Genomic DNA, 58,269 nt, shown 5'->3' with positions numbered 1-58,269 from the left:
CAGACTGTTTAGCTGCATTCGCCGGATGTAGATGAGACAGTCTGTTTTAAGAGACTACTCAGTGTCAAACAGCTCACCTCATTTTTTCACACCTCATTTTTTAAACGCTGATTTAAGTAAATCATAACCATAATCATAATAGTAATAATAATAATAATAATTTTCATATTGCCATACTTGGTAACCGTTTTATAAAAGCAGTAGATCACTTCAGACTTTGATATATGCTCATTATACCACACCTAAGGGTGAAGCACGACCCTTAGGTGTGGTATAATGAGTCGTGATCTACTGCTTATATGTATCCCTTCTCTCTTACCTCTTGCCCTTTTCCCTGGATTTCAGCCTGGCGTTACTTAAACAGAAAAGAAAATGTGGTTCTTGGTTGTAACCGATCAGATTATTTTTTGTTTTTGTTTTTGCCCTCAGAGCGCACCTCTGCAAAAGCTTTTCACAGCAGCCATTTTGACATGAAAAGCAGGGGAAAACACGGGTGTAACTAATAACATTCATGAGAGCACTGGGACTGGAACACCTAATGGAATGGAACCATCGATAATCGTATTGGTTACACACCTGTGTTTACAGGGGCGTCATGCAAGCCAAAAATCTGAGGGGGCGAACTCTGGAATTTTTGGCGAAAAAAATTGGGGGGTTGGAAGCCAGATTTAGAGGAATATCTCATTTTAAATTAACAGAGTGAGCAGGTGTAACCATAAGGCTATTTTCCAAACTGCTCTCAGCCTCCTGGAAAGATCCATAATCACCAGACTAAGTACATTGCCACTGCCCAGGCTCAATGGACTTGACAAAAAAGGGAGACCACACGTTTCAAAGCAATGTAACACAATGTTTATTTTGGCTGGTATTGCCTTTTCAGAAGGTAGACATCTTTTCTCTTCCATTAGTCTCATCTAGTGTCCTCTAGAGCAGGGCTTCCCAACCATTTTTGTGCCAAGGACCGGTAGATACATGGGAAAAAAAGTCGTGGACCGGTTGTCAATTTTAATGGTTTTAGTTATATATATATTTACTCACCAGGTGGTGACAAAGGGTAAATAACAGCCTTTTGTGTTGTACTGTATGTAGCCTGTACAGTATTTATGTTTTTGTTTTAACTACAAACATAAATAAATGTCAACTTGAAACTATGTTTCAACTACCACACACAGCCTATAATATTATAGCCTATGTTTATTTAAAAAAAAAAAAAAAAAAAAAAAAAATTACCTCTCAAAAATCTGAGGGGGCAATTGCCCCCTCAGTTACAATGGGCATGACGCCACTGTGTGTTTACCCTGCTTTGCACGTCAAAATGGCTGCTGTGAAAAGGGTTATCTGTTTACAATGGGTGAAGCAGTTGATTGAGCTTAATCAGCAACCTTAGAGGCAAATACCAATAATGTGTTCAAGGGTCAAAGCCATTGGTTAATTGATTCTCCAATCAATTAACCCCCCCCCCCCCTTCCTTCCTCCTTTCTCTGTGTTCCCAGTCCACTTGCAGTGAGACCTGAGGAGCCACAACCCGCTATGGGCAAAGGTGCCTTCTGGAACAGCTTCGCAACCAACTGGGCCGCCAAGAAGCAGGCGGAGGCTGCGGCGGCCGCGGGGCAGTGCGAGGAGGGGATGGTGAACCAGGCCGGGGAGGAGGGGGAGAGGCAGGACGGGGAGAATCCAGAGGGAGCGGAGAGCGACGGAGGAGCAAGCAGCAACAACAGCTTCTCCAAATACATGACGCTGGGAGGAGGCAGTGAGGAGGCCTCCTTCAAGTGGAACTTTGTCACCAGCAAGATAGCAGACCTGAAGACTAAGACCATGCAGAAGACCAACTAGCTGACTCAATATGGGGAAATAGTATGTAGCTGGTGGGGGTCGGAGGGGGGTTAGATGAAGCAGTGTAGCGGAAGTTTAGGAGGAAGGTACTGCTCCCAGGAAGAGGGTTTTATTTCTGTAACCGTAACGTCCAATATAGCAGGGATACTCAACTTGCTTTGCCCAGGGGCCACTTTCGTGAAATGATAGAAGGCCAGGGGCCTAAACAAACAATATACATTTTTCTGTAGCGGATTGTAGGTTTTTGGGGTGTCAGCCGGAGTTTAGTCTGACAATGTTGTGCACACCGGATAGTTAGTTAGGTGAAGTTAGTTAGGTTAAGTACAAGTGCCTGGGTAGCGAGCAGACGGCGGTATTTGACAATTTAGCAGCAAAATCATAGATTATTGAAAGATATTCCATATTCCAGACTGAAATGCTATAACAGAAGTGGAGTATTGGCCAGAATGACATGAACATTTGGACACTTATTCAGCGGGTATCTTGCATGTTGCGTTCAGGTGCACTGTAAACAAAACAAAAAAAAATATATATAGCAATTCCATCGCGGGCCGCAAGTTGAGTATCACTGCAATATAGCCTACAAATGAAGAAATTGGAGATGTCCCTTTTTACTGTATGCTTTGCTGAACAACTGTTGCACGTTCATCCCCCATAAGAATTGCTTAATTTACTTTATTTTCAGCTCCACTACAAAGGATATTAACTCATTGTTGTTTCAGCTCCACTACAAGGCATATTAACTCATTGTTGTTCTACACTTTGAAGAAAGATGTGTCTGCAGTTGCAATGCAGGAGAAATGCAGGAAGGGGACTTCTAAAAGTCCTTCTACTGTAACTGGGAATTTGGCTGATTGATGAGTATACTTATACCTAGGAAAACCGCTGGGTGTTGGGGTTGCATTGTTCCAGGATGCCCACAGAGTTCATGGCTGTATATTTCCCATCTAAAGAGGCAGTATACATTATATACAAGTGGCCTAGGTATCAGTCTGGGAGAGCATTGGTTCTCAAAGTGGGATACAGGGAACTAACCTTGCTTGCAAGATGGATAACCTCGCGAGATCAAAAGAGATTCTCTCAATGTAATAGTGAAACGTAATGTGGAGCTAAACCGTCCATCTGGCAGCGTCAGGTTAACAGGGACCCCCAGGGGTCCAGGAAGGGGTTCCAGGGAGTCCAAAGCAAAATGGGGAATAATTTATTTTCAATGTAATTCCTTCCATAAATCACACAATGACAGAATGTAGGACTATTTTGGTCATGGGTTTCATACACTTTCTGTAATAAAACTTCTAAAAGCAAAAAATCGTATTACGGTAGATGGGGGACCCAAAATCTTTTCAAATGGGGGTCCGTGGTCTAATTTGTGTCCGTTTAGGGCGGGATCCTCGATGTGAAAAAGTTTGAGAATCACTTGGTAGAGTGTCCATATGTGTAGATAGACAACAGAACAGTTCATTTAACTCGAGTCAAACCAGACTGGCATATAGGCCACATAGCAGAAGAGTCTTAATTCAACCCTGTACTTTGGGGTTGTGCAGCGTTTTCACCAGCCCCAGCGTGCTTCTTAAACCCTGTCAAAGGGCCTCCACACCTGTCAGCAAACTGGATCTAATCTGGAGTCCAACAAAAACTAGATTAAGGGATTAAAGACAGTGATCGCTGGATTAGTTGAGGATTATCTCACTTAACCTGCACTGCTCAGAGAGTGAGGGATTTCAGGGAAGAGATTTGGCAATGCTACATAACTATTACACAATATAAACATTTACAAAATACTTTTGTTTGCTCACAAATCCGAAATAATAAAGAATATACGCATATGACATGTGTAAAATGTGAATGTGTGTGGTTGGTGGCACAGTATCAGGAATGTGATGACTTAACTGACCTGAATTTTCTGACTGTGTCTGAGACTGAAATGTGCAAACTGTGAGTTTTCAACATTCCCAATTTTGTGACTTTGGGGGAAAAAAAGACTTTCCTTTGTTATAATTTTTTCGGTTGTTTTTTTCTTATTGCTGAATGTTTCTTTCTCTTGTGTTGCCTTCTGCTATGCTGTAATAAAGACTGTTGCACTACAATCTCAGACACGGAATAGTAGCTCATTCAAACACAGACATATCAATGGAGTTTTGTTCATACAGTGAGATTGAGACTGATATGAAAATATGAATGTTTTCATCCAAGACAGAATAATGCAAAACAGCTTGATATATATATATATATATATATATATATATATATATATATATACACACACATACATACATACATACATACGCACGCACGCACGCACGCACACACATACATCTGTCTGCTTGTGCTTTTTTTTAATAGTGAAATAGGGCATAAGTAGGTCGTCTATGAATTCCAGTATATTACGTTGGCTCAGTGAAGCTTTTGTATCATAAACCACAATTGACAGAGGAAGACCACCTACATCTACATAACTTTAATAGTAATGAATTAAACAAAATTATATATAGTTTTACTTTCATGCCAACAATCATTTTTGTAAACAGAACTTTATTTTGGAATAACATTTGTCAAGAAAGTATGGGTCACATTAGTATAGTACAAAAAATTAAATCAAAATCAAAATCAAATAAATAACTAATAAAATCTAAATTTATCAATCAAAGAACTAATTGAATGATACCCATGCAACAACATGTATGACGTTTCTGAATCCTCAGGCCTGCAGGGGGCGCCGTCGACCTAGATGTCAGCACTCTTGATTGTAAAACTATATCCTTTATCTCCCTACCCTGTTTGAGCGCTCTCTCCACACTTATCACACACACTGTGTGTGTGATAAAAGGACACACACACACACACACACACACACACACACACACACACACACACACACACACACACACACACACACACACACACACACAGAAGCTGGTCATATTTCCTATAAAGTTCCTGCCAGATGTGATGTCATTTATAGCGCCTCACCCTTCCTCTCTGATCTACCTTTTCCTCTTCTCTTTTATTTCCTGTCTCTCTGTTCTTTGGCCATTCATCTCTTTTTAACCCTGATGATCTCTACACCCAATTTCCTCCCAGCCTGCTCATGTTTCCTCCCATACAAATACAATGCTGTTTCCTCTTCACTTTGGGGCCTTTGTTGTAATTAGAATCCACCGTATCACCTGATGTCAAATTAATTGAGTCGATGCCCTGATCCAGTCTGTCAGTCCTGGTTGTTCTGGCATCACTGATCCAGTCTGTCAGTCTTGGTCAGGGGCGGACTGGGATTATAATTCAGGCCGGGCATTAGATACCAAGCAGGCCAGGCCGATACGGGCCAACGCGCGTGCCAGCGTCTGAAGGGCGCTGTGAAAAATTTGGGCCGTTTGAAGCCCAATTTTGGCCGTTTGAAGCCAGATTTGGGCAGTTTGAAGCCCAATTTGGACCGAGTCCAATTTTACAATGAGATGCACCCACTTTAACCCTGAATAAAGTAATAAAACCACTAGTAAACCAGTAGGCGGCGCCTGGCCTGCTGTTCAGTGAGTGGCCTGACTGGGGGCAAAAAAGAAAAGAAAAAAAGAAAAAATTGCAGGCCAGGCCAGGCCAGGCCACCAGGCATTTGCCCGACGTGCCCGATTATGCAGTCCGCGCCTGGTCTTGGTTGTTCTGGCACCACTGATCCAGTCTGTCAGTCCTGGTTGTTCTGGCATCACTGATCCAGTCTGTCAGTCGTGGTTGTTCTGGCCGACAGACTCTTGCCACAGTTGTCAAAACAGACCATGACTCCCTCTCACTCACTCCCCCCCCCCCCCCCCCCCTCTCTCTCTCTCTCTCTCTCTCTCTCTCTCTCTCTCTCTCTCTCTCCCCCTCTCTCTCTCTCTCTCTCTCTCCCCCTCTCTCTCTCTCTACACAGAGACATGCTCAGCTTTTTGGACAAAGTATTTACACTGTATTTAACTCTACTAATTTTGGGGGCATAATGATGAAAAATGGGGGTTTGTACTGTAAAACATATAATAATATAATCCCAAAGTGATGTGAGGCAGTTTGTGCAGGAGGAGGCTGTAGTGAAAGTGCATTGAGACACAAGTCTGTCACGTCTGTGAGACAGTTTACTTTGGTCTGCCAGTGACTCCAAGGTGAACATCTCTCATTACCGCCAGTGAGCCAGTAGCTCTGTCACACAAGTGGACTGGACACAACACAGAGGAGTCAAAACTACAAAAATCACTACGTGAATATCTACAGTGCCATCATGGAGATGGATCAAAATAGAAAAGAGAAAGAAATACTAATTAAAGACATAATAACTCTAACAACAACATGAACGAAAGAAGGGAAGGAAGGAAGGAAGAAAGAAGCATAATTGGAAATGTATCAGCTGTTCTCTAGACAGTAGCAAGCCAAAACCTCCTAGACAGATCAGGGTTTAGGTTGAGTAAAGGACACTGAAGCTATCTGCTAAACGAAACAAGAACAGCCTTGGTGCACAGACTGTTGACGTGTGTAAACGTAAGTCTGCTTCATCTGTTTTATCAGTCTGAGCTGACATTCAGACACAATACTTTCTTTTTCTACCGACGAACAGTGATGAGTAAACTCCTTTTTGCACTTTGGCCCACAATGAATGTTCTTCTCTCTCCTGGATCATCTGTGAAGGGAGAGAAGATAACAACGTCAATTCTGTTTCTAACCAGGATAGGTCTTTTGCGGTTAGATTACGTCTGTCATTATAATGATGTATGGCAACGTTTACGCAGCGATTACAGCAACCGCTTAATGATAAGAAGATGGCTCTGATTTGTGCATTCATATCATCGTCTAACTAAGCTCTCAGACTAACTTTAGACAGACTCAAATCAAAAGGGAGCAGAAATAGCTGTAATACTATAGATAGACACTTTCACAATCCCCCGAGGGAAATCTGGCTCTCCACAACTCATTCCTATGTCAATGGTCTGTGTGCTGAAAAAGAACCAGTGTGTGAGGTCAGTAGGATAGTTTGTCTATAGGACCCTTTTAGACACGTTGTGCAGTATGGTTACTTTGGGTCAAACTGCTGTGTGATTATGTAGTAAGTTAAGGCAACAGGCATCCTGCCCCCTCTTGGCCTGCACAAGTCATACATTAACACAGCCCAAAGTTAGCTGACTCTGGTGGATTTGAGCAAGTTAGCCCTCGTTCACGCAGGACGCCGAACCAGGGATGTATTAGTGAACGGGCCTACCGGGCCCAGGCCCAGGGGCCCAAGAGCTCAGGGGGCCCATAACCCAGAGCCTCTTCACAGGGCCACCGTGTCTCTTGCCCAGGCCTGGGATGAACTGATCCTTTACACCACTGATATGGTTTTCCAAATAGTTGTCCAAGTCTAGATGAGGATAAAAACCCACCTATCTTGTCTCCATACTTTGTATCTCTCTTCCACTCTTTTCCTCGTTATCTCTCTCATGATTAAAGTCCTACATTCCCACATCGCCCTGCTGTAAATGACCCATGTTTAATACATTTTGAAAGCTGTGGTACAAAAGAAAAGGTGAGAGGAGGAAGGGAGGAGAGGATGGTAGCAAACGCAAGTATGAACGGACGGGGGAGAGTTTCAAGCAGAAGTCTTGAAATTAAAAAGAGGAAGGGTGGATGAGAAGAAGTAGCAAAGAAAGGAGATCGTTTGGTAAATGAGTTGTGACACTTTGGGGCCTCTTCCCCTTCCTCTATCTACTTCTCATCACCCCCAGGATATTATGACACACACTGCCTGCCTGTGTGCACAGATAGCACATGGACACACACACACGCTCAGTCTCAAGAGTCTCCATATCGTAGTTTCAGTTGGCTAGGTCTCACCCTGGCACACAACCAGGTAGTAAGACAAATCAACCCAGAAAATGTTTGACTGTGCCTTAATGGTCACCTTGTATACAGTAGTGACAAGGTATTACACAGGAAGTTGAATGGTTAAATAAGATGCTTTATGTAGGAGAGCAGGGCATGTGGTCACACTGTTCACTCATCAGTGTATTTCTCTAGTGCCTTACTACTGAGAAACAATATTTTTCAGGAACACTTTATAATAACTGTACACTACGAAACTACAGTAAATAGGCTACTTTGTTATTCAATATACTGATGCGGACATTCCTTTCTTTACTTTGAGTCTCTTTTAGTCCAGCACCAGTTTTTTCAACTGGTGGCGGGATGTGTGGGGATGTTACAGTAGGACTAACTGAAGTTATCTAGAGAAAAGGTCTACAGGTGAACACATGATGACATCAGAAGTTATCTAGAGAAAAGGCCTACAGGTGAACACGTGATGACATCAGAAGTTATCTAGAGAAAAGGCCTACAGGTGAACACATGATGACATCAGAAGTTATCTAGAGAAAAGGCCTACAGGTGAACACGTGATGACATCAGAAGTTATCTAGAGAAAAGGCCTACAGGTGAACACGTGATGACATCAGAAGTTATCTAGAGAAAAGGCCTACAGGTGAACACATGATGACATCAGAAGTTATCTAGAGAAAAGGTCTACAGGTGAACACATGATGACATCAGAAGTTATCTAGAGAAAAGGTCTACAGGTGAACACATGATGACATCAGAAGTTATCTAGAGAAAAGGCCTACAGGTGAACACGTGATGACATCAGAAGTTATCTAGAGAAAAGGCCTACAGGTGAACACGTGATGATTATATGATGAAGGGGCCATAAAAGAAAAGCAAAGGTGATGTTTGACTTCAAACCACACACACACACACACACACACACACACACACACACACACACACACACACACACACACACACACACACACACACACACACACACACACACACACACTCTTTCATGAAAGCCCCTTGCAGACAGACATGTCTGGTAGCACTCAGGTATGACAGAGCTGAGGTGGGCGTCTCAACAGGCGGTGACTCACACACTCCAGCAGCGGTCCCATCTGGAAACAGACCTGCGAGAGCAAAGCCCTACACAAAACACACACACACACACACACACACACACACACACACACACAGACACACACACACACACACACACACACACAGTTGTCACTCTTCTGTACTACTCGCCTACCGCCGCCACACGTGCCTGAGGATGTGGAAACTAGTCTGAAGAAAGCACACACACACACACACACACACACACACACACACACACACACCACACACACACACGCACGCACGTGCACATTCAGATTCAGATTCATTTATTTAGAAGATGGGACATTGCACATTAATGGACAGTACAGCCGTACAGTAAATATGCCAGGTTTTAGCCCAAGGGCTAGTTTCCACCTGTAGTCCCATGGCAGGTTGATGTAATCTTGAAAAGAAAAAAAAATTAATAGTACAAAAAATGAATAGTATAAAAGGTTAGTAAAACATAAGGTGAGTAAAACACACAGAGCATGCAGTAAAACATGACAGACAATATGTTAAAAATGATCACATTGTTGGTTTGATCTGAGCCACAATTTCAATTGGCCTTTAAAGGTGGCGAGACTAGGGCATTCTCTAATAAAGAGAGGTAGATTATTCCAGAGGGTGCTTCCCATGTAGGATAAGGTCCTCTGGCTAAAGCAAGTTTTTCTAAAGGGGACCTCACAGACCTTGTTCGTGATGGCCCGAGTGACACGGGTCGAGTTGGCGGTCGAACGATATTTGATGAAGTCAGCTACATACACACACACACACACACACACACACACACACACACACACACACAGTTGTCACTCTTCTGTACTACTCGCCTACCGCTGCCACACGTGCCTGACTGAGGATGTGGAAACTAGTCTGAAGAAAGCACACCACACACACACACACACACACACACCACACACACACACACACACACACACACACACACACACACACACACAACACGACACAACACACACACACACACACACACACACACACACAACACACACACACACACACACACACACAACACGACACAACACACACACACACACACACACACACACACACAACACACACACACACACACACACACACACAACACGACACAACACACACACACACACAGACACGTGCATGCAACCCAACCCAACCCAGTCGCCAGAATAAAACATTGGCATTTGCCATGCGTGAAAAGCAGGATGTAGAATATCAACGCAACTTTTAACCCATTGATACCTGATGCAGCATTTGTGTGTGTATCCCTTTAAGACCGCAAACCGCGTTAACGCGGTTCGCGGTCTTAAAGGGATACACACACAAATGAGGGATATACACGCAAATGCTGCATCAGGAATCAATGGGTTAAACAAAGCGTCGGCAAAATACGTTTCTAAAATGTGGCATTGTTGTACGTCTACATATTTCAATATAAATTTGAAACAAAACAGTTCATTTGAAAACAATTGCTGCCTTTCCAACGTTAAATGCAAATAACTTTGGTTAGGTTTAAGCAACAAAGCGACTTGGTTAGATTTCGGCAACAAAGCGACTTGGTTTGATTTAGGCAACTAAAGTAACATGCAGGTTAGGGTTATGGTTTGGGTTTAGGATTAGAACCGAAAGTAACAAGTGCGATCCTTTAAGCCCACGGTGCGGTCGTGTGGCCATTCAGCGTTATGGCACCACGCCCCCACCACCACCCACATGCCCCTAGCCACTCCCCATGGCCACTCCCTCTACCCACCCCTCAAATCCCCACTCTCTACCACCTTCCTATCCCGAGCTACGGCCTCATTAAACATCCATGAGCGAGTGATTCACTGAGTGTCCTGACTCTGACCCCGGTGGAGTCGGCTGGCCCAGCGCCGTGGGAAAAACACAACATGCCTCACTCGGTAGTCAAACTGGCGCTCTCTTGCTTGTAAGACGGGGGACGCTACAGCTCCACCAAACCCCCCTTCATCCTTAGATGACCTCCTTCAACATGAGACAGTCTTTAGATTCTTATGACGTGTCAAATTATATTCACGTATAGAAACGTGATACGCAACATATTTTGGTTCAAAAATGTTCATAATCATCTAATACACACACACACACAAGCGCGCACGCACACACACACACACACACACACACACACACACACACACACACACACACACACACACACACACACACACACACGCACGCACACGCACGCACACACACGCACACACACACACACACACACACACACACACACACACACACACACACACACACACGTGCACACACCAGTCTTGTGACAGCAGTAAGGAGAACAGATGTGAGTCTCAGATGTTATTGACCTCTTCACAGGGGTTTCCCCTCTGCGTCCCGCCAGAGAGACAAGCCTCCTTCTGTCCCGGGGGAGTTTCCGAATTTGCCCTGTCTCGCTTATCGCCGTAATGCATTATGGGTACTCATCTACTTTGGCTAATGTAGCGGCTAACGCTACTTACTTTACATTGCAGTAAAACGGCACTGAATGATCAAATTGATTTAACTTTTAACCATTTCGAGTAACACTGTTTCCATACGGACCCCCAGCGTTGGTTAGTTGTTTATAACGTGACCCTATTTAAAACGTTATAACGTACTCCGGTTTCTGTGCTGAATCCAATGGTCTGAATACAGAGAAGGCTTAAGGCTTTATTTAACGGTATAGATAACGTTAAATGGTCCGCCATGTTATGGACATTAGATGTATGGTATCCATATAGTTACGTGTGTCTACTAACATTATTAAAATATCATAAAGTAATGCTATTTTCTGATAATTTACTAACTATTATATATATACACAGACAAACCTACAAAAAGCAAGACATTTCTAATTCTTCATTTAGCCCATTGGGTTGTAGGGTTTTTAAATAGTAAATGTATTTGCATTCACATTGATATTGTATATTGTAATGGTGTGATGTGTGACATAGTGCTGATACAATGTGAATGCAAATATATTTACTAGTTAAAAACCCTACAACCCAATGGGCTAAATGAAGAATTGCTTTTTGTAGGTTTGTCTGTGTGCACTAGTCTGACCCTAATAGTACCCAAGCTATAGTACAGATGTTTAGAACACGGCTCTCTCGAATACTCGATTCTGATTGGTCAATCAACAATATTCACCGGTCATTATTTCTTGACAACCGACCGCTGCTCTGCCACACCTGGATTAATCAGTTGGTAAGAGCATTTTGTCCGCAGACGCTACTAATTAGGCCAACCAGTTGCAGCTGTGGTGTCTTGTGTGCCAATTACGAATGAAACCGCTTTGTGTTGAAAACGCTATTAAAAAATCTATTTGAATAATTATTTTTGTCAGATTATTGAATGATTTAGTTGTAGGCCGTGTTCTAAGCGGGATAATGTATACTGAGCCGGTGATTACTGGGAAATAATGACCTTCAGGTGAATATTAAGCCCTCCGCTGCACGTCGGGCTAAATCATTCACCTGTCGGTCATTATTTCCACAGTAATCACCGGCTCAGTATACATTATCCCTTACATATCTGTTGATGTACTTACTTACCTTTGGGCTCTTTGTCCAAGGCTGTTTGTATTATGTATATTGTAATGGTGTGATGTGTGACATAGTGCTGCTACCCCTAATTGATTACCTGCCCTGTGTGAGAGGTTCCAGGTTTGCCCAATCAAGCTTGATTGAGAAGACTACATTATAAGAACCACACCACCAGGACCTCTCATTATATGCACTGACGACAGTCCCTTGAGGACTGAAACGTTTGCTGCTTGTTTGTGAATATCCATAAGTAAAATGTGTTTTCTGTGTGCGAGTCCTTTTCCGCTTTTCAACATTAATGTAGTCATAAGTTACTGCATGTCAAAATGCTACATGTACGTTTCAGAGGTATAGGCATTTCTTGCACTGATATGATGTCATGTTTAGACAATGGAAAGAAAGAAGAATTGCAGAAAACTTTGCACCAGACAACACTATGATCGTCTTATCAGTGGAAAGCAGGACATCCCCAAAATAAATATGAATCCCAAACAATCTCCACTGTTTACAGTTTGTCTGCAGAGATAACAGGGAGGCCACTTCATCTTCCAAGTACGTCTGACTCTGCTGGGTTGCAACGTCCTGTTATACATGTATTTTGAGGATGTCTGTGCCACATATATATATATATATATATATATATATATATATATATATATATATATATATATATATATCCTTGTTCATCTTCATGTGTTTCTCCAAGTTGAAATATTTCATTCCAAAAAGGGTGGTTGTGGGTGGTGGTGGTGGAAGAGTTATTGAGAGTTGATTTTAGTTAAGTTGTGGACCAATGATGTCATGCACGCACTAATGACATCACCGGTCCACAACGTAAGGCGCTACGCCTCCTCCTGACAGTTTTAAACATTAAAACACCTGCGGCTTAGTCCAGTGCGGCTTATATATGTAACAATCATTCAATTTAGCTGCTGCAGCTTATATTCAGGTGCGCCTTATAGTACGGAAAGTACGGCTGACGAAAGCAAAGCGTGTGCTTTGCAACACAATGATATAAACGTTAGAGCACAATATGAAAGTTAAACGATGGACATTGAAGACATGAAAATGGGCTGCCTCATGTTTCTCACGTGCAGCATGATCGGCTATGCGATCGGCGACAATAAAGGAATATCTGCAGCAGCAGATCACATATTTGAGGTCCAAATCGGCCGATACAGATTGCGTGCCGATCGATCACGATCATCGATCATCTATTAGTGTACAAATGTATGACTGTTTATACAATGCAATCTGCATAAAAGTTTCAGCAATCTCTTAAAAAACAAAAAAATAACTTCATGATGTTCGGCCATCATGCAGACTGCTCTTCTCAGAGACCCCACAAGCCCCCAACTGTAATCTCACACAGCATTTTCCTTCATCCTGTATATATACTGTAATCTCACACAGCATTTTCCTTCATCCTGTATATATACTGTAATCTCACACAGCATTTTCCTTCATCCTGTATATATACTGTAATCTCACACAGCATTTTCCTTCATCCTGTATATATACTGTAATCTCACACAGCATTTTCCTTCATCCTGTATATATACTGTAATCTCACACAGCATTTTCCTTCATCCTGTATATATACTGTAATCTCACATAGCATTCCTATATATATATATATATATATATATATATATATATATATATATATATATATATATCTATATATATACATATATATATCTATATATATACATATACATATATATATTCATTTGTTTTCATGCACACAATCACAAGCCCACAACCTGGGCCGTGACCCACCAGAGTAAATGAGGAGCATCTGTTGTCTACTTCATTCTTCATTTTATTTGGCTTCCAGGCATCTTAACATCAGAGAGAAGAGGAACAGACAGCAAAGTTCAACCAGAATAAACAACAAAAGCACAACAGCTCAACAAAACCAAATTTCAACCCGTGACTCAGTGACAGCAGTTATACCTGAACATAGGGCTGGGTGATATGGTTGAAATCAATATCATGATAAGGATGATTTTTCTCTATCAATATCTATCATATCAATATAGTTCATTTATCCAAAATCACGTTAGATAATAAAATTATCTCATTGAACTGAATGGTAATGTTAGGTGTGATCTGAGGTCAAACAAAACTATAAATATTCAAATAATATTCCTACCATGCAGTACTTCATTGTATCAGTTTTAGGTAAAATGTGCTTGTCATCAATTTAGACAGCAGAAATGTGTCACAATGTTGACATATCTTCATATCATGATGATTCCACTGAAAGAGGATCAACGATAATATTGAAGAGTGCTGCAGGATTGAGTCCTAAAACCCAGAAATGTGACTTAGCATGGTGTCTCGATGTCAATAGCCTTTTTTAATGGGTTTTGGTTAGATGCCTGAAATAAGCTCTGTGATTAACAAAAGGTTATGGTATTAGACGGTTGTTAAGCAAATTAATCTTGACAAATGAAGTGTTTGCTGGCGATCTCATCAACGCAAAGAAAATCTAAGTATCATAAACTTTTGTTAAGCACTTATTTCAGACATCTAACCAGAATCCCCATACAAAAATCCCATTGACCTCCAGAAGAGGGAGCCAGATGATGCTAACTTCCCAGTTGGCCTACAGAAATAAGTCATCCCTGCAGCATTGTATTATCACCCAGCCCTACCTGCACAGTGGTAAAGATACACAACCAAAAAGCAAATATTTCCAAAACACTGTGGAAAGAAAGAAACCTGTAAACAAGAGCTGTTCCTTCAGCCGGGTTCTGTCTTCAGAGGAATCTGGTTCTGAACTAAAGTCTCTGTTCCTCTGTCCTCCATCTTTCTTCTGGTCTGGAACCAGCTATTATTTAAAAGCAGTTTAAAGCTTTGGATGCTTTTATATGACACGTTAAAAGAAAATGGTTTTAGAGAAAATAATATGCGGCCCGTTAAAGCATCACTTTTCTCATTGGTTCTAGCCTTGTTCTCTACGTTCTCTATGTCTTATTTGTTTCTACTCAGCGTCAGTAGCAAGAGGCAGGCTGTGAAACGGCAGCAAACTAACAAAGTAAAATGTATACACATGAGAAAGTTATCCATATAATATAGAATATGTTTGAAAGTGAGTGCTGTGCTAACACATACAGTATGTGCAGAATATGGCTTATGACACATCTATGGCTTATTAAATATGGCAAGTGTCCATCTTGAAAAATGGAACAATATGGCTGACGCTGCCAGGCAGCACGATAGAGAGAGAATGTAAAGAAAATAAAGTTTGGAGTGGATGACGGACAGCTCACTGCTCTACCTTTTGCCCAAAATACCAACATTTCTCAAATTCTACAAACATTTTCACATCATTCAACTACAAAACAAAAATCATAAAAACTACCAATATGGAAGTGAGGGGAGGGGATACAATTGTAATAATTATAATATTAATAGCAATAATAATAACATTTAGAATGGTCTTCTTCGTTTTGGCTGACTTTCCCTTTCGCTGCCGGAGCAGTGACGGAAAGTAAGGAAATGAAAGAAGAAAGTTCTAGAAAAAGAACCCAAATCATCACTAACGACATATTTAGTTTCCACTCCATGTTGGAACATGAACAGAACCTTCTGAAGCGGTCTGAGCCCGACCGGCACAGAGGAAGGCAGCGCTGACCTTTGACCTCAGGGACATTGAGGTGGACTGGACTGTGGGATCAGAAGCTCACCAGTCTGACTCCCTGGACTGCCTCACAAACCACTGAGGAGCCAACAGGTTAAAGGACAAGTTCACCCAAAAATTAAAATTCAGTCATTATCTACTCCCCCCATGCCAATGGAAGGACCGGTGAAGTTTTGTACTAGTCCACAAAACATTTGTGGATTTCACAGTAAAACACCATTGCATAATTCTCCTAAACAATTGAAGTGAATGGTGACCAACTTTCAAACAAAAGAAATCCATACTGCTCGCCTGGCGTAATCCAAGTCTCCACAAGCCCTGAGATGCCAAGTTTACACCCTGTTTTTAGGTGAAATTGGCAGTGCAGCAGGCTACAGTAACTGCACCTCACCTTCTTTGAGCACATGGCTACAGCAGATTTCAGCAAAAAAAACAGCGTGTGAATGATATATTTCAATATTGATATAAGTCAACGTGGCATCTCAGAGCTTGTGGAGAGTTGGATTGCGCCAGGTGAGCAGTATGCAGCCATTTTATGTTTTTCTGTGGTTGTTTCTTTACGTTTGAAGGTTGGTCAGCATCCATTCAATTGTTTAGGAGAATTCTGTAACGGTGTTTTGTTGTGAAAATTTCACCCATCCTTCCATTGGCATGGGGGTGAGTCGATAATGACTGGATTTCCATTTTGGGTTGAACTGTTCCTTTAAGACACCAATAGACTGGGTTCTTACTGGTGAGCTCGAAGTAGAAACCAGCATAAGACTGGATTACTGCAGTAGCCACAGTGCTGCTGTATTAAACGTCCCTGAGGTCGGGCAGCTGGCGGGAACATACCGCTCTAAAGACATTCAACCATAAACGGAACACACACATATCTATGTGCTTCCAGCTATGAAGAAAATTACGGAAATATCATTTGAGTCTCTGTTAGAATCTATGAGGCATTTGGTCAAAGTGTTTCTATAATTCAAAAGATTTGGCTATTTAAACTCGTTCTTACACAGAGAGGTATTCTTGTAATAATATATGAAAATATATATTCAGTTCTCCGTCTTCAAAGCAACATGTTATTTTGAAAAGAAAAAAAAGTTCCACACTGCAGAACTTCTGCCAGTGGAATAAAGGAACAGTGAGAATGAGCAGTGACAGTGAAGCAGAATAGTATATTTTGGTTTCGTTTGTTATTCAGCTTCTGTGCTCTGGTTCCTCTGGCCATCCCCTAATAACAGGAACCACAATGACAAAAACAACAGATCTTACAAACAAATAACTGTTAATAAAGTAAACTGTGAAAACGGGAACAACTTTTCATCTTTGGATATCGTTCAGCTCGGTTTCAAAGAATATTTGGAAGGTTTGGCTGAAACTGGGTCTAGAACATGTGGTGTACATGACGGGAAGAATCTGATCTCATAGTGAGAAATAAAACTCAGAAAAAAAGAAATTATTTAAAAAAATAGAAGAGGTCAGTCAGTTTTAAGATAAGGGCAAATTTCTTTGACGAACAACGTTCCAGAGGCATTGTGTATCTTGTCGGCTGGAGACTTTCTTTTCTTTTTCAGCGAAAAGACACATCAAGACTTTAATTAAAGTTGGACATGGGCAAGGAAGGGCTGGAAGCTCCAGGATCTTCCTAAAGACCAGAAGACACCTGGACTTCCATAATGTCCGTACTTCCCTGCCTGTTCCAGACAAACCAGGTTCAGTTCCTCAGTTCTTCCCAGACAGATGTTGAGATGAGTCCAGAGGAGATGAAGCTCACTGACCAGCAGGTGGAGACATCTGGTCAGTTTTGTCCATAAGATCTGGATCTGAACTTAAATCCATTTCCCAGAAGCAGTGTGCTGCAGGGCCCCGACTCTCTTATTATTATAGGACCCTAGAAGCTAAGACCTGACAGGTTACTGGACTGTAGAAGCTAAGACCTGACAGGTTACTGGACTGTAGAAGCTAAGACCTGACAGGTTATTTATACTGTAGAAGCTAGACCTGGACATGTTATTGGCCCCTGCAGCACTGGATGTCGGTGGTGGATTCTGGCAGGAAATTATCAAGAACAAAAGCAAGGTGAGCTGATGTCTTCCCTTCACTAGTTTGTTCTCTCAGCTTCTGTTGCTTTAAGGAAGAGTAAGACGGAGCAAACCATTCTTTGAGAGGGGGAGACCAGCTACATGCTGAGTCCTGGGGTTCCTGTATTTCCTCACAGGAGGAGGTTGAGGGGCAGCGACTGGCACAGGACACTGGCATTGGCACAAAACTTAGAAAAGGAGCAAAGTGACACCAGAGGAGCCTTTTGGTTTTGAGGTAGGTACGCTTGACCAGCAGCACGAGGCAAAATGGTTACCCGGATAGCTCTGACGTGTGCCGCCAAGCCGAGGTAGCTATCTTTGGAGGTAGAGTTTTGGCGGGGGAGCAGAGAGGTAGAACAGGAAAGAGAAGGAGAAAGGGTAGAACAACCAGCTGTATCTCCGGTTCCTCGACACGACTCGCTGCCTAGAGGCTAACTCGGTGACACCAACAATCCCCTCCATCATGCTGGCGAAGGCTAAAGCAGACCAGACTACAGAATGCTTCTCCTCATAGTGGAGACTCCATCCTCTATGTTCACCTGCTGACCAGAGACATCCCTTTGGCTCCGAGCATCAGTGGACCTTTCTTTGGCTAATCACATGTTAACCTTCCACTAGATCCTCTGAGGCCCGGTCACTGGTCAGACAGGCGGAAGGCCTCTTACTTGGCACCATTGGCGACAAACTCAAAATGACCCAACTGAACTGGGAATAAAAGGTTTTGGTTTCAGTAGGAAGCGTCCTGGACAGCAACATCTAGTACCACACCGGGAGCACCAGAATAAAACGTTATGTTATGTTACAATTCTGCAAACCATGGATACGTTGAATGTCAATGTTTGTGAATCAAAAATACGTTGCATATCGTAGATACATGTAACGTTATAGCCTCCGCCTCTAGTGGCCGTGTAAATAACGACAGTCTGCTATTGAAATAGCGCAGTGGGAGATAATTAAGGGCGTGGCGGAGGGCGTACCCATTTGCCTTGAGACACCAGAGACTGGAGATCCATTCCCAGCGTGTTCAAAGTCTACATTTCAAATGCAAGTTACATTTAACATTGTTGTTATTTAATTCAAACCCTAACCTGAAGCAAGTTGTTTTACTTGCTTAACCATAAAGCCAGGTTGTTTTATTTGTGTAACGTTTTGGAGACGCCTGGCGAGGTTTTCAAATGAACCGACATTTTGGAAATGCTGCTGTGATCGGAGGACTCGCTGAATTGGTGTGCAACATATTTTTGCTTCAGGAATGTTGACATTCAACATATGCGGGCGGTTGCAGAAACGTGCCAACATGCCAACATTTTCTTCTGCCCATTGGTTTGGGGTCAACATGGCCGACAGCTTTCTCCATCAGGAGAAACAAATCATTTTTTGATCTGAATGCCTGGGGTTCATATTTCGGCGTGATGTTCATTGTAAAGCTTTGGTTTTACTGTAGAGAGGAGGAGACATCATGAATTGGATTCAAAGCAAGCGGACATCTTAAAACACCTCGTCTAATAAACCAGACGGTGGGTTTGTCCCCGTGTGGTAGAAGGTGCTCCGTGGACGTCCTCGACAAACACTCAAAATGAATCTCTAATCTCACTCATTCATAAGGTTCAGACTGGCTGTATAAGGCTTTGGCTGGCAGGAAAGGAGAGGAACCACGCAGGAGCAGCTGGTTGTTTCAGGGGTTAGGGGAAGGTTGGAAGACAGGGTGAGGTGCTGTTTTGGGTTAGGGTTAGCCAGTGCCTGTGCCAGGGGGAGTCGGCTCAACCATGACCGTCACTGGAGGAGGCGCCGAATCACATCTCTGTGGGCATGGCAGAGAAGAAGAAGAAGATCATAATACAGTAATACTGAAGTAAACCAGCCGGTCATGTGAACTCACATTTCATTTTGTTCTTCGTTCTCGTCTGGCCTGAAGCTTTCTCCCAGTCTTTGCAGTGGGCGGAAGTTGGGCGGGTTTACTTGCCTTGACAGACAACTCCTTCAGCCAATCAGCGTTGGATCCAGCCAAACCCAAATCCACTCGGGAGAACGGGCAAAAACACATTTTCCGCCGGGAAACTGTTGCATACTCCTGTACTTGTTTAATTGTTGTTATTGAGTCTATTTCTGCAATAACTGCACTTTATGGCTGTTTAAACTCGACAAACGTTGACATTGCTCCTCGAGGCGGACAGGCAAGGAGGTGGCCTTTATTGTTTTGCTAGTGCAGTGCTAGTGGCGTTCCTGATTGGCCAACTTGCGCTGTCAATCGCAGGGCACTGAGCGCAGTCGCTGATTGGCTCATCTGCTTTGCAGTTTCTGCTAAAGCCCTCCCAGGGCTTGAGGCCAGACAATGAAAATGTGATGAAATGTGAGATCACGTGACCGGCTGGTTTACCAGGCTAATACTGAAGCACAAACCAAGGAAAAATATACATTTTATTCTCAGTTCAGTTTTCTATTCCAGTAGTTGTAAACATAGGGTCCGGGGACCACGAGGGTTCCTTGGGGGGTGTTCCAGGGGTCCAGCCCTGCCTACAACACAAGTCTTCTTCAACTCTCGACCGGTCATGACTGCACTCTGTGTGTGTGTGTGTGTGTGTGTGTGTGTGTGTGTGTGTGTGTGTGTGTGTGTGTGTGTGTGCGTGCGTGCGTGCGTGCGTGCGTGCATGCGCGTGTGTACCTGGGTCGTGAGTTCGATGCTCTCTGGTTTGGGGGCTCGGGGGTCCACAGACCGGCTCAGACCCCCGACCTCCCAGCTGCTGGACTTCCTGCACAAGAAACTGACAGAGGGATACCATGAGGAGGAGGACCAATAAGACAATAAATAAATAAATAAGACAATATGACAATAAGACAATAAATAAGACAATAAATAAATAAATAAAATAAGAATGAAAGCTCCAAGCAGCCTCGACAGAGACCGCCCAGTACAGAGAGTCTGAAAATCACTCAGGACCGGTGCCAGAGGCATCCGCAAGCTTTTTTGGAGTGAATGCGAGTCACCATTTAACATTTATGAGTATAGATGCTGTTAACGTGTGATTTTTCGGTGTTAGCGGTTAGCTTGGCACAAATTGAAATCCGTACTGTATTGTCGTCCGTTGGGCTATCAACATCAAACTTGGTGCAGTCCCTTAGGGGGGGGGCACTGATGTGTCCGCCGAGTTCCAAGGTCATAGGCCACTGTGAAGTGGAATTGCGGTAGATTGAACTTTGTCAGAATCTGATTGGCTAATAATTACATTAATAATGCAATTTTTTTACCAGATTGTTATGAAAAGTCTTGTTTTTGTTTGGGCATGTCCATTGACCACGCATTCTAAATTTGGAGAAGATTGACAAAGGTTTTGAAAGAAATTCCAAGATGGCGGACAATCTACCCAGACAGACCTTATGGGTCCTAATTACAAATTTGTTTAGCATGCCAAATGACGGCTACATAGCAAGTGTCTAGGTCAAACGGGGAGATCATTTCCACTGCATGTTATAGCGCCTCCTGTTGCCGAAATTGGACAAAACGGCTTGGAGACCAGTTTCCCGCGGTGGACTGTCTGTGTGCCAAATTTGAAAACTTTTGACCATTTTTGAGTAGTCTCTTAAAACAGACTGTCTCATCTACATCCGGCGAATGCAGCTATATACAGTCTGTACGTTACACCCCCAGAACACGCACAAGGAAGTTGGGAAAAAAACCTTCAGACTGGAAGGAAGTTCTACGGAATCCGACCAATCACGACACGCGAATGCGGCATATTGGATTCTGATTAGACTAATGAGCGGAAGACCCGCCTTTCTGCCGGGCATATTGGATTCTGATTGGACTAATGAGCGGAAGACCCGCCTTTCTGCCGGCATATTGGATTCTGATTGGACTAATGAGCGGAAGACCCGCCTTTCTGCGATTCTGATTGGACTAATGAGCGGAAAACCCGCCTTTCTACTTCCCATTCCGGTTGGTGCATGATTCTCCCCCACGAAGTACAGACGGTATGGCGGAAGCATTAGAAAATTGCGGAAGCCAACTCGTCTGTTCTAAGAGACTAATTTTTGAGCCACTGAGCCATTTACAATAGAGTGCCTAAGTCCCGCCCCCTTCAGGGCTCGGCATGGGACCTCAGGAAGTTAATTCTCCATTAATTTCTCCATTTCAAAAAATCCTTATATAAAGAGTTTTAAGCCTGGAACCAAGCCAACCAGCTACGAGATGAATGACAAGTGATTTGACTCAGACGGGGGGAAAAACAATAAACAAAAATGGTGAGTGTGAGACACACACACACACACACACACACACACACACACACACACACACACACACACACACACACACACGCACACACACACACACAGACTCTCACCTGTGTCTGTATCCGAACATGAGGAAGAGGAGACAGAAGAGGATGCAGGCCAGGCCGGTGTGGATCCCCACCAACAAGCCAGGCATCGACACACTCTGCTCACAGCTGCAGCTCTGACCATCTGGGAAAAGTGGTTAGGAAAAGATATTGAATTGAATTTCATGGAATTGTGTTGCTAGGGAACATTATGTCCCATCAGTTATTGTACTAGCAAACACTGCAACAGGAAGTAAGCTGGGGGACATTTTGAATGTTTATGTTGTCCAGTTGAAACCGGCTATAGGACAGGACAGGATATATATATATATATATATATATTCACTTAAACCTGGGGCTCACTTGCATGCCGAACTGTGGGGGGGTAATCCGTACTGTAAGGCCTTGGCCACACTGATCCGTCAGAAAATGGACAGAATTATTGAACGGACAGATGTCTGTCCGATGCATGGGAACTGAGTCTACGTCAAACCCTTCGCCGGGGCTGCTCCGCGGCCGGCGAGCCTGCCTGCGCAGCCTGCGTGCAGCTCCTTGGAAATGTGACTCGATGCAAATTACATGAACAGCGCGAGTATAATATAATGTAGATTATGTGCAGATAACCGGAGAGGAGTATATGCACTACATTCTCCCCTTTGACTAACTTCTAGTCACTGAAATCCTAGTGAAATCACACAATTTTACTCATTTTGCTGGGGAATCCCTTATAGCCTCCGTCACCGCCTCGGCCGCCATCTTCTTTGAAAAGTTGAAACAAATCTCGGAACGCCTCCTCTCGAGACCTCGACTCTGATTGGCAAAACGGACAGTGACAATCCGACCATCCGACCATCCGATACGTCCATCCAGAAAAAGTTCATCCCTCTTCAACTTTCTGTCCATCAAAACGTATGCAAATTTTCTGGATACGTACGCTTCTGAGTGCTCCACGGACAGTCGGACAGCTGTCATTGAAAATGAATGGAAGTGAACAGAGAAATGAACGCACACGGACAGACACCACGGATCAGTGTGGCCAAGGCCTAAGTATCTTCACTACAGCTTTAAAAATGAGCCTGATAGAGCCTCTGATGACAGTAATCACGGCCGCGGATGAGGAGTAGAAAATCGGGGACATTTTTGGGGACAGCTCCAGATGTCCCCGATTTTCGGGGACAGTCCCCGTCTGGTCACCCTAGTTTACACGCGTTTCTGAACGGCTAGCTAGTTATTAGCATAGCTAGCTGTTAGCGATCATGGATGTTCTCTCTCTCTCTCTCTCTCATCTCGGTAAGATATGTTTGTGAACCTTGCTGCGCATAACATTACTTATTTACGGGAGTGCATGGGAGAAGTCTCCCGCTAGTGTTGATGCGCAGTGTGATGGCAGAGAAATGTGTGTTTGCTGCGTTGCGTGTAACATTCACTCAAAAAGATTTTTATGGAAAAAAATAATAATAATCGCACCCTTTTGCGGTTATGTAATCACACGTGGTGACATCGCGATTGGATAACATTAATCGTGCAGCACTACAAGGAACTAATAAAAACTCTATAGCCTATAGTAGCCGACATAAATACTATAGGCCTACTACAATAGTAGCCTATAAACTTGTTTTAACAAACGAATACACATTTTAAAAAGCATCCATTATTTGTGTGTAAATGTTATATTATTACTCTGCTGTTAAAATTGAAGAGCACACTATGACTTGTTTAGGACTCGAAACTAAAAGTTTAGGACTTGAACTTGGGACTTGCAGTCTTGACTTGTGACTTGACTCAGGACTTGCCTGTCATGACTTGGGACTTGAGTGCAAAGACTTGAGACTGACTTGTGACTTGTAAAACAATGACTTGTTCCTACCTCTGCTGCTTTGTAACTTGCGTGAGATGTTACACGTCGGGTACCCTTGTTATATGATATACTGTAATTTAGAACACGGCTCTCTCGAATACTCGATTCTGATTGGTCAATCAACAATATTCACCGGTCATTATTTCTCGACAACCGACCGCTGCTCTGCCACACCTGGATTAATCAGTTGGTAAGAGCATTTTGTCCGCAGACGCTACTAATTAAGCCAACCAGTTGCAGCTGTGGTGTCTTGTGTGCCAATTACGAATGAAACCGCTTTGTGTTGAAAACGCTATTAAAAAATCTATTTGAATAATTATTTTTGTCAGATTATTGAATGATTTAGTTGTAGGCCGTGTTCTAAGCGGGATAATGTATACTGAGCCGGTGATTACTGGAAATAATGACCTTCAGGTGAATATTAAGCCCTCCGCTGCGCGTCGGGCTAAATCATTCACCTGTCGGTCATTATTTCCACAGTAATCACCGGCTCAGTATACATTATCCCTTACTTAGAACACGGCTCTCTTGAATACTCGATTCTGATTGGTCAATCAACAAGATTCACCGGTCATTATTTCTCGACAACCGACCGCTGCTCTGCTGCTGGTTATACTGATTAATCCAGCTGTGTCAACACTCACACGTACACTAGTAATTAGGCCAACCAGTTGCAGCTGTGGTGTCTTGTGTGCCAATTACGAATGAAACCGCTTTGTCGTTGAAAACGCTATTAAAAAATCTATTTGAATAATTATTTTTGTCAGATTATTGAATGATTTAGTTGTAGGCCGTGTTCTAAGCGGGATAATGGATAGTGAGTCGGTGATTACTGGGAAATAATGACCTTCAGGTGAATCATTAAGCCCTCCGCTGCGCGTCGGGCTCAATCATTCACCTGTCGGTCATTATTTCCCCAGTAATCACCGGCTCACTATACATTATCCCTTACATGATACGCCCACGGCTCTCCGTTAAACAAGCACTGCGCAGTGCGCACCTGGTTGGGGTGAGCAAAGGTCGGTGCGTCCGTGGCCGTATCATACTTCAAAGGTACGTTGACATCACAAGGTGCATGAGAAAGCGGCGGTATTTTACACTGTCGGAGTGAGAACGTGTAATATGATGTGGTGACGTCTGAGATGTGTTGTCAGAGGTCAGTGTAGTCTCACCTGGCCCGCTGCTCCCTCCCTCCTCCAGAGAGACTAGCCTGCGGGTCGCTGGACTTTCCCCGTTCCCGTTAAATGCCACCAGCTGGATCTCATAGACGGCTCCCGGCTCTAGACACACACACACACACACACACACACACACACACACAAAAGTGTCAATAGATTTCCTCATAGTTTTGTCATCACAACGTTTTTTACTAGACTAGTTTTTATCAGTGAAAATAGGTAGTCGACGAACAATTTTCATGATAGTTTTCATCGATGAAATTAACACTAGCAGTTGACAAGTTAAAGTACTGATCCATCCAGCGAGGATATTTTAAGAGGGCAGGTGACTTGGGGTAAGTTCCGGTTGAAGACCATGCATTTTGTTAGGTTGGTATTTAGGAGAAGGTGAAGTTTGGAGAAGGGATATTGGATACTGTTGAAGTTGTGCTGCAGGGAAGTCTGCAGTGTTTTGGTTTGGAACTGACCGAGGTGGGAGATGCTGTGGGTGTTGATGTGTCCTGGGAAGGTCTCCTGCCCCTGGACGTCAGGGTGGGAAACCCCGCGGTACGCCAGTCTGAAGCCCTCCACCTTCCCCGGCTTACTGGGGTGCTCCCAGTAAACCTGCATGGCCGTCTGGTTCAGCACCTTGGTATAGAAACTGGGAGATGGCGGAACTGGAGGGAGAGAAAGATATTTAAAAAGTATATTACACATTAAAATTGACAAAATTCGAAAATATTTAAAGCTGTATTCAGCGATGCGCCCAATTCGTCTGTTTTCATTAGGTTTCGTTTGGAGGAGTCCCCCCTGCCCTCCCTACATCGTTCACTTGAACGCGCACAGGCAAGCTGCCTCAGCGCAGATCCAACATGGCAGCGGTCTGCAAACTGTAAACACAGCAGCAATGTAAGTACAATATCAACCGTGCCACTTTCCAGCCACCTACTGAAATTAAATCAGAGACGATACGTTACACCCGCATGCTAACTTTAGTTACTAAAGTAACTAAACTTACCATGCGGGTGTAACATATCATCTCTGATAATCATACTATGATTGAACACCATAATCATTTTAGTATGATTATGGTGTTTGCTAATAAAAATGTGTCCTAATGGCTAACTCCTCCTAAACTCAACTGAACGCCCCCCCCCCATAAAACTGTAACTCATATCTAATTTAATGTCTGTTTAACTCCGACTGTAAATTCATGTAAATCCACTGCCTATTTAACGTCTATTTAACTCAGTCTGTAAATCTCATGTAAATACAACGTAAATTCATATTTATTATCCACAGGACACTTCACCACTCATGTAAATATTGTATATATTTACTCGATTTGATTGCACTTGCAACTTTGCGATTGTCTTTAGTTATCTTCCTACCTCTTATCTCTGTATATTGATGTGACAGCGCGCTACGCTGCATACAGACACTAAGACAAATTCCTCGTATGTAACTTGCATACTGTGGCAATAAAAGTGATTCTGATTCTGATTCTGATCAACCAGCCCGTCACGTGAACTCACATTTAATTTGCTTCGGAGACGGTCTGGCCCCAACTCTTCACCCAGTCCTTAGCAGGGGCGGGAGCATGGGCGGGCGTAGTTGCGTTGGCGGGCGTAGTTGCGTTGACAGACAAACGCCTTCAGCCAATCACCGTACCAAAACAAGTGACGTCATCACAGGGCGTTCAGAGCCAGCAGCAACATTAGCAAGTTGATAGATCAGACTTTTGCCAAATCCAGTCGGTAGAATAGCGAAAATGTATTTTCCGCCGAGAAACTCCGCAAGCGCATACTCTTGCTCTTGTTTAATCGTTGTCATTGAGTCTATTTCTGCAATAACTTCACTTATGGCGGTTTATGCTAACATTCACGTTACTGCTAGTTACTTTGGAAGCCGCCATGTTTGCAACAGCGTTGGCCTGTATTCACGTCATCAACTACATCAGTCCGCCCCTGATTGGCCAACTTGCGCTGTCAATCACAGGGCACTGAGTGCAGTCGCTGATTGGCTCTTCCGCTTTGCAGCTTCTGCTTAACACCCAATCCCAGGCCTTGCGGGCAGACCGTCTCGCAGAACCAAATGAAATGTGAGTTCACGTGACGGGCTGGTTTACCAGGATAGGGATTTCACTTGAATGCATAAAATAAGGTCTGTGGTTAACAAAACGTTTATGGGGATGCGAATTTGGGTTCAGCAGGATAATCTTCACAAACTTTAATAACTTTTATGACTTCTGGAACGTAAATGTGTTTTTTGTACGCGATTTTTAGAAAACGCTTCAAAAGGCATAGAAGTGATTCACGTTTACAGACCACCTAAGTACTCTAGTAGTTTTTTTGATGAATTTTCAGAACTCCTTTCTATAATCTCCATAGAACACGACTGTTTAACTATTGCAGGAGATTTTAATATTCATATTGACAACCCCAATGATAATAATGCCAAAGAATTGAATAACCTCCTTGACACTTTTGACCTGTTACAACATGTCTCTGGGCCCACTCACAATCGAGGCCATACCCTAGACTTATTTATCACCAAGGGCTTTGAGTCATCGTTTCTTTCAGCTAGTGATGTTGCTCTGTCCGACCATCTCTGTATCTTTCTTGAACTCAAGGTCACCCCTATCGCTCTTACTCGGTCAAAAACCATCAAAAAGCGTCACATCAACGAGAGCACTAGCACACGGTTCATGGAGGCTTTCTCGCTGGCCCCTTCCCTCTCCTCAGCCTCTGTCAATGATCTCCTAGATAACTTCAATTCTAAAACCCTAAAGGCTATTGATGCTGTAGCTCCCATTAGATCTAAACTAATCTCCGGTAAGAAAAAAGCACCATGGAGAAACGCTCCCTCTGTAAATAACAAAAAAAGAGATTGTAGGAAAGCAGAGCGCAAATGGCGGAAAACTAAACTTCACATCGATTATGACATCTATAAAAATAGTCTTCACTCCTACAACCAGGAACTAAAAAATTCCAGAAAATTCTTCTTCTCCGACATTATCAGCAAAAACACCAATGACGCTCGCACTCTTTTTGCCACTGTTGACAGGCTGACAAACCCCCCCCCACAAATTGCCCCTGATCTTCTATCCAATGTCAAATGCAATGAATTTGCGACCTTCTTTAGGGATAAAATTATAAATATCAGACTAACTATTTCCACATCAAGAACAAATGTGGCTCCGCCGCACCCACAGAATAGGTGCTTAATTAACATGACTCAGTTCAATGTCATTGACCACAAGAAACTAGAAGAAACGATACGAGGCCTTAAATCCTCATCGTGTTGCCTAGACACCCTGCCAACAAGCTTTCTAAAAAATGTCTACAGTTGCCTGGCGACCGACATACTGAAGATAATTAATACCTCTCTTCTTACAGGCATTTTTCCAAAATCTCTAAAAACTGCAGTTGTTAAGCCCTTGCTAAAGAAGCGTAGCCTCGACCCCTCTATAATCAGCAATTACAGACCAATATCAAATCTTCCCTTTATTAGCAAAATACTCGAAAAAACTGTCTACCAACAACTCAATACCTTTCTATCCTCCAATGATCTCCTAGATCCCTTCCAATCAGGCTTCCGACCCCATCATAGCACCGAAACTGCGCTTATCAGAGTTATAAATGACATCCGAATGAACACTGATTCAGGTAAAATCTCAATCTTAATGTTACTAGACCTCAGCGCTGCCTTTGATACGGTTGACCACGAAATTCTATTGGACAGACTGGAAAACTGGGTCGGGCTTTCCGGCACGGTCCTAGAGTGGTTCAGATCTTATTTGCAAGACAGGAACTACTTTGTCTCCATTGGCAACTACACATCTGACCAAACCAAAATGACATGTGGGGTACCCCAAGGATCAATTTTAGGTCCTGTCCTGTTTAACCTTTATATGCTCTCTCTGGGCCTAATTATGCAAAAAAACAAAATAGCTTATCATAGCTATGCAGATGACACCCAACTCTACATAGCCCTCTCATCGGATGACTATGCCCCCATAGAGACACTGTGTCAGTGCCTTGCGCAAATTAATGATTGGATGTGCCAGAATTTTCTCCAACTTAATAAAGACAAAACAGAGATAATTGTCTTCGGCAAAAAAGAAGATAGGCTCAAAGTTACTGCTCACCTCGAATCCCTATCTTTGAAGCCAAAGGACCAGGTAAAAAATCTTGGCATTATTATTGACTCTGATCTAAATTTCAACTCCCACGTCAAGCTTATAAGAAAATCTGCCTTCTATCATCTAAAAAATATAGCAAGGATTAGAGGCTACATGTCCAAACAAGATCTTGAAAAACTAATTCATGCTTTCATTTCTAGCAGGCTAGACTACTGCAACAGTCTTTTCAATGGTCTTCCCAAAAAAGCTATTAAACAACTACAGCTCATTCAGAATGCGGCTGCTAGAGTTCTAACAAGAACCAAGAAAGCTGAACACATTACACCAGTTCTCAAATCCCTGCATTGGCTGCCAGTAAATCTTAGAATAGACTTTAAAATTCTGCTAATAGTTTACAAATCTCTCAACGGGTCAGGCCCACACTACATCTCTGAAATGCTTCTACACTATGAACCATCCAGATCCCTGAGATCTTCAAGCACTGGTCTACTAATTGTCCCGAGGACCAAATCAAAACATGGTGAAGCCGCGTTCTCCCACTATGCCTCTCATAACTGGAACAAACTCCCTGAACACATTAGATCTGCCCCTACTCTGCCTATTTTTAAATCCAAGCTAAAGACCTTTATGTTTACTCTTGCTTTTAACTGCTACTAAACTACTGCCTCTCTCGGCCTGTAATTTAAAAAAAAAGATTCCTGTACATTTCCAACAAATGGACTGTACATGTAATAATAATACTGAAGAGTGCCTTGTAACTTATTTAAAACAGAAATAATGTTTCATGTTTGTTAATTTGAGTATATATTTTAACTAAAACTGTCGGCTGTGTTTTTTATGTGTGTTTTTTTATATGTGCATTGCTTTGCTGCTTGTTTTTTCGATTATTTTTTTTGTAAAGCACCTTGAATTGCCTTGTGTATGAAAGGTGCTATATAAATAAAATTTGACTTGACTTGACTTGACGTTTGTGAAGATTATCTGCTGAACCCAGATTCGCGTTCCCATAAATTTTTGTTAAAGGAACACTCTGCCCATTTTCAACCAGCTTTGTATCATTAGAACATCAGTAGTATATCAGAAAACTGTAAACTGTTTTGAAGTCTCTCATTTAATTTGACAGTTATTGAGTGTTAAAGTGTGGACCAGTGACATCACTGGTCCACACTAACTCAAATTAATAACTTATTAACTCAAATCAACTCTCAATAACTGTCAAACTAGATGAATGACTTCAAAGCCGTTTACAGTTTGAGAGTTGATTTGAGTTAATGAGTTATTAATTTGAGTTAGTGTGGACCAGTGATGTCACTGGTCCACACTTTAACACTCAATAACTGCCAAATTAAATGACAGACTTCAAAACCGTTTACAGTTTTCTGATATACTACTGATGTTCTAATGATACAAAGCTGGTTGAAAATGGGCGGAGTGTTCCTTTAACCACAGACCTTATTTGATGCATTTAAGTGAAATCCTCATTCTAAAACCCCATAGACTTTTCCACTGACGAACCAAAATGGCGGCGATTTCTGGTTAAGCCTAAAAAAATATGTCATCCCTGCGGTACTCTATGAGGACAATTTTTATGACCTCTGAAGCGTAAGCGAGTTTTAAAATTTGAGATTTTCAGAAAACACTTGGAAAATCATACAAGTGGTCCTTTACTTTATTTGTTGGAAAAGGGAGGAGTGTGAGTCTGGTTGTGGCTTTTCTGATGACAGGCACAAATACCTATCACATCTAAGCCAGACCATGACATGGTTGTGTTTGTGGTTGTGGCTTTGTTTGTGGTTGTGGTTGTGGTTGCGTACCTCCTCCGAGCGTGGTGGCAGTGACGGTGGCAGACTGCTGGCTGGCTCCCAGAGCAGAGTATGCCTTCAGGTAGATGGAGTAGGTGGTGGCTGCCTCCAGGCTGGAGAAGTCATGCTGGAATGTGGTTTTACTGACAGCCTCCTGCAGCTCCTTACTGTCCGGCTCTGAACAAAACAAACAACACAACATCATTTCAGGAGTCGTTTAGGGACTGAAGCATTCCAAACAATGATTCACCAGCATGAAGTTCTGAATCTCAGAACATTTTGAGTCTGATTATCACAAGGTTGAGGTTAATTTCTTCTGTCTGTGGTCTGTATATGGCTAACTGGCCCACTAGTTGGTGGTCTTGTCTTATTTTTACATTTTCTACTGTGCAGTACCCTGTGATTCTTAATTACGTTCCTGGCAATGTAAGCATTGTTTTATTAACAGCATTTATTTTACTTTGAATACCTAAGTAGATTTAATACCAGCTAATTATTTTTACTTAATTACAGTAAATATCAGATACTTTAAGACTTTTACTCAAGTAAAATTTTACTTTTACTCAATTACTGAGATTTAAATGGGTTAGTTACTAGTTACTTTGGGATGTGAAAATAGAGGACAACTTCAATAAGCTAATAGTCAGTTCCTATTCCTTCGTCTAAAAGTCAATGGGATTTTTGTATGGGAATTTTGGTTAAATGCATGAAATAAGGTCTGTGGTCAAAAGTTTATGAAACAGCAAACTTTGTGTTCAGCAAGATAATATTCACAAATGAGCACCACTTTGATGACTTTTGAAGCTTTTTCTGAAAATCGGGTAAAAAAAAAACTTTTAAAGACTGCCTAAAGTCATGTTTCAAGATGTGTATAAAATAGTCTACTTTGAATAATAATTTGTGTCTGGTGGTTTTCCCCACAAAAAAGGTTAAATTATCTTGTTAAAATCCATAAAAGGACTTCCCCTCCTTCTCCCTCATTTAAAAATCCAAAGCAACCAATCATGGTTATCTAGAACCTAACTAACCAATCATAGCATACAACGCAGGGTTTCAACACATTCTCACTCATGATCAAGTGTGGACAAGGTTTCCTGACCAATCTGCAGTATGACGTATTGGGAGTGAGAATGTGTCGGGGCTTTAACTGCTGAATACTGGACAGGGATTGGCTCCAGGATCCGTGATGTCACGAATGTTGCTTATTGAAAACGGCCTTTTCAGTGAGCTCAGAGAAATGTCCACTTTCAGCAGATGATTGTGGAAACAGCCTTCTAGTGTCAAACTCAGCACAGACATCATTATGCACTCAGTGAAGCTCAGACATCCAAATGAAGGAACAAGAAGAAGAACTGACTTTAGGGGGTCTTTAAGCTTCGAAAATCATAAAAGTGGTCTTCATTTGTGAAGATTATCTTGCTGAACACCAAGTTCGCTGTTTCATGAACTTTTATTAACTACATGACCTTATTTGAAGTATTTAAATGAAATCCCCATACAAAAATCCCATTGACTTTTAGACGAAGGAACCGCACATGCTAACATCCAGCATGCTAACATCCAGCACTTTCCGACTCATTCCTGCAGTACTCGATTGACCACCTCACTATACTGTCTGTTAGTACTGTTGATGATCTGTGAACGTGTGTTTGGTCAGTGAGTCTGGATCAGAGTCAAACGTAAACACATTCTGACCAGAGAGCTGCGCGGGCCTGAAATCTCGGCCCGAGCCCTCCCCGGCCCGTGACATGCAGGCCCTTGTCCGACCCGGCCCAGATGAGTTAAGAAATTAATTGGCCCGAGCCCGCTGCGAGGCCTGAAGCCAATATTACGATATCATCATCATCATCATCATCATCATCAACCTTTATTTAAACAGGCAAGTTAATTAAGAACAAATTCTTATTTTCAATAACGGACTGGATATAATAGAGAGCCGCAGGAACGAGTCCGGAAATCATCGATGCTAACACTCCTGGTTCTTCACTGTTTTCGCCTATGGGAGTTTTGAATGGGTTTTTGGCGCGATGCTTCTAATAATCTCTCTGGGCAACGCTGGCTTAATCAAACGCGAAACCAGTGTTTAGTAATATCATCTTCACACACGAGGACCACTTTTATGAGTTTTGAAGCTTTTACGTGCCGTTAAAAGGGCGGCTAGCTAGCAAACGGCTAAATGAGACTACACTGTTGAGTCGATGGGGATATATACGTCAATAACGTCACCACTTAGGACGAACACGGAAATTCTCTTTCCCTCACCTGGTTCAGCCCCGTTCAGCCTGGGGTAATCAGCGCACATCAACAACAGTCCAGGTTGAGTGCTGACGTGATGTGGAAGCCTATGCGACACTGTGTGTAGTTCTGGATTAGCTTCGCTCGAGCTTTTTACTTCTAGGGCTCGCATTTACGCTACAAAATTCATGAAAGTGGTCCTCATGTGTGAAGATTATCCGACTGAACTCTGGTTCGCGTTTGATTAAAGGTGCGTTCACACCGAGATATTTATTTTTCGCTCTGTCGCTCAAGTCAACCCTTTGGAATCACTCTGTCGCTCTGTTTAAATCGCTCATCAACAGGCACACGAAATGACGGACATGTGGGGGATATAACGTTACGCAATGTCATGATATTTGTCCACTACGAGCCACCGTCATTGTTTACAAGCTAAAGCCTATCAGCGTGCTCCTAATGCGAGCTCCATACCGGTAGGACAGACTTCACTTCATGTCAGCTGTCAGCCTGTCAATCAGCTGTCAATGCGGTTTGTTGCCACACAATAAACCAGCGGTTTGTTCCAAGCCAGTGTGATCCTTGACTCGCTCTCACACGGCAGCCAATCAGCGTTGAGCGGCGAGCGACTGATGCCAGCGTATTTATATATATACGCTCAATCGCTCGTTTGCATTGACTTTGTATGTAAACTCGACGCCAGCGAAAAACTTTAATAGGTCGGTGTGAACGCAGCTTAAGCTTGCCTTGCCCAGAGACCTTATTTGAAGCATCGCGGCAAAAACCCATTCAAAAATCCCATAGACAGAAACAGTGAAGAACCAGGAAGTCCGGGACTTCCGCGTTCTGACTACAAAAATACGTCATCCCTGCGGCTCTCTATGACACCTCTCCCTCTCTCTCTGTTCCTCAGCTGTGTGCTGTGGGCGGCGCGGCCATCCTGCTCCTGCAGCCTCTCTGCCTGTCTCTCTATTTGACTCTCTCTCTCTCTCTCTCTGTTCGGGAGCTGTCCTCTGTACACGGACGGACACGGCACACACTGCTTGTTTTGTTGTTTTTTACACACTGACACAGCACGCTGTCTGTCGCTGACTGAGCGGAAAGCTACATGTCATGACATGAGTCCTGGCAGACTAACGTCACGTGAGGGTCTGTGTGTGACTGTGTGACTGTGTGGCTGGGGGAGTGTCTGTGCACTCCTCCTCTTTGTCTGACTGTGCTCTGCTGTGTCAAATTAAGCGAGTAATACAACGTTATTTTATTTAATTATTGAAACGGGCCCGACCCCGGCCTGGCCCGGACCTATGATCAAAGGAGAGGAGACTGAGGTGGTGACAGAATACAAATATCTTGGTCTGATTATAGATCACAAATTATCTTGGGACCAATGCGTGGATGCTATCTTTAAGAAGGGCCAACAGCGCTTGTATTTCCTTAGGAAATTGAGCTTTTTTAACGTTGATAACAAAATTCATACTCTTTTTTATAAGTCTTTTATTGAGAGTATTCTTTGTTACTGTATTGTATGCCGGTACGGACATTCCAAAGTTACTCACAAAAATAAATTGGGAAAGCTTGTTAAGATCTGTGGAAAAATCATGGGGCAACAGCAGGCTGACCTGTACCACCTGTACTTGACTAGGCTGACCGTGAAGGCAGACAAGGTCTGCTCAGACAAAACCCACCCACTGTCAGCAGAGTTTCAGCTGCTCCCTTCTGGTCGGAGGTACACATACCCCAAGATCAGAACCAACAGAGGGAAACATTAATTTATCCCCATGTCAATCATCCAGCTAAATAAGATGTGAGATTCAGGGAATCTGAAGTTTTTATTTGTCGTTTTATTGTTATCAGATATGCACTTTAAATATGCAGGGCTGCTAACACGTGCACTTTAATACACAGTATTTTTGTAGTATTTTTTGATCACTACAGATGATTTTATAATTTTTAATGAGTTGTGTATGTTATTTTAATGTGTCTGTGTCCTTATGTACTGTGCTGAACAACAAATTGCCTCCTTGGAGGACATTCAAGTTTTCTACTACTATTAAGACCTATTGGCCAGGCCCGAGGGGCCCGCAAGGGTTCCCCCTCGGGCTTGCAGCTCTCTAATTCTGACCTCCCAGCATGCGGATGTGCAGCACGTATCCGATGACGTTGGTGTTGTCTGGTTGGCTGGGCTGTTCCCAGGTCAGCCTGAGCCCGTGGTCTCCGAGCGGGGAGGCGGTCAGACCACCCGGTGCCTCGGGCAGCTCGTGGCTCGGGCTGAGGGCCAGCCGCGCGCTCGCCTGGTTGGTCCCCGCGCTGTTCTCCGCGATGCACTGGTAGATCGCCTCGTCCTCCGGGGCGATGCGCGTGATCGCCAGAGTCCTGGCAGACAAAAGGGTTCAGCTTATAGGTCACGTAAAACAATGGTTCAAACCTTTTCACATGAACGACCCCTGATACGATTTTATCCCAGGGGCCGGTCGGATGAGATTTTTGCTTTTATTACAAAGCAAAGTTAAAAAAAAAAGTGTTTGAAACCCATGACCAAAACAGTCGTACATCCTGTCATTGTGTTACTTAATAAGGATGGAATTATAGTATAAACTACAATATCTAAATTTCCTACCGAAAATGTAATTGTGCTTGCTGTCCTCGCCATGCACCGCCTGCCTTGCAAGGTCCCTGCCCATGCAGCTAGGGGGACTAAGTAGTTATGGGCGGGCCTATGTGAGTAGGAGCGGGAGGAGCCAAGGAATCCAGGGGCGCGGAAGAATTTTGATTGTAGACGCGACAGTTCAAAAGTTATGGACCAAAACGTGAAGAGGGCTGTTATAGCACCACCATCAGGTCAATAGGAGTATTTTTTTTTATCAGAGCAATGAGTAAAGGTGTGGCGAGCCAAGGAAGCCTGTGAAAAACAAATTTTGATTGTAGAAGCTATGGTTCCAAAGTTATGGACCAAAACGTAAAGATGGCTGTTATACGCCACCATCAGGTCAATTGGTGTAGTTCTTTAGGGCAGTGTAGAAGAATACTCTATGAACATATGGACCCAATTTGGGAACAGTCGCTCTTATGGGTGGCGGCAAATCTAGTCAGACGCAAATTGGCAGGGCCTATATGAGTAGATGCGGAACGACTCAAGGAATCCAGGGAAAAAAGAAGTTTGATTGTGGAGCCTACGGTTCAAAAGTTATGGTCCAAAACGTAAAGAGGGCTGTTATAGCGCCACCATCTGGTCAATTGGTGTGATTTTTTTCGTGGCTAGTAAAAGGCCCCTCTGTGAACCTCCCTACCAGGTTTGGTTGCTCTACTATGCCATATGGTTTCTGAGATACAACTAATTTAATGCAAGATTTTGCCAGATTTATCGAGACCCCATGCAAGTCAATGGGGGGAAAAATGGCGCCTAATCGCGAATAGCGCCCAGACCGCTTGATGAAACTCTTAGCAAAGTCATAGCATACCTGTCATCAATGAGCCGCACGTTTTGAGGTCTTGCATGTAGTGTGAAAAATGTGGGAGTTATTACGCGCCAAACTTTTGGCAGATCGAAAAATAGGAGTTTAAAGATTGTGCCTTGCTTTCAGCAAGCACAATAATAAACAATAAACAATTAGCTTACGTGTTGTTTTTGTTAGGTTACATGTTGTTGTTGTTAGCTTACGCAGGCCCGTAGCCAGGGTTTGATAAATACAGTCAGAGGTCATTTTTTATACCGAGGTCATACTCGGTGTCCTCAATGGTAGCTATGGGCATGAGCGTACGTGTTGTTGTTGGTTAGCTTACGTGTTGTTATTGGTTAGTTTGGTGTTGCCGCCAGGGACCAGCAGCTTGCCGTTCTTCAGCCAGATGAGGTGCGGCTCAGGGACGCCCTGAGCCGTGCAGCTGAACACCACGCTGCCCCCTGCTGGACGAGATGAGGACTGAGGCCACTGCACAAACTCTGGAGGAGCTGAGAGAGGGAGAGAGAGGGGTGAGAGAGGGAGAAAGAGAGAGAGAGAAATGTACAGTAAAGGTCTTTGTACACAGTCCGTTTTTTTCATCCATCACCGGGGTACGGATTCCCTGAATATGTGCGTGCATTCCTTTATAACTGGGAACTGGCAATCTTACGGTTCAAAGGTCATGAGCTGGGACGGTGACGTCACTAGAACTGGAGCCTCAGCAGCCCCGACCTCAAAAATCCAATATGGCTGCTCCGCGCAAGGGTCCCCCCCCCCCCCCCCCCCACACACACACACACACACACTCTGCAAATTGAATGAGTGGATTTGAAAGACAAGGAGATGTCCACCTCTCCACAGCTGCCCACCTCAGAGCGCCCCTCCTCTGTCCCTTGCCCATCTATCCCAGCATTGGCATGGCATGTGCGAAGAGACACAAGCAAGGGTGTAGTGGTAAATCCAGAGGTGGGTAAACTATCCAAGGTGAGTAGTTTACCCACCTTGGTTCCCCTCATTGATTGATACAGTTTATGTGAAAATAGGTGAGTAAACTCTCTGCCTCATTTCAAAGAGGTGGCTAAACTGCGTTTACGTTTACCCTCCACTACCCCCTGGACACAAGACAGAAACGTCATGTAGCACATGTGTGAATAGTGACATCTACTGGGAACTATGTCTGAAAGACAAATATCAGAAAGATTTGTGGTGAGATGTGATTCAGTGGATTAATCAGCAGAGGGCAGCAGAGAGCTGGAGATCAACTTCAACTGTCAGACTGCAGGCAGTAGGCTGTGTGTGGGAGCAGTATTACTACTAGTAGAAGTAGTAGTAGTAATAGGTTTAATATTACAAGTCATAGTAGAATTGTATCATTTTGTGCTGTTCTTGTTTACATGTATTTACTGTCTTTAATATTTGATTTGTTATTTAATATTCAATTTGGATCGCTAGAGCACAAGTTTTATTGCTATCATCATTGTTATTATTGCTATTATTAGTAACAGTGTGAGATCAGCTGTCTGTGTCGGATCAGACCCTGGCTCGTCTCCATGGTGACACGGCCGTACGTCTGTCACCCAGATACCCTGAAGCCCTGCCCCCTTCCCCCCTGAGCAGGGATCAGAGGTCAGAAGGCACAGGGTGGAGGGGCTTGAATGGTAGCCATTAATCAGCAGGCCGTGTGTGTGTGTGTGTGTGTGTGGGGGGGGGGGGGGGGTGGGGGGTCTCGCTCGCTTTCATTAACAGAGAAATAAAGCTGATTTGGAGAGAGGCCCGGCCATTAACACACACACACACCACACACACACACACACACACACACACACGACCTTGTTCTGAAAGATAGCTTGCTCCAAAGAAAATGACAGTAACTAACGAATGAGAATGTTTATTTACGCAATAAGAAAACAGACAATGCGGTAAGTATTTTTGCACTGTCGAGTCGCCTGCCTGCCCTTTTCATTCATGTGCCTGAATATCTACTAACATCTCAGAAGAACTTTAAAAACTGTTTTTCCATCTGAGCCCTTCGAGGTAGGCCATGCCATGTTGCCATATGTCAGCACCGTTAGCTCTCGGCTCCACTTCAACTCGAGGTGTTGGAGAGCTGAAATTGAGTTAGGGAGGACACCACTTCACTCTGTGTGTGTGTGCGCGTGCGTGTGTGTGTGTGTGTGTGTGTGTGTGTGTGTGTGTGTGTGTGTGTGTGTGTGTGTGTGTGTGTGTGTGCGCGCGCGTGCATGTCAGGTCATTGTCACAGTGTTTATAGACAGGTCCCAGCCCCCAACACACATATGGGGGGAGGGGGGTCGAGTGTGTGTGTGGAGGGGGGGGGGGGGGTTAGGCACTGCAATGAGAGACAGACGACTCATTGTTCAAGCGAATCGTGTGTGTGTGTGTGTGTGTGTGTGTGTGTGTGTTTGTGTGTCTTCACACTTGAACTTCACACTCCGTCTCATCTTTGCAGCTGCTGATGTTTACACCAGACTTCACTTGAAGCCAATCAACACCGACCATCTTAACAAGCTTAACGAGCTGCTTAACGAGCTTTAACAGAACCCTCTGATCTCAGCTTCACTTTATTTTTTGCCTTATTTACATTAATCTACACACGGACTGTTTAAAAAATCCCAATTATTTAGCCCAGAATCCGGGGCTGGTTTTGCTCTGACCCATAGCCTACACTGTATCTGATGAGCTCTGTGTTGGAGACTCTCTGATGGACGCAGCATTGTAAGATGTAACATCTGGACTGTATCTAATCTCTGTATCAGGATCACTTTGAGACTGTCAGAATATGCAGTTCAGATATTTTCCCCAAATGACTGATGCTGTATTTTGAATGCAACATATCACATGCCACAGATTTGGTCATATTCTAGCGATACCGAGTCCACATATTTCAGTATATGGCACGAGGGGAAATTTGAATATTTTACTTAATGCGTCTGGTCACTGTATACTATATGAGGCAGATATGGATCAGTATTTGACTTGGCATATGTATATGCTCAAGATTCTTGCAAGAATTAACACAACGTATCTCCAGATTCTTGATTTTGGTGCATTATTGGTGTTATTGTTTTATTTGTTTATGTTCTACAATTTTATTTCACATCATATTCTAACTGTGTGCTTCTATTCTGAATACTGTTCCTTTCTTTTCAATCAAGTTTAATCTTATTGATACAGAGAGATGAGACTCTGCTCTACTGAGAGAATATCACAATATAGGCTAATATAATATAATGATATATAATAACATAATAATATAATAATATATAATACCGTAATATAGCGTGTGTAGACTGGAGGCGTGGCTCTACTCTGCTGGCTGAATGGTTCACTGTTTTAGTGTCAGAGTGAGGCCTCTGTCTGTCTGCTACAGTCTGTGCATATTGTGATGAGCTGAGCCTGGGAACCAGCCTGACCCCTGACCTCTGACCCCCCCAACCCCCTTCCCCCCCTCTCGTCTGAGCTGCAGCTGGGGTGGATGGAGATAAGTGTCGTCGTCCCCCCCCCAACTAATGCATATAAAACAAAATGCCTGCTGTTTACTAGAGCCAGAGATATTGATGAAAATAGTGTGCATAGATCCACAGCTCTTAACATTGAGAGAGTTACTGAATATAAATAACTTGGCATCTGGCTTGATGATAAGTTTACTTTGAAATATCATATAGTACAACCTCGTCAGTAAACTGTAAAAAAAAATCTTATTTTACAGAGACAGAACCAGCTTCTCTATCATTAGCAAAAAGAGGATTTCCGTTTTCTGTTTTGGCGAGATACTGTAATGTATAGAAATGCTGCTCCTTACAGCGTTTTAATGGTTGGTAAGTTCTAATGTTCTATGAGCGCCTGCTCTATAGTCGCACGTCATCTGATTCTGTGCTAGACACCAGGAAGATGCGGCCCGGAAAAACAGCACAAGTTACACCTGAAACATATTCAATCCAACCCCAGCAAACTATTTTCCACCTTCTCCACCCTCCTCAACCCTCCCTCTCCTCCTCCTCCCTCCACCCTCTCTGCTGATGATTTTGTAACCTTCTTTACTAAGAAGGTGGATGACATCAGCTCTTCCTTCCATCCTCCAGATACCATTAACAGCTCTCCAGACTCCAACCCTGCTTCTCTGCCCCCTGTCCCCAGATTTCCTTCCTTCTCTCCCCTCTCTCCCGGCGAGGTGCTTAAACACATCAGCTCTGACCGAGCCACCTGCTGTCTCCTCGATCCTATCCCTTCCTCTCTCCTCCAAACCATCTCCCCTGACCTATCTCCCTTCCTCACTACCCTCATCAACTCCTCTCTGTCCTCAGGTCTTGTTCCGGCTACTCTAAAGAATGATAGAGTCAAGTCTCTGCTTAAGAAACCCTCCCTTGACCCTACTGCTATTCAGAACTACAGACCTGTCTCTCTTCTCTCATTCCTTTCCAAAACCCTCGATCGAGCAGCTTCCAATCAACTTTCTCTGTATCTATCCCATAACGACCTCCTGGACCCTCTGCAGTCTGGTTTCAAGGCTTCTCACTCTACTGAGACAGCTCTCCTTGAAGTCACAGAGGCCCTTCACACTGCTAAGGCCTCATCCCTCTCCTCCGTTATTGTCCTCCTTGACCTGTCCGCTGCTTTCGATACAGTCAACCACCGAATCCTTCTTTCCATCCTGTCTGACCTACATGTAGGCATACTAGGCATCTCAGGATCTGCACACTCCTGGTTTGCTTTATATCTCTCTAACCACTCATACCGGGCAACGGCGCGGGAAGCCCGGTGCGGTGGGTGCTGCAGCACCCCCTGGTGGCAAGAGATGGAATTTTCAAAATTGTTGAATTTGGCTCGAGTAACTGTGTTTCTGTGCATGAGTCTGTGCTGTGTAGTGGATATCTTCTCTATACACGATCTTTGCTCAACGCAGTGGTTCTTGGATCCACACAATGTGAAGCGTGCACTCCGGGAAATGCTGAAGTTTTGTTTACTTAGCCTCACGTTGAAACTAGTGTTTACATAGCCGTTTACTTTGTTCACGGAGTCGGAGACACGCTTTGTGAACAGAAAGAGATACGAGATGACAAGACTGAGGAAAAAAGAAAGAGAATATGGGAGGAATAGCAGGTAGGCTATCACTGTCCCTGATTCCTGAGCGTAAATTGAGTAATGCTGCAGAGAAGAGGAGAAGATACTGAATAATGACATCACAACAGTATAATCCTAATGTTAATTTAAAATTAAAGTCCCTTGAAACCAAAATCCACAAAAGCCTTCTAACTATTAAATTTAGGGTCTTATGTGAGTAATTGTGTGCCTCAGAAAGTAGTTGACATTAGTTTCAACCCTAACCCCCAAAATCGACACTTTTCTACAAGGTCTGGATTTCCACTTCCTCATTGAAGAGAGCGGTGCGCGCGGTGCTAAAATGCATGATCTTATCACGTCATAAGATTTAATCGAATCACACACACGCACGTCCCACTGATGATGCCATAAGAGCACACAACATCCCTGAAGCATGCCATCAAAGAGCAGCCAGGGCAAGGCCGCGCAGCGGGCGAGCTGTGTATGCAAGCTGCAGGGCAGGCGAGCCCGCGCAGCGGGCAAGCCTAGGAATCGAGCGTGCGAGATGGCTCGTATCTTAAAAATTACAAAATACACTGGAGGGGTGCTTTAAACATGGTCTATCATTCTGTCCTGAGAGATATTACCAGTGTTACCGGTAGACTACTCTCTGTTGTAGGCTATCTTGTATGATGAGGTGATGGGCTCTTCTCTGGCAGATAGTTGTTTATCTATAAACCCCTATTATAGATAAAGTATATTGGACTACCCTGCACATTGTCAGAGTTCTATAGAAGTCTATTGGACTACCCTGCACATTGTCAGAGTTCTATAGAAGTCTATTGGACTACCCTGCACATTGTCAGAGTTCTATAGAAGTCTATTGGACTACCCTGCACATTGTCAGAGTTCTATAGAAGTCTATTGGACTACCCTGCACATTGTCAGAGTTCTATAGAAGTCTATTGGACTACCCTGCACATTGTGGGAGTTCTATAGAAGTCTATTGGACTACCCTGCACATTGTCAGAGTTCTATAGAAGTCTATTGGACTACCCTGCACATTGTCAGAGTTCTATAGAAGTCTATTGGACTACCCTGCACATTGTCAGAGTTCTATAGAAGTCTATTGGACTACCCTGCACATTGTCAGAGTTCTATAGAAGTCTATTGGACTACCCTGCACATTGTCAGAGTTCTATAGAAGTCTATTGGACTACCCTGCACATTGTCAGAGTTCTATAGAAGTCTATTGGACTACCCTGCACATTGTCAGAGTTCTATAGAAGTCTATTGGACTACCCTGCACATTGTCAGAGTTCTATAGAAGTCTATTGGACTACCCTGCATGTTGTGGGAGTTCTATAGAAGTCTATTGGACTACCCTGCACATTGTCAGAGTTCTATAGAAGTCTATTGGACTACCCTGCACATTGTCAGAGTTCTATAGAAGTCTATTGGACTACCCTGCACATTGTCAGAGTTGTATAGAAGTCTATTGGACTACCCTGCACATTGTCAGAGTTCTATAGAAGTCTATTGGACTACCCTGCATGTTGTGGGAGTTCTATAGAAGTCTATTGGACTACCCTGCATGTTGTGGGAGTTCTATAGAAGTCTATTGGACTACCCTGCACATTGTCAGAGTTCTATAGAAGTCTATTGGACTACCCTGCACATTGTCAGAGTTCTATAGAAGTCTATTGGACTACCCTGCACATTGTCAGAGTTCTATAGAAGTCTATTGGACTACCCTGCACATTGTCAGAGTTCTATAGAAGTCTATTGGACTACCCTGCACATTGTCAGAGTTCTATAGAAGTCTATTGGACTACCCTGCATGTTGTGGGAGTTCTATAGAAGTCTATTGGACTACCCTGCATGTTGTGGGAGTTCTATAGAAGTCTATTGGACTACCCTGCATGTTGTGGGAGTTCTATAGAAGTCTATTGGACTACCCTGCATGTTGTGGGAGTTCTATAGAAGTCTATTGGACTACCCTGCATGTTGTGGGAGTTCTATAGAAGTCTATTGGACTACCCTGCACATTGTGGGAGTTCTATAGAAGTCTATTGGACTACCGTGCATGTTGTGGGAGTTATATAGAAGTCTATTGGACTACCCTGCACGTTGTGGAAGTTCAATAGAAGTTTATTGGACTACCCCCCACGTTGTGAGAGTTCTATAGAAGTCTATTGGACTACCCTGCACGTTGTGGGAGTGCTATAGAAGTCTATTCGATTACCCTGCACGTTGTGAGAGTTCTATAGAAGTCTATTGGACTACCCTGCACGTTGTGGGAGTGCTATAGAAGTCTATTCGATTACCCTGCACGTTGTGAGAGTTCTATAGAAGTCTATTGGACTATCCTGTATGTAGTGCGAGTTCTATAGAAGTCTATTGGACTACCCTGCACGTTGTGGGAGTTCTATAGAACTCTATTGGCCTACCCTGCACGTTGTGGGAGTTCTATAAAAGTCTATTGGACTACTCTGCACGTTGTGAGAGTTCTATAGAAGTCTATTGGACTACTCTGCACGTTGTGAGAGTTCTATAGAAGTCTATTGGACTACTCTGCACATTGTGGGAGGTCTATAGAAGTCTATTGGACTACTCTGCACGTTGTGGGAGGTCTATAGAAGTCTATGTCGAAAAATGACAAGAATGGGTTGACATGGGGCATCCCGGTGGCTCACCTAGTAGGGTGCGTACCACAAAGGCTTAGTCGTTTGCACGGCCAACCGCGGGTTCGAATCCGACCTGTGGTCCTTTTGCCACATGCCATCCCCTCTCTCTCTCCTCACCTTTCCTGTCTGCCTACTGTCCTATCAATAAAGCCAAAATGCAAAAAAAAAATCTTTGAAGAATGGGTTGACATTACGTTGGTTATGAATTATAGTGGCTTACTTTTCGTAGGTGTTGAGCAGTGCTTGAAAACAGCCTGTCACCGGCTCTAATATTATTGTTGTTTGGTATTTATTGTATTTATTGTATTTATTGTTCTGTTGATGCGTTCGTCTCAAATGATAAACCGTATATGCTGTTATTAACACCCCCCCCCCCCCCCCCTCCCCCACACCACACGCATCACTTCCTGCGGCTGTGCTCAGGTCAGGGGTCGGAGGTCATCCTTCACTCTGACACTAAATTATTCCATCTCTCTCTCTGCCTCCGGCTCTACAGAGGAGCCACCTTCTCCAAGCTCCATACAGCACTGCCTCTCAACCTCTGTCATATCAACGATATCTAATGCCGGGACCCAATTGAATGAGATTCTGTCTCTCAGACACAAAGCAATTGTTATTGTCAGATTTGATTGAGTCCAGAACTCCATGACTGCCACAAGAAAAGAATCACTGGACTTGGCACCAGGTCAGACACCAGAGGTGAGTGTGAGGTCCAACGTAGACTGACCACGTTTGGTCAAAACGTCCTGTCTATAAAAGGTCTATAAAACAGTCTCCCAGTTTCTTTAAGGGAAAGCCCCACCCTGGCCACTTTTAGAAATAAACTGAAACATTTGTAGTATAATTTTGCTTGTCTTTGTATTTTTGAGTGTATTCTATTACCTATGTAGTCCTTACTGTTTACATTCTTCTGTTTTTATGTTTGGGGACTGCGGATGGAAACTAGCCTCGTGCTAAATCCGGCACTTTTTACACTTTTACCATGTTTCAGGTGACTGTATCTGTTTCATGTTTTATGTGTTCATTAATTGTGCATTGTCCCGTCCAAATAAACAAATAAAGTCTGTATTGTAGGAACTCCATGACTGTCTGTATTGTAGGTAGAGAGATAACAGAGAAACGGTGATCACAACACGTACTGCCACGTACGCAAGGTGCTGGCACAACCTTCAAGAGCAGTTTGGGCTTCAGTATTTTGCCCAAGGACACTTCAACTGGAGTAGCTGGGGATCGAACCATCGACCTCCAGTCAGAGCCTGTCTCTAGTCTGCCTTTACTGTGTCTCTACTCTGCCTCTAGTCTGTCTAGTGTGTCTCTAATCTGTCTAGTGTGTCTCTAATCTGTCTCTACTGTGTCTCTACTCTGTCTCTAGTCTGTCTACTTATCTCTACCCTGTCTCTAGTCTGTCTTTACTGTCTCTACTCTGTCTCTAGTCTGTCTACTGTATCTCTACCCTGTCTCTAGTCTGTCTTTATTGTATCTCTACTCTGCCTCTAATCTGTCTTTACTGTCTCTACTCTGCTGTCTTTACTGTCTCTACTCTGCCTCTAGTCTGTCTAGTGTGTCTCTAATCTGTCTAGTGTGTCTCTAATCTGTCTACTGTGTCTCTAATCTGTCTAGTGTGTCTCTAATCTGTCTCTACTGTGTCTCTACTCTGTCTCTAGTCTGTCTACTTATCTCTACTCTGTCTCTAGTCTGTCTTTACTGTATATCTACCCTGTCTCTAGTCTGTCTTTACTGTATATCTACTCTGTCTCTAGTCTGTCTTACTGTCTCTACCCTGTCTCTAGTCTGTCTTTACTGTGTCTCTGTCTCTAGTCTGTCTACTGTGTCTGTACTCTGTCTTTATTCTGTCTTAATTATAATAGATGAATCTACACTTTACAATGAGGCTGGGGTGAAGCCGTGACACTCTCTCTCACTCCTCCCCCACAGATTGCTGAGTAGGGGTGGGAATCGCTGAGTAGCTCACGATACGATATCGTCACGATACTTGGCCCTCGATAACGATATATCACGATACTGCGATACTGCGATACTGCGATATATTGGAAGACGATACATCACGATACCTGTGTAACAAGTGAAAAAAATACCTCTGAAGGCAAAAAATCATGTATTATGCATTTATTAGCAGAATTGACATGAACTCTCTGAGTTCACTCACTCACTCATACCATTTTCGATACCACGGAGGAAAAGTTACACATTAAGTCTTTTTATTATTACTATTAAAACAAGAAAACCTATATAACCTACCTACCTACCTATATAATTTCTAAAAGTAGATATTAATGATCAAACATTTCCATTCATGTAGCCTACAGTAGTTATGTTTTTGTTTCAACTACAAACATAAATAAAGTCAACTTGAAACTATGTTTCAACTACCACACACAGCATAATATTTTAGCCTGTTTATTAAAAAAAAAAAAAAAAAAAAAAAAAAAAAAAAAAAAAAAATTAATAAACATATCGATACTTGGCGCCAGTGTATCGATAACGTATCGCGGGTGGAAATATCGCGATAACGTGGGTATCGATATTTTGTCCCACCCCTATTGCTGAGGGGGTCAGAGGTCAGCGGGTTGAGGGGTAAGGAGCGAGGGTGTGTGTGTCTGTGTGTGTGTGTGTGGGGGTGGGGTGGGGGGGGGGGTGGGGGGGGGGGGGGGGGGGGGGCATATTGACCCTAAACTAAACTTGACTTTTTGGACGAGACAAAGGGCTCAAGTTCAAGTGGAGAGAGCTGGCAGATGGCCACACACATAACACACACATGCGCGTGTGCCCACACACACAAACACACACACACACACACACACACTTACACACACACACACACACACACACACACTTACATGTGTTTACACTCTTGACATGGAGAGCTGCAGCGAATAGCTAACAAGATCGCATTCAATTCCGGACATTCACGGGCATTCGCATAATGTCCGATGTTTACTGACGTTTTTATATGGAGTTCCCAAACGAAAGCTAAGTGACATAATACACATTTGACTATAGCTAGGTATCCAACTTAAGTTGACTAAGTTACAAATTTAGTCATGAACAAGAAGTGGGAAGCCTTAAACCCCACTTTGGGCGACAGTCACTTTGTGGAGGGAATCAGTATTGGCAGATAAATGGGGGGAAAGAGCTTTGAGTACAAAGCCTGCAGCACTTCTTACAACATTGTAAAGGTACAGGAAGGGTTAAAATATTGAGCATTGGTAGAAAGAGTAGTGACCAATCCTACTCAGGTACAAGTATTGTTAGTTTAGTGAAAAATAATATCAAAGTAGCCTATTTAAAAGTACTCTAGTAAAAGAGTACATTTCCGTTCATTTAAAATGTTTTGTATTTTATGGTGAATGGTAAATGGACTGCTTTATATATCGCTTTTATCCAAAGAGCTTTACAATGTGCCTACATTCACCCGTTCACACACCGAAGGCGGCCAGCTGCCACGCAGGATGCTGCTGGCACAGCCATCGGGAGCAATTCGGGGTTCAGTGTCTTGCCCAAGGACACTTCGACATGCCAGGGATCGAACCACCAACCTTTTTGATTCGTGGACGACCCGCTCTACCTCCTGAGCCACAGCTGCCCCATTTTAATTGTGTGCCTTAATACATTTTATATTAGGATATTTGATTGGTGAACATTATACTGGCATTCTATTGGTTGTGCCTTTTTGATAGGGTTGTGTCACAGAAAATCCAAGAGCAGACAAAAGATCCAAGAGGAGAAATTCCAAGAGAGAGCACACCCAGTTTGAATGGAGAGGGGAGTACATTTGAATGGAAGCACAGAGTTTGAGCACAAGCAGAAAAAAATCGAAGTTTGAGGAGGGGATATTTGAATGTGAGTGCCTGAAATCTGCCCATAAAGAAACATTAATGAGCGCAAGCGTAAAGTTTTGAGCGCAAGCGTATAGTTTTTGGGCTTTTTGAGTCCAAGGGTCGAAAATATGAACATGAAATTGATAAATCATGCTCTCAAATCTTTTGAACAACCTCTTGTATTATAGGGAAATAATCCCATACTAAACGGGCCGGACCTGTGTGAAAGCACTGCTTGATATTTTGGACGTCTTCAGAAATCTACTTCCTACTTGTTTTTGTCCTATGTTAGCAGTATTTGTTGTAATGTACATATTGTGTGTGTGTGTGTGTGTGTGTGTGTGTGTGTGCGTGTGCGTGTGTGTGCGTGTGTGTGTCACCTTGCACCACCAGCCTCCCCAGCGCGGTGCGGCGTGCGCGGCTCCCAGGCCGGTTAGCGGAGCAGACGTACACGCCACTGTGCTGCAGAGAGGCGTCTGAGATCATCAGGTTCCCCGTCCCCAAAACTTGCACCCCCTCAACGCCTATAGACCGACCATCTGAGAGAGAGACAGACAGACAGACAGACAGACAGACAGACAGACAGACAGACAGACAGACAGGTGGGGCAGGGAGGGGTAAAAGATGAAGAGTGTAGGTCAATTGTTCAATTTGTTCAATTTTCAAATTCATTAATGGGTTAATTGCTGTGATTGGTGTTCTGTGTATTTTATGTTTTTTTGGGGGGATGAAACTGTGACATGGAGCATTACCAAGGCGACTCCAGGACACGATGGGGCGGGGGTTGCCCGTGGCAATGCATTCCAAGATGGCCGTCTGGTGCACAGTGATGGTGAGGTTCTGAGGACCGGACAGGATCACCGGCTCCTTGTAGAGCTTTGATCCAGCAACTAACACACAATAGGAAGTGGTGTTTGTAAACAGGACATGGCGTTTGTAAACAAAAAGGTGGTGTTGGTAAACAGGATGTGGTGTTTGTAAACACGGTGTTGTAACACTTCATAATAACTATACATTATTAAGCATTAGTTAAGTATTAGTAAATACTTAATTCATCATTTATAAAGCATTGTTCATACATTACTACGCATTTATAAGTCATTCATAAACACAGTTATAAATGTTGTATTCCTGATTAATAAGCTAAATTATAGTTTATTTAACAATTGTATTTAAGCTAATTTATGCTTTGTAAGGCATAGATAGATCAGCTCACACAAAATATTAACTAACAACTACTAACTACCTTAACTAACAATGACTAACTACCTTAATTACATGGGGAATGCCTATAGGCCACACCCTGGAATCTGATTAACCACCCCAGTTGCCACCACAAAATCCCAAACATTTTTCAAAGCCTTGGCTTAATTACAAAATTGAAAATTACAAACCTAATGCATACCTGCCTGAACAATGCTACCTTATCTCTAAACGGGACTCGTGGGTACACAGAACCCAGTCTCGAGGTGAGAGGTCAAGGGACCCCTTTGAAAATGGCCATGCCAGTTTAGCCTAAATTTGGAGTGTTATTTAGCCCCCTTGCCGACTATCTAGCATGACATGGTTGATACCAGTGGATGCCCTAGGTCAGGGGTAAGCATTTTTTTTCCCCAGAGGGCCATACTGACTTACATCAAGTAAGCGAAGGGCCACACATTGGAGATCATACCTGCCAACACTCCTGATTTTCACGGGGGTCTCCATATTTTTAACCCCCTCTCCCGTTGTGATTGGTAATTTCTTGTTAATCTCCCGATATAATAGTGATATAAATCCAATGGCTGTAGCAGATGAGATTTACTAACATAATTCTGCCTTTGATTGAGTTTTTGGGGGTTGTTTTGTTTTTCTTTGAGGACCTTGGGGGCCGGATTGAAATGGTCCAGGGGCCAGGCACCCCCCTGGGGCCGCATTTTGCCCATGTGTGCCCTAGGTCTTCTAGTTTCATATGATACCAGGATCTTCATGCTAGCTTTAAAAATGAGCTTGCTACAGTCTCTGAAAGACAGTGATGTCAGCCACGGATGCAGGGGCCCGGCGCCCTCAGGATTTTGGGGTGGCACCTGGGGTGGCCAATGAGATTTCAGGGTGTGGCGAGGGCTACCCCCATAGTCATGTCCCATGTAATTAAGGTAGTTAGTAATTGTTAGTTAAAGTAGTTAGTAGTTGTTAGTTAAGTATTTTGGGTGAGCTAATCTAAAGTGAGGACTATCTATGCCTTACAAAGCATATAAATTAGGGGTGGGGGAAAAAATCGATTCACCTAAGTATCGCGATTTTTAATGTCACGATTTTTTGGATCGATCTTTTATTCCAGAATCGATAATCGCAAAAAAAAAAAAAAAAAAAAAATTTTTTTTTTTTTTTGTGCTTGCAGTCAGGCCACTCACTGAACAGCAGGCCAGGCGCCGCCTACTGGTTTACTAGTGGTTTTATTACTTTATTAGTTAGTCTGAAGTAATAATTACACTTCAGGGTTAAAGTGGGTGCATCTCATTGTAAAATTGGACTTCAAACGGCCCAAATCTGGCTTCAAACGGCCCAAATTTCACGCGCGTTGGCCCATATCGGCCTGGCCTGCTTGGTATCTAATGCCCGGCCTGAATTATGATCCCAGTCCGCCCCTGTTTTTAACTATATCGCCCAGCCCTACTCATGATATATAATATACAGTCTCTAGTGTATGATTCAACTTTTCCCATGTTCTAATCTAGTGTAAAAAAGCAAACAAACTGAAAAAAGAAAAGAAAAAAAGAAACAAAAATCGCAATAAATCGTAATATCGAATCGCAATAATCGTAGAATCGCAATACTTAAGAATCGCAATATAAATCGAATCGGCACCCAAGAATCGTGATAGTATCGAATCGGGAGATAAGTGAATCGCCACAGCCCTAATATAAATGAATACAATTGTTAATTAAATTATAAATTAGCTTATTAAACAGGAATAACACATTTATAACTGTGTTTATTAATTACTTACAAATGCTTAGTAATGTATGAACAATGCTTTATAAATGATGAATTAACTAATGCTTAAAGTGTGTAGTTATTATAAAGTGCTACCGCAAGGGCTGTTGTATTCAGGAAGTAGTGATTGTAAACAGGAAGTAAACAGGGAATGGTGTTTGTAAACACGATGTGTTTCTAACCAGGTGGTGTTTGTAAACAGGACGTGTTTGTAAACAGGATGTGGTGTTTATAAAACAGGGCGTGTTGTTTGTAAACAGGACGTGATTTGAAACAGGATGTGTGTTTGTAAACAGGAAGTGTTGTTTTTAAACAGGGTGTGTTGTTTAGAAACAGGACTTGTTTGTAAACTGGCAAACGTATTGTCTCACCGGTGACGGTCAGCTGTGCCTCGTGGCTGTAGCGGGTGTTGGCGATGTTGGTGGCGACACAGCGGTAAGCGCCGCTGTCCGTCCGCCGAACGCCCGTGATCTGCAGCACCCCGTGAGGCAGCAGAGTATACCTGCATTATACACACACAGAAAATGCACTTTATATACACATAGCCTACACATTATATAGGCCTACACTGATATAGACAGTTTCAACTTGACAACATAAACATTCTAAATTGCCCCTAGCTAACTTCCTGTGACAGTGTATACAGTCTGTGATGCTAATACAATAGCCGACAGGAAATAAGCTTTCAAACTGTTCCCTAGCAAACACAATTCCGTCAAAACTCTACAGATGCTACATCTTTCCAAGGGCAGATGCTACCTGTTTCCAAGGGCACTACCGCCGCAAACGTACTGCCACAGTGGTCGCGGTAATGGTTGGATCTTTTCTGTTTGTTTCCACCACTAAGGGCCCTATCTTCGTAGGCGCTATCGTTTGCGTGCCTCTTATTGCTATCTTCCCAGCGTCTTAAGCTATCGTCTGCCTCCACCGTCCAGTTTTGCGCTGGGATGACACAGATGTAGGCGTGGCCCAGGCGTGTCCGTGGGCCTCTAGCCTATCATGTGTCTCGCGCAAGTGTTATTTAGCGCTCTGGGGAAGATACCGTCGGATGTTCCGAGCTAAAAAATAAAAAATCTGTGCTAAAAACTGTCATTTTCCCCTTGGCGCACATAAAGAAACATGCTTCCGTCACTGTCTGCTTGATGGAGAGAGAGACTTCAGCTGTATGCTACTCGTGACAAAACCACACATCGAATTTTCAACAGTTAACTTTTGCAGGCCTAGGTTACTGGCTATATCCCCGGCGCACTGAATAAGGCCTGGTTTTGAAAAGCGCTAAGCACTAAATTAATGCCCGAGGGGAAGATAGCGTTAGGCCGGTATTTAAGGCCGAAACGCCCATTCTGGCCTATTCTGCCACTGCGCCATGCCTCTTCGGCGTAAATCGCATTTCGGGGCCTAAAAACATGATGCTATCTTCCCGAGTCAGGCGCAAAGGGTGTTTTTTTGCGTTTAATGCCAGTTTAGCGCCTAAGGCCATGGGGAAGATAGGGCCCTTACACTACAATTATCATCCTGCGTGTTAACATCCTATGTGTATGCATTAATGTGGTTGCCAATTAAGCACTTATGTAATTGACTGACTCCAGTATCTGATTGCATTAGTGCTTACAGTATCTCAGTGCTTGGCGCTGTGTGTGTGTGTGTGTGTGTGTGTGTGTGTGTGTGTGTGTGTGTGTGTGTGTGTGTGTGTGACCTGGCGTCGTCTTCGTTCAGTGCCTGGCGGTCTCTCTGCCATGCGATGTCGGCCTCTGGGATTCCATTCACCTGACAGGTGAGTCTGGCCACGCCCCCTTCATCCACTGCCACCGAGTCTGGGTGAGACAGGAACTTTGGCAGAGCTGGGAGGGGGGAGGGTGGGGGGGGGGGGGAGGTATAGGGGGAGTGTTGTGATTCAACATAACGTGCTTTGCAGAAACGTAACCCACATTTTATAGAGTGCTGGAGTCACGGCCTCTTCCGGGTTCGGAATACGCACCAAGGGATTTTCTGCCATTCATTCCATAGACGTTTTGTAAAATGTGTATAATTTTGTTTTTTTAACTTCTTCCAAGTGATTCGGCCATATTTAGAATGGAGAGACCATACAGTAACGTTCCATTTCATTCATTGTGTTTACATTTTAAATATGCATTTTTTGCACTATGTTACTTTTTACCCCTATCAGGACTCTAAGCCTGTATCATCTGGCAGGGGGACTAACAATGGAAATCAGTCTTGTGACTGCAATTGTCGTGCATTTACATTTTTTTTAAATGTTCATTAATGTACACCTGTCCCCTATCGAACAAATAAATAAATTGAATTGAATTGAATTGAATTGAATTGAATTGAATTGAATTGAATTGAAGACCAAAAAATAAATACACTTTTATTTTTGGTCCAAGCGAAATGTTATGGTCTCTCCTGATTCTGACCAAGTAAAACTATTTATAACTATAACTATATTTACCATATTATATTGTCATTTGTCTGTGTTATCTGTTGTCTTTTTTATGGTTGCGAAGTTCATGTAATTTTATAAACATGTATACTGTTGATTTATTTTGTGCTTATGAAGTTTATGTACATTTGTAAATTGTTTCTAATTGTTTGTTTTATAACATCAACCTGCCAAGGGACTACAGATGGAAACTAGCATCTGGCTTAATCTGGCATATTTACATAAAGTTGTTAATTAATATGTATTGTCCCTATCTAAACACACACACACACACACACACACACACACACACACACATATACAGTATATACATATATAAGCATTGATAAGGTTTTATGAAATGTCTATGGGAAAATTAATTGTGGAAAATCCCTTGGTTCATATGCCGAACCTGTAAGCACTTTATTCTGGAGAGTGGGCTGTGTTGTATGATGCTGTATGATTGTTAGTGCATGTGCAGCTACATGCTACTTACATGCTAGCTGTACGCGCGCCTTGCGGCTGACGAGCATGCCGTAGCGGTTCTGCGCGGCACACTCGTACTCCCCGGCGTCCGTTTCGTTCATCTCTCGCCTCTTCGAGAAGTTTTGAATCAGCAGCGTCCCGTTGGCGAGCACGTTGGCTCTGACGCCCATCGCCACCGCAATGCCGTTCCGCCGCCAGGTGACGGAGATAGGCCCCTCCCCTTCCACCTGACAGTCCAGCATCAGGGGCCGGTCCCTTGCCGCGATGACATCACTGGGTTCTTTCAGGAAAGCCAGCTCAGAGGCTCCACCCACAACTGGGAGGGGAGAGAGAACGCATAGGACACAGTCAGAGTTCAGATCAGGTAAGAAACACAAACACTATGAGAAAATAATATTTTTTTTTATCAAGTTTCATCCCCCCCTCCCCCACCCCCCGCCCCCAGATTGTGTCTGTATGGACGCCCGACCAATCCGGAGGTAACACGGGCGCTCGAACGTGTTGGTAGGCAGGGAATCTACCGCTGCACTACCCGGACACTAGGGGTGCTCCAAAAAATCGACAATTCCAAACTCCCAAGAATCGATTCTTCTTTGTAGGCTATTGTAAAAAAAAAAAAAAAAAAAAAAAAAAATTACAGTGCACCTGAAGGCAACATGCAAGATACCGGCTGAATAAGTGTCCAAATGTTCATGTCATTTGTGTACTGTACTGCCACGGTGCCACCACCTCTTGCACTTAAGAACTCTGGTTAATGTATTCCCCCCAAAATCTATAAATCCTTCTCAAAGTCTACAGATCCCCCCAAGCCTATAAATCCATCTTATCTGAAGAACATAAGGGGGGAATTCCCCCCTAGTTTGCAAAATGAATTTAGGCCCTGACTGTAATACTTCACAAGTTGAATTTGAAGTTCAGCATTAATACATTTGTCATTTTTTGTCTTAGATTTACCTTTGTGTGTTATTGCAATATAAAACTACATAATTGAGAATCGATTCTAGATTCTGGAATCGAGAATCGTTGGAATCGAGAATCGTTGGAATCGAGAATCGATTCTGGAATCGGATCGTGACCCCAGGAATCGGAATCGGATCGGATCGTGGCTTAGCCGGATCGGAGCACCCCTACCGGACACCCCCTCCTCTATGACAGTAAGCTGAATATCTTTGGGTTATGGACAAAACAAGACATTTGAGGATGTCATCTTGGGATTTAGGAAACACGGATCTGAAAAATCTGAAAAGTGATTCTGATTCTGATCCACATTTTTCACCATTTTGTCACATTTTATAGACCAAAACAACTCGTTGATTAGTCGAGAGAATAATCGACAGATTCATCGCTAATGGTTAGTCGCAGATGCAATCTGAAAAGAACAGAATACTCACTGAGATGACCCGGGAGATGAGGATGATGAGGATGAGGATGGAGATGAGGATGATGGTGGCGTTGCTGCAGAGAGAGGGTGATGAGGTGAGAGAGGACATGTGTTCTTACAGAATGACATCAGTCATTCATCAGAAATTCATCCTCTGCATTTGACCCTTCCTCTACTAGGAACCTTCCTAGAACTATAGGAGCAGTGGGCAGCCGCAGTGCAGCGACCGGGGACCAACTCCAGTTCTTTTGCCAGTGCCTTGCTCAGGGGCACTGACATGAGTATGAACCCTAACATACATGTCTTTTGGTGGTGGGAGGAAACCGGAGCACAATCGGAAGAAACCCACACAAACACGAGGAGAACATGCAAACTCCACACAGAAAGGACCTGGAACGAATCGGGGTTCGAACCACTGAGCCACTGTGCCGTCTTGGATCAGTGACAGCACTGTCTTACAGAACAAATGATGTCCATGTCGACTCCCTCGTTAATAGCAGGCAGTAGCAAGGCTGTTAACGAGCTTAACGAGCCTGAAGCTTTAACCTCTCTGCTACTGCTTCTGTAAATTGACAAAGGGGCGTAAGTTTGTTAACAGCCGTTCTCGCCGCCGTTCAAGAAACTACGTTTGGCAAGGAGCTCCCAGACGATTGGTAGGCGGAGATAGCCAATTGTCTTGGAGCTGAAACTACCTGCCCCAAGACTTTTCTGGTGTGCAAGAGACCTCTGATGATCTTTGGCACATAATTACTAGCTTACTAATTTACTTCAGTGGTGTGTGTGTGTGTGTGTGTGTGTGTGTGTGTGTGTGTGTGTGTGTGTGTGTGTGTGTGTGTGTGTGTGTGTGTGGGGTGGGGGGGGGCTGATTGATAGCTCTGTTACTTTGTTAGGCTGCCCGTGACCCCCCCCCCCCCCCCCCCCCACCAACAAAAAAAAAACACCCACACATACAGACATGATTGTGTGTGTGTGTGTGTGTGTGTGTGTGTGTGTGTGTGTGTGTGTGTGTGTGTGTGTGTGAGTGAGTGAGTGACAGAGAGAGAGGAGAGTCTGCAAACACTATGAGAGCGGGGGGAAGGGTCAAGTTCAAATTACTTCTATTGAGTCTATAGCCGCTTTCACACCGGCCTTGAAAGCCGCAAAGTGCACGGAAAATGGGATCCGCGCCTCCGATGTGAAAGTTGTGAACGCGGGTTGGTGGGTAATTGTGTTACGCCTTTCGTTTCGCCAGTAGACCTAGTCACAGCGCCGGGTTACCCTGCAACCCGCCTCCACCTGAAAGCGTAGGAGCGGCAACACGGAACGGTGCGAATGGTCAGCTCATTCATAAAAAAAATACAGGGGAAACCACCTCATGCAGCAAGAAAGGCATAAGTGAAAGTAAAAAAAATTAGCCTATACAATCATGACTGCAGGGGCGCCAGGAGGAATACTCCGTGCCTAGTAAGTAGGTTAGGCTTTATGCTCAAACGATGTTGACATTAGTAGGTAAAATTAACAGATATAATAATAAGCTTCAGAGGATGTATAGCTGTCTGTGGCGAGTTGGTCTGAGGATATTCCCTGCTCTGGAAACCATTTCCAGAACTGCAATCTGTCTAGCTAGCCAGTTGTGCGTTCCCTTACAAAAACTACTAACGTTATAGTAGTCATGTGCATTTATAGCCCATACTATTCCCCCGATGAACGTTATGCAGACTGCAGCTGTTTGATATGCGGGCGGCTTCTTTCAGAACGGATGCTAATTAGGCTACTTCATGGGAATAATTTGCTTTACAAAAAACTGCAACCAAAAGATAAGAATTAGCCTTGTACCTATTACATGATGGTGCATCTGTGATCCATAAAGTCGATCAGATGAATATTGAAAGCCTTGTTACCATGCTGCATGTGGACAACACATGTTTTTTTATCACTTTGATCCTTAACGACCGCGGCACGTTGGCTGGCGTACATCGGCGATGTTTGGTTGTTGAATGAATTAGTTCATCATACAGTAGCCTAGGACTAGGCTACACTAACCTATGAAATATTCATTTGGGCTACTATGAGGAGCTGGGTGGAAATGCCCCCCCTCGCTTCATTTCAATCCGGGAGCGGTGGCTGTCGCCTGAAAGCACACCGCAGGACGGGAATGTGGCGGTGCTGCTTGGCTCTGTGTGAAAGCAATTTCTGTGGTGAGGCTGCCGGCTTTGCGGGCCTTCCGAACTGCAATATTGCGCGATCTGTGTGTGAAAGCGGCTTATGTGGAGGACTGGACTGGATCCACATGCTAATATAACATGCTACTCAGGGGAGGATATAGTCACGTGTTAGGGGGGGAAGTATTTTTCTTTTTTACTCTTTTTCTACTCTCTACTGGAGTCTATTTTTGAGCCTCTAATGTACTTTAGACTTGATTCCATGTGTCCACTGTGGGACAGAGGGGTAGAAAGGCAGAGATGGAGAGAG

The 58,269-nt window shown here is 43.5% G+C and overlaps 2 protein-coding genes across 2 annotated transcripts in view; one reads left to right on the top strand and one right to left on the bottom strand.

Annotated features, from left to right (window-relative positions):
* The window catches only part of LOC310798736 (uncharacterized protein C1orf232-like), a gene marked incomplete at both ends in the record, with an annotated part of 5,115 nt that extends 3,282 nt beyond the window's left edge, over positions 1-1,833 (top strand). The window contains one exon of the mRNA XM_083661289.1: positions 1,494-1,833. Within this exon, the coding sequence (XP_083517415.1) occupies positions 1,494-1,833 (340 nt within the window). The remainder of the gene's footprint in view (positions 1-1,493) is intronic.
* A 16,321-nt stretch (positions 1,834-18,154) lies between these two features.
* On the bottom strand, positions 18,155-54,694 carry LOC310798943 (immunoglobulin superfamily DCC subclass member 3-like; the record flags this gene model as incomplete). The annotated part of the gene is made up of 13 exons (XM_083661498.1): positions 54,448-54,694; positions 53,226-53,370; positions 51,901-52,031; positions 49,306-49,443; positions 48,934-49,092; positions 37,313-37,478; positions 35,655-35,905; positions 31,313-31,477; positions 25,843-26,031; positions 25,370-25,477; positions 22,364-22,484; positions 20,686-20,773; positions 18,155-18,211 (listed from the first exon to the last, which is right to left on the bottom strand). Exons 1-13 carry the CDS (start codon positions 54,677-54,679, stop codon positions 18,155-18,157), a joined length of 1,950 nt encoding a protein of 649 aa, XP_083517624.1. The 5' UTR covers positions 54,680-54,694.
* Between the last annotated feature and the right edge of the window lie 3,575 nt (positions 54,695-58,269).

The sequence above is a fragment of the Poromitra crassiceps genome (assembly GCF_964638095.1).
Source record: "Poromitra crassiceps genome assembly, chromosome: 26".
Classification (NCBI taxonomy): Eukaryota; Metazoa; Chordata; class Actinopteri; order Beryciformes; family Melamphaidae; genus Poromitra; species Poromitra crassiceps.
The sequence above is the reverse complement of the archived record's forward strand: the minus strand, read 5'-3'. Positions and strand labels throughout refer to the sequence as shown.